The sequence below is a fragment of the Rutidosis leptorrhynchoides genome, chromosome 4 (assembly GCF_046630445.1).
Source record: "Rutidosis leptorrhynchoides isolate AG116_Rl617_1_P2 chromosome 4, CSIRO_AGI_Rlap_v1, whole genome shotgun sequence".
Lineage (NCBI taxonomy): Eukaryota > Viridiplantae > Streptophyta > Magnoliopsida > Asterales > Asteraceae > Rutidosis > Rutidosis leptorrhynchoides.
This window is the reverse complement of record NC_092336.1, coordinates 99,551,777-99,623,865: the sequence shown is the minus strand read 5'-3', so window position 1 is coordinate 99,623,865 and position 72,089 is coordinate 99,551,777. Positions and strand designations below refer to the sequence as shown.

Genomic DNA, 72,089 nt, shown 5'->3' with positions numbered 1-72,089 from the left:
TCAAAGTCAAACTTTCTCTCACTTTGTATTAATTCCATACCGATTTTGACTAATCTTACCGAGTCTGCCTAATCTACCGAGTCCCGTCTTCTGTATCTTCAAATTCTTGGTAATTATTTGTTTTAATTGAATCTAAGATGCACATATTGTAGATCTGAGATAATTGAGTACTTATAAACCAGAAAAGATTGCAAATAACAAGATTGTGACATTTAAATTTGAAAAATGTTGATTATACCGAATCTGAGTCGAATAACTTGATTCTTAGATTAAACTCATATGATTAGGATAATCAACATGAAATCTTGTCAAATCTATGTTGAATTAGTTGATCTATCAATTGACCGAGTCTGATTACATGTTTAATTGAGTATTTGATGGATTCTGTACATACCGAATGTGTTCTTGCTACAGTACCGAGTCTGTTTAAATGATTAACATGTTTTTCTGATTTGATTGAGTTGTTAATTGATTATGATTATGTTTTCGCATGATATAAGACTGAATATGCATGTTTGGGTGATTATGTGTGATTTTTGAAGATACCGAATCTGTTCTTGGCATGATACCGAGTCTATAATTTGGTACTTTAAAATAATGTGATTTTCAACTTGAAACATTTAACATGCTTTATCTACGTCTTTGAATTGAAAACTCAAGTTTATTTGGTTGCCGAATCTGAAGTTTTCAAGAATACCGAATCTGCTTGAATTGTGCTTAAAATTGACGAAGTGTTGTTCTGATTCTTTGTGTTATATAATTGACTTTACATGATGATTGTGTAATGTGATGAATGTCATGTTTGTCAATTGCTTGTTCATATTTGGAATAAATGATTTTTACAACTTAGAAAAATCATAAAAATTTATAAAATCTAAAAAATACAAAGGATTTTAAAGGAAATAAGAATAGAGATAAGTGTTTTATGATAACATCTTGTGGTCTTCTACTTCTTATTTATACAGCTAAATGGCGAACAATCACTTCATCAACTCTGAAACCAATATTCCCTGCAACTATTGGACTGCAATTCTAGAGAGGCATACGTTATGGCCTGCTCTAAGCTCTACTGCCAGTGTGACTGTGACAGATCTAGAGCTTCTGAAGAGAACAATTAGGTTTGTGGAAGCTACACAACCTACTGCTGCTAATCCAGAGGGAGAACAAGCTAGATTTGAGTTTGAGCTAAGAGAGGTACAAGGAATGAGGAGTATAACTAAAGCTGAATTTTGAAGGATCTTTCAGCTTCCTATTATTCAGAATGCTCCTGCTTTCCCTGCTACTCAGCAGATGATGTCCTCAATTTTTGATCTTGGTTATGTTGGAGCTACCAATGTTCCATCGGCTAAGTTTAAGAAGAAATGCCTGCACTCAAGGTGGTATGTGTTCTTCTCAATCATCAACAGATGCTAGCTAATGACAAGGAGTGGATCAGACAGCCTTACTGTACTAATGCTGAGATTGTTCTACTCTTTCATAAGAATGGAAACTCCAGACTATGCAGAACTTCTCTGGGATTTGGTTCAGGCCCAAGTTGATAAAACAAGGGGTTCCTACATCCCTTGTGAATGGTTTTTCTGTATCTTTATCCATGATGCTATAAATGCTTGCAGAAATGCAAATCTTTTTGTACCAGGTACACATGGATTACAGATGAAGAGATTTGGAGAGTTGAAGATGAATACTCCGGTGATCTCTGATAATCAATTCACTGCGCTGATTCCAAATTTGTCTAGTGGGGCTAGCTGCATCCTAAGACGCTCGAATGTGTTCATATTTTGAGGCTGTTGGAATACCTCTTCTGAACCCGGTACAACAAGTACTAGTTGAACCTGTCGCGGTTTTAGCCCCAGAGGTTGTAGAGGTACCTGTAGTACAACCACCCGGGCCAGCTAATCCTCCACTTAGGGTAAACCTCAAACGTTCGAGGGTAGTACACCAAGCTCAACCCATGAGGATCAGGGAACCTAGTTCACCAAGGATAGAACCAACCCTTTCCACAACACCTGAGGTGAGTAGTGACACCGATACATCAGCAAGTGAATCATCTCCAGAACATTCTCCTAAGAGAACACGATATATGCCTGATGAGATGATTCAGACTCCGCCAACCCAACGAGTAACTAGATCTAGGACTTCGACACCTATCGTCCGCAAAACAGTTACTCCAACCATTGGTGATACGCACCAAGACTTAGAGCCTATTAGGTCACCCTCACCCATTTCTATATCACATCCAACAATAACAGTAAGCCCTACACTAAATGAAGCGTAAGCTTCGGTAGGCAAGAGAGCTAAATGCACGGATGGTAAAAAGACCAATCAGCCCATCCAATCTAAACAGGACTTAATAATAAATCCTACCCAGCAAGATGCTTCAGTATCTAAGGAAGTAAAGTCTTCCTTTGCAGTAAAGTCTGCGTTGACTCAATCGATTGAGGAAACTCAATCATTGAAGTACAGAACGGCCGAAGGGGAGCCGAAAAGTCTTGAAAAGGCACCCTGCATATCTGCTGGAAATCCTCATATGCCTCAATGTACAACAGGGTCTCGAGGTCCAGCTTATCTTGATGAGGGAGATCTGCCGCGTCCCATGGAAATGAGTCAACCTGACAATCCTTCGGGATATTTATCAAACTTCCAGCAGACTAATCCCTAGGTTCAAGAAATTGATCCATTGGTTTAAACCACTTCTCTTCCGGATTTTGTATCTCAGGGTCTGGAGGAAGAGTCTTTAACTGAAAGGGATGTGCCACCTCATGGTATATCGATGATTTCAGGAGTCGGAGATAGCAATATCTCTGTGAGAGCTAAACCGACGGGTAGTTCTGCTACTTTGTCAGAGTCCTATGAGACTAAAGTCATGGAGGCAGATGCTTCGAAAGAAACTTCGCCGGTGACAACTCCGGTTGTTGCCCAACCTCCATCAGAAGGGGATATCACGAATATGACTAGTAGTACGTATCACCCTACATATAAGTATAATACCGCACATATATCCTTACCTGCCCTCACGGCAAATCAAACACTTCCACCGACATCACCTTCAACAGTTGCTGCTGATGCTGATGTTGTTCATGGTTACACCGTTGTTTTACCAACTGGGTCACCTTCTCGGATTTCAAATAGATATGGATTTAGATATCTCTCTAACAATTAGGTGGAGGAACTATATCTTGCTGAGTTTGCTAAACGAACTGATCTTGATGAAGTTCGCGAGACTATGATGATTTATCTTGAGCAAGCAAGGGTAGTATATCCTTTATCTCCATGTAAGTCACCTGGACCAATTCACATGCCTGACCATGACGATTTTGATCCCGACAATCTTCATGAGGGGGAGAATAGACAAGGTGGTTATCGGTCTAGTGGTTTTCAACGATCAACGCATGAAGCTAGTTCGTCTAGTCAACATAAGGATCATGATGTTGTTGAAATATCTGATTCTGCGAGTGATGAAATTGAGGAAATTCAAAGTGAGAGTTTTCTAGATGAATCGCAAGGTCAGAAAGAGGGTGACTCAGGGATGTTAATGATTATGGATTCAGCTGATCAAACTGAGAATATGTCAGATCAAGAGGACAATCGAAATTTTGATAATATTGAAAATATTTTGAAGGGGTCATCCAGTGTCGCCAATGAATTCAATGAACATCAATTTGTCAACTTGACATCTCTAACCGATGAATTTGGGATACACTTTAAAAAGGAGATTTTCTCTAATGGCAAGGAAGATACTACGACTCCTCCTGATCTTAATGTTCCATTTCAAATTGCAGAGATTGTTCTTGAGCGTGATGCTGATTTCTAACTTAGTGAGGATGAAGAGAAGATGATTCTTCGTTCACCATTCATAGAACAACAAGCTTACAGAATCTATGGTGATTCTGATCTCATCCTTTCTGCATTAATGAGTGTTCTGGGTGCATGGAAATATCATAAGAATCCGGAATATCTCAAAGCTTATCTGAGTGTTCGCGACAAATTCAAATTGAAGAATGAAGAGAAACTTCAAGAACAGCGAAATTCAGAGATCAAAAGCATTAATAAGGTTTTGATGATTAACAAGGATGGAGTGAAGATGTCAGTGTTTCAAGTAACAAGAATGGTTGATGAGGATTATCAGTTCTCAGAAGCGGATTTTGATAAACTGAAGATGGATGACATTATTTTCATCTATAATTACTTGATTGACTTGAATGAATCTGCAACAACTTATCATGCTACTGCGATGAAGGCAGTTTACAGATTTATTCTTGACTCGATGAGATGGATGTCTGTTCATGATTCTCAAGTGATTGAAGAGCTAAGATGTATGTCCTTACTTGAAGTAAGTGAATGTCCATAGGGATTTGCATTTGTCAATTCTCACTATACAAAGGTCTTCATCAGAGTCTAAGATTTCAGAAGATACTCAGACGGAACGTTGATGTATGCTTTTAAATACTTAAGATGGAGACTGATCAATAACTGCTATTCAACTGAAGATAATGAGATTGTCAAATACATTCTCACGAGATTGAAAAGTCATCTCAAGACAAGAGTGAACATACGAAGATATGAGAATCTCAAAGGATTCAAATCCAAAGTTCACTTCAGAGGAACAAAGTTCCTTTAGATGAATTTAAATAGGATTATATTGTAAAAAGTTCACATTTAACACTAAGGGGGAGATTGTTAGGACCTCGAAGTTGTATAGTGTTAATGTGAAACATGCTTAAATGAAGGTTCCTTAGAAGAGGGCTATATAAGGAACCTAAGTAGTCCTAATTAGATAGCCATTGTATTGTAACTGAGTTCTAGAAGCTGTGGAATGTAAATCTTATTGATTCTCTCTCATACTGAGTCTCCTTCCCTCTTACCGAATCTCATTCTAACTTGTCTTTTCTTCTAATCTCAACATTATCTGACCTATCAGCAACTTTAACAGATGGCACATGATCACTAGTAAGAATTTGACTTCTAATAGGTATGTACACATCATCTAATCCCATTAAAAACTGCATAAGTTTTAAAAATTGACAGTGCTCTTGAAATGATTTATTAGCAGACACTATATCATCAATTTTTACCATATCATCAAATTGTCTCCACATAGCATTTAGTTTATGATAATAATTAGATAAGGACTTACCAGATTGACTACATGAATTGATATTTTGATATAGATTAAAAGTTACAGAAGCATCAACTTTATCATAAGTTTCTTTTAACTCATTCCAAACAGATTCAGCAGTTTTAGAGAAAATTTGACCATTGTACACATCTTCAGATAATGACATCAAATTTCAAGTAAGAACCACAGAATTACATCTATCCCATTAACCTAATAACACTTCATCATCTTTATACTCATGTCTAACACATGTACCATTAATGAAACCTAGTTTATTTTCAGTCTGCAAAGAAAGTTTTATAGCACATGACCACACATTATAATTTTCTGTTCTTATTAGTTTTTGTGTGATTAATGAAGCACCAGATGTGTCACTAGGATGTAGATATAAAGGATCATTAAATTCAAGTTTACTAATCTTAGTGATACCAACAGAACTATCATCAGACGTGATTACAGTAACAAGAAGAGATCAAATAATCTATTAAAGAAAACAGTAATCACACAATATCAAACAAATTTAGACACACAGTAAAAATAATCATGCAATAACAAAATATTTCAAGAAAAACAAGATGTAAAGAAATAGAAAACCAATTAGCATGCAAGAACCCAGATCTTTAAACATACAGTTCTAAACATATAATAGCACACAAAACCGCAACAAATTCACGGTTCAGACACCTATAAGGAAAGAAAATAAACCCCAATCGACTGGCTACTAGCCAGGCAACATGTAGAGATGATTAACAGTAATATTGGTCAAGATCAATCTATGCTTGATCAAGTTTTCATAGATCTCAAAGGATCTAGATCAAGAGTTGGGCGTAGAGATCTGGTCAGGGTAAAACAAAAACACGAATAAACACAAGACTCCTCTTTGAAAACAAATCTGCAGTGGAAGAACAAGAAGATCAAAGATGAACAAACCCTAATTTATAAAATTAGGGTTTCTCACCAAAAAACTTCTGATCAGCAAAATTGACCCAAAAACAAAATCCACAAGTCGTTGTTGAACCCAAACACAGTAATAACAGTAAAACTTTCAACCAATCTTGAAAGAGACGATTGAAGAATAGAAACCCTAATTTTCAAATCTTAAAATTAGACAACAACGAATCACTATATCGAACAATATCAACTTTGCCGCTCTGATACCATGAACAAAACATAAGAAGAATCACAAGATATAATCCTTCAATCACAAAAGGCAAAACCTCTAACCACAAGAGGTTAAACAAATAAAAAAACAAAGAAGAACAGATGATCCAGTTTACACAGTATACAATGATTCACTCTAAACAAGATCAATACGGTTTGATCTTGTTATCACTCACAAAAACAATCGAATGAAAACCCTAGATTTGAGAGAGAGATATCGAATTATACAGATGAAAAATTACTGAAAGAATAAAATAAATTAAACATAAATAACTTAATATATAAATTTAAATTGCATCTAAGACCCTCATGTTCTCTTTTCTTCATTTCACCAGCAGCACCAAAGAATCAACTTTTACTCTTTAGCCACAACTTTAACTTCGGCAAAATGAGTCCAAGGTCTCTGAACATCTTAACCCAGAAATTAGAACATGTTAAATAAATCATAGTTAGATTGTTATTCAATTTAACAGTTGACATAACTAATGTAACATCCCGCATTTTTTCGTTAATTTATTTTAACACCGTCTTTTTTTTTTAAGATAATACCTTCGTTATCTAAATTCGTATCTTCCATTGACTAGCGTTTTAATATTTTTCTATTATTAAATTGTAACATCTCTCATTACCCTAGCGTATTTAAAATATTTCGTTCGGTTAATTCACGCACCCGCTTTTAAACTCGAGGAACTAAACTTGCCAAGTAGGCAAAATAGTTGACTAGGTCAACTAGTCGACCCACCACCACCACCATTCATTCCATTCACCCATCATTCTCTCTTTCGCTCTTTTATCTCTAGTTGCAAGAACACCCATTTCACCCAAATCTTTAATTCATCATCTAAATCCAAATCAAGAAGCTAACATCAAAACAAATTTTATATTTGTGATCCTTGCATCATCCTCTTCAATTTGGTACCAATTTTATAGCTTGGGGTAAGCTTTTTAAAATCTCTAATTTTCATAAATTAGACCTTTAGACTTGAAATGGTGTTAGTTAGTGTCTATGGCTCAAGTCTAACATTAATATGTGATTTATATGCTCGATCTTGTTATTTTAAGTAACTAGCATGAACTTGAAATTTGGTGTGTTTGATCTTGAGATTTAGTTTCTTAAATGTTGTTGGATGTTAGAAGTGCATGTATTAAATGTGTTACTAGCATCAATAGCTTCAATTTGATATGTTGGTTGGCCTGGTAAGACCTCATTAACATGATTATTGATTTCATGATTCTTGGTTAGGGTTTGATAGATTTTAAAACGGACTTTCGATACATCAAATGCTTTGCAATATTGTTGGTAAGTGTTTAGATGTATTGTATGCATAATTACCTACGAAACAGCATATTATATGTGTGTAGTAGGTTCCCGGATCATGAAATGCGTTTTACGAACTTGAAACTTTAATAATGAACTTTTAACGATCATTCGACGAGGATTTTGTTGTTTTAAACGATCAAATTTTTTGATGAAATGTGTTTAGTTGTATTCCTCGTTAAATTACCTTTCCAACGATATAAGATACGTGTTTTGAATGTTTACGATTCATTAGTTATGTTTGTTTGAAGTTTGATTCGTGCACTTGTTAAAATTCAGAAACAGCATTTTCCCAGGTACAGGAGCGCCACTTCTGCACTAAGAGCGCCGCTCCTGGTCAGCCTTTTGTGAAGTTTTTTTTCAGACGTCAGGAGCGCCATTCCTGGAAACAAGAGCGCCGCTTCTGGGTCCTCAAGAGCGCCGCTCCTGGTCATGGTGCGCCGCTCCTGTGCAGAAAAAGTAGACTAACTTATTATGTGTTTTCACAAATCCAACCCCGCTTACTCGCAACTCCGATTAACATGAAACTTGACCAACACATTTATATATGATTACTAATTGAAGAAAAATTGTTGGATACCCGACCCGACCCCGTCGATGTTGACTTTGACTTTGACCAATTTTGACTTTTAGTCAAACTTAACCAAATACTTATAAAATCGTTCTAATCTTCTTTTATACTTGATTCGCGCATTAAACTTGACAATTTGATTCACATGCTATAGAATCGAGTCGTAACGAGCCATAGGACTAATTGAACACATTTCGACCGACCTTGCGTCGTAACCAGTAATTGAAACGACTTATTTGTTTAGGTCAAGGCTAAGAAACTTTCATTTGCACAACGTTTAATTACAAGCGCTTTGGCATGCAACTACGGTGAGATCATAGTCCCATCTTTTAAACAACTTTTATACTTTAAATCATGGGATGAGAAACATATACGGTTTATACTTTTATACTTTGAACACAAGTACGAAAACAAACATTCCACGTACGAGTTAGAACAAAAATCCTCAATTCAATTATCATTAGTTACACTTGCAGGGTGTAAGTGAGTAATTATGTTGTGTGGCCATACGGGTTTGACGAACCCTCATTCGGACGATTCGCTACCGTTAGCGGATGAAATATAATTTTATCGTGTATAGTGTAGGTTCTAACACTATGGATTCAGAGGTACTTATTCAGTTAAGCTTTGATAATTGGGTGCTCGTGATACAAACAACAACTTTTGGAATGCAAACGATTTAGATAATCAACTTTATACTTGCTTGTGGTTCAAAAACAACGTTTACTAATACACTTAAGATTTCACCAATGTTTTTCGTTGACAGTTTTCTATATGTTTCTCAGGTTCATACTTGGCTACTTGATACATGCTTCCGCGTACACTTATACTTGCTTGGGGTCAAGCATACGTGCATACACTTTGATTTCTTGCTTGGGGTCAAGCATACATACATACATACATACATACATACATACGCTATTGATAGCATTCGATATTTACAACTTATATTATGTCGCAAATTATTTCATTTATACTTTATAACTTTTGTAAACTTAAACTCTTTGTCGAACCGCTTGGTAACTAAACTTTGTAAGTCTTACACGTTTCAAATGAATGCGACATAATTTTAGTCAAACGCGTCTCATTTAGGGACTATGACCACGTAACGGGACCTAAGTTAACGACGCCGTCAATGACGTTTTTGTCGGTTCGTTACAGATGGTATCAGAGCGTTGGTTGTAGGGATCTAGGATGTGCATTAGTGTGTCTAACAGAGTCGTTATGACGCATTAGTGAATGTAGACTACAACTGGATAGTTAATCGTTGCATTCTGACTTGCATTTGCTATAAATAGCACATACTTGACTACTTGTGCATTTATACTTGAATCATTCTTAGGCAAACTTCTTAATGGTACCAAATTATCTTCATACGAACTTGTACTCTGCCACTTTCTGATAACACACGTAAATTCAAGATTCATACGAGCAAGGATGACGACGACTTCATTAGTCACACTAGTCCGGGAACTCTGTCTCCCGAATTGTTATTCACCACCGTCACGGCTTACTATCCATAAGTGCTGTAAAATTTCCACCACTATGGTAATCATTAGCCACTACCGATGTTACACCGGTGTTCTTCTTTATCTACCACTTCTTGTTACTACCTCTAATACTCTAGGAGAGTATCGTCATCAATACTTATCACTGCGGTTGCGTACTACTCGTTATCATAATTCGTTACTTTTTTCGTGCCTAAAGACATTATTGTTAGACTTGAACCGCATTGACGTGAACAATCATTTATACACTTCTCTCGGGAAATGCTTCTTCAGAGTTGCACTAATTCTTTCGATTTAATAGGAGTCACGTTAGAGATACCGTTACGCTTTATTCATTTTAAATCTTCACGATTACACGAACTTGATTATATGGAGTGATGTGGGAATGGAGGTATGAGTTAGCATAATATAATGACACTCGATTAACGTAGTTATATTATGGTAAGTCATACCAAAGTTCTAATGACTCGTGATGGTGATTGGACTCGGTCAACCTAATCACCATCATGTGCCATGTACATGACTTTATTTTCCTTGTTGCCATCCGAAAACTTCGAGAATATTGATAACAACCATACCAGGAACACATCTTGATATTACCAAATCCTATTTATGCTTCTGAATGAATGACCAATTCTTTCAACTTCAAAACATATGTTACACGTGTATACTATCTCGTCTTCACACACTTTTATCGACGAACTACGAAACGCTTGATATGCTCACATTGAGGCGGAAACTTCTCTCGCATTACACTCGTACTTCCATGTAAGGAAAACCTTTATCTAAATTCTCAATGGAGAGAGAGACTCTTCACGTTATACTAGTATTCGCCACAAGGGTGAATAGTCCTAACAAACGTTTTTCGAAAACTAATAAGAAACTTATTCTAACAAAAGTTTTTCAGAAACCGGCAAGATGGGAAAACTTGCACAACTATTCATTAAAGGAATTCTATTCCAACACGATGTGCCATCGTCCATTATCTCGAATCGGGCTGCTCGTTTCACTTCTAGATTTACAAAAAGCCTTGGGAACACGTTTATACATGAGTACCGCGTATCATCCACAAACCGACCGACCAAGTAAACGTACGATTCAAATCATGGGAAAACATATCACGAACTTGTATTGTTGCCTTTAATTGATTCCTCTCACAACGATAGTTATCATTCGAGTATTAACGCCGCACCTTTTCGAAACTTTATATGGCCTCAATGTCGTTCTCTTATTCGTTGAACCAAAGTAGGTGACAAGTAAACCACCGGACCCGAACTCATTCATGAAATAACCTTTAAGATCATTCAAATCCAAGAAAGACAGTAATTGCCGCTATGCCGATGTTAGACGTAAGCCTCTCGAATTCCTAGTGGGTGACCACGTAATATTAAAAATCGCACCTCAGAAAGGTGTAATCAGGTTCGGAAAATGTAGAAAGCGAAATCCACGATATTTTGATCCTTTTGAAATCTTGAGCTTATTGAACCCGTTGTTTACCTTTTCGATCTCTCGACTCAATCGAATACCGTTCATCCTACATTCCATGTATAAAACTTGAAGAGGCGTATTGCCGAAAAAGAACTTGTTATTCCTTTCGATGAGCTTAAAATCGATGACAAACTCCATTTCCTAGGAGAACCGATTGAAATCATGAATCGTGAAACCAAACTCTAAAACAACGTAAAATCCCGACTGTCAAAGTTTGTTGAAATGCCCAAGGAAGTACCTTCACTCATTCGTAGAATTGGCAACGCAAGATTTCGAGGAAGAAACGACGACTACTACTTCCAACAAATTTCGGGACGAAATTTCTTTTAAGGTGTGGGTAATTTAACATCCCGCATTTTTCCGTTAATTTATTTTAACACCGTCTTTTTTTTTAAGATAATACCTTCGTTATCTAAATTCGTATCTTCTGTTGACTAGCGTTTTAATATTTTTTACGTTAATAAATTGTAACATCTCTCGTTACCCTAGCGTATTTAAAATATTTCGTTCGGTTAATTCACGCACCTGCTTTTAAACTCAAGGGACTAAACTTGCCAAGTGGGCAAACTAGTTGACTAGGTCAACTAGTCAACCCACCACCACCACCACTCATTCCATTCAATTATTTTTCTCTCTTTTATCTCTAGTTGCAAGAACACCCATTTATCCTACATCTTTAATTCATCATCTAAATCCAAATCAAGAAGATAACATCAAAACAAATTTCATATTTGTGATCCTTGCATCATCCTCTTCAATTTGGTACCAATTTCATAGCTTGGGGTAAGCTTTTCAAAATCTCTAATTTTCATAAATTAGACCTTTAGACTTGAAATGGTGTTAGTTAGTGTCTATGGCTCAAGTCTAACATGAATATGTGATTTATATGCTCGATCTTGTTATTATAAGTAACTAGCATGAACTTGAAATTTGGTGTGTTTGATCTTGAGATTTGGTTGCTTAAATGTTGTTAAATGTTAAAAGTGCATGTATTAAATGTGTTATTAGCATCATTAGCTTCAATTTGATATGTTGGTTGGCTTGGTAAAACTTCATTAACATGATTATTGATTTCATGATTCTTGGTTAGGGTTTGATAGATTTCAAAATGAACTTTCGGTGCATCAAATGCTTTGCAATGTTGTTGGTAAGTGTTTAGTTGTATTGTATGTGTAATTACCTACGAAACGGCATATTATATGTGTGTAGTAGGTTCCCGAATCATGAAATGCGTTTTACGAACTTGAAACTTTAATAATGAACTTTTAACAATCATTCGATGAGGATTTTGTTGTTGTAAACGATCAACTTCTTTGATGAAATGTGTTTAGTTGTATTCCTCGTTAAATTACCTTTTCAACGATATAAGATACATGTTTTGAAAGTTTACGATTCATTAGTTGTGTTTGTTTGAAGTTTAGTTCGTGCACTTGTTAAAATTCAGAAACGGCATTTTTCCAGGTACAGGAGCGCCGCTCCTGGTCAGCCTTTTGTGGAGTTTTTTTTAGACGTCAGGAGCGCCGCTCCTGGAAACAAGAGCGCCGCTTCTGGGTCCTCAAGAGCGTCGCTCCTGGTCTTGGTGCGCCGCTCCTGTGCAGAAAAAGTAGACTAACTTATTATGTGTTTTCACAAATCCAACCCCGCTTACTCGCAACTCCGATTAACATGAAACTTGGCCAATACGTTTATATATGACTACTAATTGAAGAAAAATTGTTGGATACCCGACCCGACCCCATCGATGTTGACTTCGACCAAGTTTTACTTTTAGTCAAACTTAACCAAATACTTATGAAATCGATCTAATCTTCTTTTATACTTGATTCGTGCATGAAACTTGACAATTTAATTCACATGCTATATAATCGAGTCGTAACGAGCCATAGGACTAATTGAACACATTTCGACCGACCTTGCATCGTAACCCGTAATTGATACGACTTATTTGTTTAGGTCAAGGCTAAACAACTTTCATTTGCACAACGTTTAATTACAAGCACTTTGGCATGCAACTACGGTGAGATCATAGTCCCATCTTTTCAACAACTTTTATACTTTAAATCATGAGATGAGAAACATATACGGTTTATACTTTTATACTTTGAACACAAGTACGAAAACAAACATTCCAGGTACGAGTTAGAACAAAAATCCTCAATTCAATTATCATTAGTTACACTTGCAGGGTGTAAGCGAGTAATTATGTTGTGTGGCCATACGGGTTTGACGAACCCTCATTCGGACGGTTTGCTACCATTAGCAGATGAAATATAATTTTATTGTGTATAGTGTAGGTTCTAACACTATGGATTCAGAGGTACTTATTCAGTTAAGCTTTGATAATTGGGTACTCGTGATACAAACAACAATTTTTGGAATGCAAACGATTTAGATAATCAACTTTATACTTGCTTGTGGTTCAAAAACAACGTTTAAAAATACACCTATGATTTCACCAATGTTTTTCGTTGACAGTTTTCTATATGTTTCTCAGGTTCATACTTGGCTACTTGATACATGCTTCCGCGTACACTTATACTTGCTTGGGGTCAAGCATACGTGCATACACTTTGATTTCTTGCTTGGGGTCAAGCATACATACATACATACGCTATTGATAGCATTCAAGATTTACAACTTATATTATGTCGCAAATTATTTCATTTATACTTTACAACTTTTGTAAACTTAAACTCTTTGTCGAACCGCTTGGTAACTAAACATTGTAAGTCTTACACGTTTCAAATGAATGCGACATAATTTTGGTCAAACGCGTCTCGTTTAGGGACTATGACCACGTAACAGGACCTAAGTTAACGACGCCATCAATGACGTTTTTGCCGGGTCGTTACAACTAATGGGATTAACGATCAATTTTTTAGAATTTTTTGCTAAGGACTGTTGTTAACATGCATTATTTTATTATACATATTCATAACCGTCAGTTAGAAAATGACTTTCCAAAGTCATTCATCTTTACCCAAGTATGAACTTCAGACGACTCTCAAGCGGTTCCTTTCCTTCTTACTGTACTTCTGGGTCAACCCAACTCGAATGGGAAGAAGGGGGACGTTATCTTTTTTGTTTTTTCATTGTTCCCAGGTATTTTTTTGGGTAATCTGCTCCCATGCAGCAAATAGTCAAATCTGAACTTAACCTTGTCAATCTTCTTTCTTTCCTCGCGAGCAGGAAGCACACCAGCGGTTGGCCTTCTAGAAGCTTCGTCAGAAGCGACTAGTCGCTTCCCGAATGCTCGGGCACCTTCGCTACTAGGAGAGTCGCTAGCTTGCAGTCTGGCTAGCTAGTGAGTGGTTCTTTCGGGCGGGAAGCAGGCCGGGCCCTACGGGCGGGCATCTCCCGCAACGCAATCAGCATTGTTCGCCACCACCCGAGAAGCAAAAGATTATAGAGTCTAGGCTGAAAATACATGCATAGATAGTGGTCTAATGACAAGGCCGGCGATGAAAGCTCGGGACGGAGCTGTATGATGCGGAAGTCTCATGTACGGAATCATATAATGCATGTTAATGGCAACAGACTTGTCATTAGAAAAATCCATCCCCTTATTAATTTTATCCAAATCCAAAATGCAAAAATTTGAAGACATAAAAGATCATTAAGTTTGCAACATTATTCATTTGTGTGTAGGTCTGATCTTCTTAACTGCTCTAACATAAACGAGACATTTATTGAAATTAATCCTAAAAGTAAAATGCATAAAGCGTAGGTTATGCAAATGCATAAATAATGAAATTGGGATAAGTAAACTGAATTAAGCAGAAAATTAATAAACCCTAAAATACTAAAAATAGTCTAAAATAATAATTTAGAAACATATTACGAGACTCCGAGTGAAATTTAAATTACAAGTTTGGATGATGATGATTATTATTATTATTATTATTATTATTATTATTATTATTATTATTATTATTATTATTATTATATTATTATTATTATTATTATTATATTATTATTATTATTATATTATTATTATTATTATTATTATTATTATTATTATTATTATTATTGAAATGACCCGTGAAATCATGGGTTTGTTTAAATGAAATAATTTAATGATATGTTTTACTCCGTAGATATTAAGTGAATGTAAATGCTAAAGTCGTTTAGCTTAATGGCCCATGGAACCTCTGATTCCGACTAAGAAACTTGTGGTTATTTTTACAAACATATTGATGTATTTAACTTGGTTAGAATAAATGAACTACATTTATACTCCCACCATAATCTTTGAATTTTCATCACAATTACTATTTCTTTGCCATAAAAGCCTACACTGCAACCTTTTATTGAGACATGTATTTCGCATACATATGTAACGTCCCGTAAAGAGAACCCATATTTGAATAATAATAATAATAATAATAATAATAATAATATAATTATAATAATAATAATAAATAATAATAATAAATTTGTTTAAAAATTGAGTATTTATATTTTTAAAAATAATTATTAGTGATAATAAATGCGTTTTAATTTTTCTTTAAAAATTAAAATACAATTATTATATGATGATTGTACAATACATTTCAAAGTTTTTACATGTGTTTATGGACTGTTTTGTAAGAGACTGTACAATTTGTTTTAAAGTTTGTACATATGGTAATGGAGGTGTTTTATCATAAAGTTGTACATAATGCTTCAAATATTGTATATATGATCATGGGGTGTTTTACTATAATGTTTTAAATATTGTACATATGATCATGATGGTGTTTTATCATAAGGTTGTATATAATGCTTCATATATTATACAAATAATACGTTTATATTTTTGTTAAATATATAATTAATTATTTTAATGACATCATCATGAAAGGTTTAAAATTTTTCTTTATATTTTTAAATTTTCTTTAAACTTAAATAATCTATTACATGCTTATAAAAGGCTAACATAATGATGTCATAAAAAACATTTCCCAAGTTATAAAATAATCAAAAAAGGAAAAGAAAAAAGGAGAGGTCATCTACATGATATTCTAAAACAATTTCTTTTACTTCTTTACAAGCTTTTTCTCTCTCAGCTCTTTCTTTTCCCAAATCTAATAAAAACCCTAAATCTTTCAATTTCAAGAAACAAGAATTCAAAAATACACAAAAATCCAGATTTTGTAATTGATTCAAAAACACGCGTTTTTGGTTTCTGGCTTTCAAATTTACAAGCATAGCAACCTAAACACTCAGCCATAGCAAAAGTTCCATCTACTACCACCATCACCGCCATCATCTGCAGCCGCCACCAGCACTGCCATCATCTACAGCTGCCACCACATGAAATGTCCCATTCATATTGATTATAAACGTTCCATATTAATTGATTTCGTTGCGAGGTTTTGACCTCTATTTGAGACGTTTTTCAAAGACTACATTCAATTTTAAAACAAACCATAACCTTTAAAATATTACGACGATTATTAAAAATGATAATCTGAAATATAGCGTTTTCACACGACCATTACATAATGGTTTACAATAATATTACACATCAATATATGTCTTCGAATGCAGTTTTTAAACAATATTATACAAGTATGCTGACTCCAACTCTTGTCCATAAATTAGTATGCAACGGCGAAAGCTCTTAATAATCACCTGAGAATAAACATGCTTTAAACATCAACAAAAATGTTGGTGAGTTATAGGTTTAGCCTATATATTTATCAAATCGTAATAATAGACCACAAGATTTTCATTTCCATTTCTCAATAACATGCAAACTGCATAAAAATCATTCATATGATGAACACCTGGTAACCGACCTTAACAGGATGCATATAGAATATCCCCATCATTCCGGGACTCTCATCGGACATGATAAATCGAAGTACTAAAGCATCCGTATCTCGGATGAGGCTTGTTGGGCCAAATAGATCTATCTTTAGGATTCGCGTCAATTGGTGGCAATTATAATAAACACCAATTCTTAGGCTACCAAGCTAAAAAGGGCATATTCGGTTCGATAATTCAACATAGAATGTAATTTTTGATCACTTGTGTCTACTTCGTAAAAGATTTATAAAACTGCATGTATTCTCATCCCAAAAATAATAGATTTTTAAAAGTGGGAATATAACTCACTCACAGATTTTTACTTCGTCGGAAATTAAGACTTGGCCACGGATCGATTCACGAACCTATAACAAATATATACATATATATCAAAGTATGATCGAAATGTATTCACAACATTTTTCATTACGTTTTAATGAATTAAGTTTGTTAAGTTAGTAGTCCAACGTTAGTAATCTACAACTAGTTGTCCACAGTTAGATGTACAGAAATAAATCAATATAAATTATCTCAAATCAATCCACGACCCAGTGTATACAAGTCTCAGGCTAGATCACAACTCAAATTATATATATTATTTTGGAATCAACCTCAACCCTGTATAGCTAACTCAAGCATTACTGCATATAGAGTATCTATGGTTGTTCCCAAATAATATATATAGATGGGTCGATATGATATGTCAAAACATTGTATACGTGTCTATGGTATCCCAATATTACATAATATATGTTAGAATAAATGTATAATACAATATAAGTTAGTTAAGTTATGATTTGTATAGATTTGTTACAAATTTCACGTAGCTACAACAAGTAAAATTATCCAATCTTGTTTTACCCATAACTTCTTCGTTTTAAATCCGTTTTGAGTGATTCAAGTTGCTATGGTTTCATAATGAACTGAAATTTATGAAACTAAACAGAAAAAGTATAAGTTTATAGTCAGAAATACAGGTTACAAGTCAATTTTGTAAGAGGTAGTTATTTCAGTCGAAAAACGACGTCTTGATGACCATTTTGAAAAACATATTTCCACTTTGAGTTTAATCATGATTTTTGGATATAGTTTCATGTTCATAATAAAAATCATTTTCCCAGAAGAACAACCTTTAAAACAAAGTTTATCATAGATTTTAATTATCAAACTCAAAACAGCCCTCGGTTTCACTATGACGGCGTATGTCTGGTTTTACGGTGTTCTTCGTGTTTCCAGGTTTTAAATCATTAAGTTAGCATATCATATAGATATATAACATGTCTTTAGTTGATTTGAAAAGTTAAGTTAGAAGGATTAACTTTGTTTGCGAACAAGTTTAGAATTAACTAAACTATGTTCTAGTGATTACAAGTTTAAATCTTCGAATAAGATAGTTATATATATATATGAATCGAATGATGTTATGAACATCATTACTATCTCAAGTTTAGTAGGAAAACCTACTGGAAGTGACAAGAAATGATCTAGCTTTAAAGGATCTTGGATGGCTTGAAAGTTCTTGAAATAGAATCATGACACGAAAACAAGTTCAAGTAATATTTTTACTCGAATTAAGATAATTTATAGTTATAGAAATTGAATCAAAGTTTGAATATGAGTATTACCTTGAATTAGAAAGATAACCTACTGTAAGTAACAAAGGTTTCTTGATCTTAGATGATTACTAGGAATGGATTAGAAAGCTTGGTAGTAGACTTGCAAACTTGAAAGTATTCTTGATTTTATGAAACTAGACCTTATAGAATTTATGAAGAACATTTAGAACTTGATGATAGAACTTGAGAGAGATTAATGAGATGAAGAAAATTGAAGAATGAAAGTGTTTTTATGTGTTTTTGTTCGTTGGTATACGGATTAGATATAAAGGATGTGTAAGTTTGTTTTCTTGATAATAATTCATGAATGATTTATAATACTTTTGTAATTTTGTGAGATATTTCATGCTAGTTGCCAAATGATGATTCCCACATCTGTTAGTGACTCACAAGGCCTGCTAAGAGCTGAATTATTATGTATATATACCAATAGTATATACGTCTAGGAGCTGGGTATTGTACGAGTACGAATGCAGGTGCATACGAGTAGAATTGTTGATGAAAATGAATGAGAATGTAATTGTAAGCATTTTTATTAAATAGAAGTACTTTGATATGTGTCTTGAAGTCTTTCAAAAGTGTACTAATACATCTTAATATACTACATGTATATATACATTTTAACTGAGTCGTTAAGTCATCGTTAGTCGTTACATGTAAGTGTTGTTTTGAAACCTTTAAGTTAACGATCTCATTTAATGTTGTTAACCCATTGTTTATTATATCTAATGAGATGTTAAATTATTACATTATCATGATATTATGATGTATGAATATATCTTAATATGATATATATACATTAAAGTGTCGTTACAACGATAATCGTTACATATATGTCTCGTTTTGAAATCCTTAAGTTAGTAGTCTTGTTTTATACATGTAGTTCATTGTTAACATACTTAATGATATAAATAATTATCATTTTATCATGTTAAATATATTGTAACAATATCTTAATATGATACATATGTACTTAGTAAGACGTTGTCATAACGATAATCGTTATATATATCGTTTCGAGTTTCTTAATTCAATAGTCTCATTTTATGTATATAACTCATTGTTAATATACCTAGTGAGATACTTTCTTATCATAATATCATGTTAACTATATATATATATCCATATATATATAACATCATATAATTTATACAAGTTTTAACGTTCTTGAATCGACGGTCAACTTGGGTGGTCAATTGTTTATATGAAACCTATTTCAATTAATCAAGTCTTAACAAGTTTGATTGCTTAACATGTTGGAAACATTTAATCATGTAAATTATCAATTTCATTTAATATATATATATATATAAACATGGAAAAGTTCTGGTCACTACAGTACCTACCCATTAAATAAATTTCGTCCCGAATTTTTTTTTAAGTAGTTGGTGGTGTTGACGCATCTTCTGGAAATAGGTGAGGGTATTTCAGCTTCATTTGATCTTCACGCTCCTAGGTGAACTCGGGTCCTCTACGAGCATTCCATCGAACCTTAACAATTGGTATTTTATTTTGCTTAAGTCTTTTAACCTCACGATCCATTATTTCAACGGGTTCTTCAACGAATTGAAGTTTTTCGTTGATTTGGATTTCGTCTAACAGAATAGTGAGATCTTCTTTAGCAAAAAATTTCTTCAGATTCGAGACATGAAAAGTATTATGTACCCCGGGAGTTGTTGAGGTAAGTCAAGTCGGTAAGCTACTGGTCCGACACGATCTATTATCTTGAATGGTCCAATGTACCTTGGATTTAGTTTTCTGCGTTTACCAAATCGAACAACACCTTTCCAAGGTGAAACCTTAAGCATGACTATCTCTCCAATTTCAAATTCTATATCTTTTCTTTTAATGTCCGCGTAGCTCTTTTGTAGACTTTGGGCGGTTTTCAACCGTTGTTGAATTTGGATGATTTTCTCTGTGGTTTCTTAGATGATTTCTGGACCCGTAATCTGTCTATCCCCCACTTCACTCCAATAAATCGGAGACCTACACTTTCTACCATAAAGTGCCTCAAACGGTGCCATCTCAATACTCGATTGGTAACTGTTGTTGTAGGAAAACTCTGTTAATGGTAGATGTCGATCCCAACTATTTCCAAAATCAATAACACATGCTCGTAGCATGTCTTCAAGCATCTGTATCGTCCTTTCACTCTGCCCATCAGTTTGTGGATGATAGGCAGTACTCATGTCTAGACGAGTTCCCAATGCTTGTTGTAATGTCTGCCAAAACCTTGAAACAAATCTGTCATCCCTATCAGAGATAATAGAGACTGGTATTCCATATCTGGAGACAACTTCCTTCAAGTATAATCGCGCCAACTTCTCCATTTTATCATCTTCTCTCATTGGCAGAAAGTGTGCTGACTTGGTGAGATGATCAACTACTACCCAAATAGTATCATAACCACTTGCAGTCCTTAGCAATTTAATAATGAAATCTATGGTAATGTTTTCCCATTTTCAATCTGGGATTTCGGGTTGTTGAAGTAGACCTGATGATTTCTTATGTTCAGCTTTGACCTTAGAACACGTCAAACATTCTCCTACATATCTAGCAATATCGGCTTTCATACCCGGCCACCAAAAGTGTTTCTTGAGATCTTTGTACATCTTTCCCGCTCCGGGATGTATTGAGTATCTAGTTTTATGTGCTTCCTTAAGTACCATTTCTCTCACATCTCCAAACTTTGGTACCCAAATTCTTTCAGCCCTATACCGGGTTCCGTCTTCCCTAATATTAAGATGTTTCTCCGAACCTTTGGGTATTTCATTCTTCAAATTTCCCTCTTTTAAAAATCCTTGTTGCGCCTCCTTTATTTGAGTAGTAAGGTTAGTACGAATAATTATATTCATAGCTTTTACCCGCATAGGTTCTCTGTCCTTTCTACTCAAAGCGTCTGCTACCACATTTTCCTTCCCCGGGTGGTAACGAATCACAAAATCGTAATCATTTAACAATTCAATCCACCTACGCTGCCTCATGTTCAGTTGTTTCTGATTAAATATATGTTGGAGACTTTTGTGGTCGGTATATATAATACTTTTGACCCCATATAAGTAGTGCATCCAAGTCTTTAATGCAAAAACAACAGCATCTAATTCCAAATCGTGAGTGGTATAATTTTGCTCGTGTATCTTCAATTGTCTGGACGCATAGGCAATTACCTTCGTTCGTTGCATTAATACACAACCGAGGCCTTGCTTTGAGGCGTCACAATATATCACAAAATCATCATTCCCTTCAGGCAATGATAATATAGGTGTTGTAGTTAACTTTTTCTTCAACAATTGAAACGCTTTCTCCTGCTCATCCTTCCATTCAAATTTCTTCCCTTTATGCGTTAATGCAGTCAAGTGTTTTGCTATTTTGGAAAAATCTTGGATGAACCTTCTGTAGTAACCAGCCAGTCCTAAAAATTGGCGTATATGCTTCGGAGTTTTCGGGGTTTCCCACTTTTCAACAGTTTCAATCTTTGCCGGATCTACTTGAATACCTTCTTTGTTCACTATGTGAATGAGGAATTGAACTTCTTCCAACCAAAATGCACACTTTGAAAATTTTGCGTACAGTTGTTCCTTCCTCAATAATTCTAGCACTTTTCTCAAATGTTCTTCGTGCTCTTGATCATTCTTTGAGTAAATGAGTATGTCATTGATGAAAACAATGACAAATTTGTCAAGATATGGCTCACACACTCGGTTCATGAGGTCTATGAACATAGCTGGTGCGTTAGTCAATCCAAAAGGCATAACCATAAACTCATAATTACCGTAACGCGTTCTGAAAGCAGTCTTTGGAATATCATCCTCCTTCACCCGCATCTGATGATACCCTGAACATAAATCGATCTTCGAATAAATTGACAAGCCTTGTAGTTGATTAAATAAGTCATCGATTCTCGGTAATGGATAACGGTTCTTGATGGTAAGTTTGTTCAACTCTCGGTAGTCGATACATAATCTGAATGTACCATCCTTCTTTTTGACAAACAAAACAGGAGCTCCCCACGGTGATGTGCTTGGTCGAATGAAACCACGTTCTAAAAGTTCTTGTAGTTGGCTTTGGAGTTCCTTCATTTCACTGGGTGCAAGTCTATATGGAGCACGTGCTATTGGTGCAGCTCCTGGTACAAGGTCTATTTGAAATTCAATGGATCGGTGTGGAGGTGGTTCCGGTAATTCTTTCGAAAATACATCAGGAAATTCTTTTGCGACGGGGACATCATTGATGTTCTTTTCTTCGGAATTGACTTTCTCGACGTGTGCTAGAACAGCATAGAAACCTTTTCTTATTAGCTTTTGCGCCTTCAAATTACTAATAAGATTTAGCTTCGCGTTGCTCTTTTCTCCGTACACCATTAAGGGTTTTCCTTCTTCTCGTACAATGCGAATTGCATTTTTGCAACATACGATCTCTGCTCTCTCCTTTTTCAACCAGTCCATGCCAATTATCACATCAAAACATCCTAATTCTACTGGTATCAAATCAATCTTAAACGTTTCGCTAACCAGTTTAATTTCTCGATTACGACATATTTTATCTGCTGAAATTAGTTTACCGTTTGCTAATTCGAGTAGAAATTTTTTATTCATAGACGTCAATGGACCACTTAATTTAGCACAAAAATCTCTACTCATATAGCTTCTATCCGCACCCGAATCAAATAAAACATAATCAGGTTTTTCATCGATAAGAAACGTACCCGTAACAAGCTCCGGGTCTTCCTGCGCTTCTTCTGCATTAATGTTAAAAACTCTCCCACGGCTTTGCCCATTATTATTTCCCTGGTTTGGGCACGTATTTTTGTAGTGGCCCTTCTTCCCGCATCCGAAACAAATAATGTGGGCAGTATTTGTTCTTTTAGTCACTGGTCCGAAAGCTTCACACTTCGTTGCAGCATGACCCTTCCTATTACATTTGGTACATACTACTTCACAAAATTTACCCGCATCCGAAACAAATAATGTGGGCAGTATTTGTTCTTTTAGTCACTGGTCCGAAAGCTTCACACTTCGTTGCAGCACGACCCTTCCTATTACATTTGGTACATACTACTTCACACCTATAGCATGGAATTTTTTGATTGTTGTTGTCATTGTTGTTATTGAGATTGTTATTGGGATTGATGTGGTTGTTATTGTTGTTGGGACGGTTGTTGTTGTTGGGACATTTTTTGTAATTATTGTTGGGATTTCGATTGTTGTTATTGCGATTGATGTTGTGGTTGTTGGGATAGTTGTTGTGATTGTAGTTGTGATTATTGTTGTTGTTGTATTGGTGACCTTTGTCACTGGTTTCTTCCCACTTTTTCTTGACTTGTTTCATGTTGGCTTCTTCGGCCGCTTGCTCTTTAATTCTTCCCTCAATTTGGTTTATGAGTTTATGAGCCATTCGACTTGCCTTTTGTATGGAGGCGGGCTCGTGCGAACTCATATCTTCTTGAATTCTTTCTGGCAACCCTTTCACAAATGCGTCGATCTTCTCTTCTTCATCTTCGAACGTTCTTGGACACAATAGGCACAACTCTGTGAATCTTCGTTCGTACGTAGTAATGTCGAAACCTTGCGTTCGTAATCCTCTAAGCTCTACCTTGAGCTTATTGACCTCGTTTCTGGGACGGTACTGCTCGTTCATCAAGTGCTTGAATGCTGACCACGGTAGTGTGTAAACAGCATCTTGTCCCACTTGTTCTAGATAGGTATTCCACCATGTTAACGTTGTACCTGTGAAGGTATGCGTAGCGTACTTCACCCTATCTTCTTCAGTACATTTACTTATGGCAACCACCGATTCGACCTTCTCGGTCCACCATTTTAATCCGATTGGTCCTTCAGTTCCATCAAATTCCAAAGGTTTGCAGGCAGTAAATTCTTTGTAGGAGCATCCTACACAGATTTCTTGTGGCGTTAGTTGCATTGCTAGATTCAGAGTTATTATTGTTGTTTTGCATTGCAACCTGTACTGCGGCTATCTTGGCAGCAAGAAAAACACGGAAGTCTTCCTCGCTCATGTTCAAGTTCTGACGAGTAGTCGGTGCCATTTCCTTCAAAAAATAGCTAAATGAATTAAGTTAATCATATAGAATATTAAGAGTAGTCAATAGTATTTCGTAGCATATTATGAACTTATTTATAAAAGCTTTTTCTTCATATTAGCATTTTATAAGTTTTAATTCGGGTAGTACCTACCCGTTAAGTTCATACTTAGTAGCTAACATACAATTCAACTACTACAATTATATATGAAAAACTGATAATAATATCTCGCGTTCAAACTTTTATACAATATTTTACAAACTTACAATACTGCTATTTAACATATAGCATGAAATATAGCACACAATAACTTTAATACAAGGCAGTTACGAAGACAATTCTAGTTAATACGCAAGTCGTTCAGCAAAGGCAATAAAGACACGTAATTCATAAGTCCAGAAATAAGTCATGCATTCGGGTTTTACTAGTATTATTTCCCATCCTTGGTCTTGTGGAAAATAACCGTTGTGACCGTTGGCTAGGCAGTATGTTGTAACGTTTTCAAAAGGACGGGGGTTACGCAATGCCCAACAGCCCCGTAATAATCTAAAAATCTCATTTCTCACCCCAACTACTGAATCCGTCACTTGTGGGAATGTTTTATTTAGTAGTTGCAATCCTATGTTCTTTTTCTCAATTTGGTGAGAAGCGAACATTACTAACCCGTATACATAACATGATTCTTTATGTTGCATGTTTGAAGCTCTTTCTAAAGAACGAAGTTCTATGTTGGGATAGGTAGAGTCAAAATAGGCTCTCAATCCGTAGCGTAAAATTGCATCTGGGTTCCTCGCATTTTCAATGCTTTAAAGAAAACACGGCGTAACTTATGGTCTCCCCAATGTGATATACCCCATCTATTAAAGGAAAGCCTTTTATAAACTAAGGCATGCCTGGAACATCTTTAAATGTTTGACAAACTAATTTCGCCATAAATAATTATGCTGATGAACTCTGACCGACTCTAGACAAGATTTCATCAATCATGTCCCCGGGTAGGTCTTCTAAAATATTCGGTTGTCTATCCTTAACGTCCATTGTGTGTTTTTATACTGTAAAATAGACGAGGATTAGTTCGTAAAAGATAATTAACAAACAATACAAGCAATTTTTACATATAACATAAAAATACTAGCAAACTACAATACATATATTACACAACATGATTACAACTCTTTATTCCGACTCACTCGTGTCTTCCTCTTCGGACTTGGTTCGTTTCGCTAATTTCCTAGGAATATATGGTTCTCCTTTAATACGAGCCGTCGTTTTTACAAATGGTTTGGAAAAACCTGGTGGCTTAGAGGTTCCCGGGTTATTGTTAAAATTTAAGAAGTATGGATGTTTACGATACATATAAAGTTCATCGGGGTTGGAATCAGGTTTCTCTATTTTGATGCCTTTTCCCTTATTATTTTCTTTTGCTTTTTCAAATTGGGTCGAGGTAATTTCTATAACATCATCGGAATCCTCATCGGGATCCGATTCATCAGAAAACTGGTAATTTTCCCAATATTTTGCTTCCTTGGCGGAAACACCATTGACCATTTTTAACTTTGGTCCATTGGTTGAGGATTTTCTTTTATTTAACCGTTTTTCTGTAGTTATTAATATTTCTTCCTCCTGAACCTCTTTTTCTTCCGGTTCCTCCTCTTCCGGTTCCTCCTCTTCCGGTTCTTCCTCGGGAATTTGTGAATCTTCCCAAAATATATTCGACTCTTCATTATTATTAGGTGAGTCGATGGGATTTGTACTAGAGGTAGACATCTATCACACAATATCAAACATGTTAAGAGATTAATATATCACATAATATTTACATGTTAACGCTCGGATACCAACTGAAATGTTCCGTTCATATTGATTATAAACGTTCCATATTAATTGATTTCGTTGCGAGGTTTTGACCTCTATATGAGACGTTTTTCAAAGACTGCATTCGATTTTAAAACAAACCATAACCTTTAAAATATTACGACGATTATCAAAAATAATAATCTGAAATATAGCGTTTTCACACGACCATTACATTATGGTTTACAATAATATTACACATCAATATATGTCTTTGAATGCAGTTTTTAAACAATAATATACAAGCATGCTGACTCCAACTCTTGTCCATAAATTAGCATGCAACAGCGGAAGCTCTTAATAATCACCTGAGAATAAACATGCTTTAAACGTCAACAAAAATGTTGGTGAGTTATAGGTTTAGCCTATATATTTATCAAATCATAATAATAGACCACAAGATTTTCATTTTCATTTCTCAATAACATGCAAACTGCATAAAAATCATTCATATGATGAACACCTGGTAACCGACCTTAACAGGATGCATATAGAATATCCCCATCATTCCGGGACTCTCATCGGACATGATAAATAGAAGTACTAAAGCATCCGTAACTCGGATGAGGCTTGTTGGGCCAAATAGATCTATCTTTAGGATTCGCGTTAATTGGTGGCAATTATAATAAACACCAATTCTTAGGCTACCAAGCTAAAAAGGGGCATATTCGGTTCGATAATTCAACATAGAATGTAATTTTTGATCACTTGTGTCTATTTCGTAAAACATTTATAAAACTGCATGTATTCTCATCCCAAAAATAATAGATTTTTAAAAGTGGGACTATAACTCACTTTCACAGATTTTTACTTCGTCAGAAATTAAGACTTGGCCACGGATCGATTCACGAACCTATAACAAATATATACATATATATATCAAAGTATGATCGAAATGTATTCACAACATTTTTCATTACGTTTTAATGAATTAAGTTTGTTAACTTAGCAGTCCAACGTTAGTAATCTACAACTAGTTGTCCACAGTTAGATGTATAGAAATAAATCAATATAAATTATCTCGAATCAATCCGCGATCCAGTGTATACAAGTCTCAGTCTAGATCACAACTCAAAGTATATATATTATTTTGGAATCAACCTCAACCCTGTATAGCTAACTCAAGCATTACTGCATATAGAGTGTCTATGGTTGTTCCCAAATAATATATATATATATATATATATATATATATATATATATATATATATATATATATATATATATATATATATATATATATATATATATATATATATATATATGGGTCGATATGATTTGTCAAAACATTGTATACGTGTCTATGGTATCCCAAGATTACATAATATATGTTAGAATAAATGTATAATACAATATAAGTTAGTTAAGTTATGATTTGTATAGATTTGTTACAAATTTCACGTAGCTACAACAAGTAAAATTATCCAATCTTGTTTTACCCATAATTTCTTCGTTTTAAATCCGTTTTGAGTGATTCAAGTTGCTATGGTTTCATAATGAACTGAAATTTATGAAACTAAACAGAAAAAGTATAAGTTTATAGTCAAAAATACAGGTTACAAGTCAATTTTTTAAGAGGTAGTCATTTCAGTCAAAAAACGACGTCTTGATGACCATTTTGAAAAACATACTTCCACTTTGAGTTTAATCATGATTTTTGGATATAGTTTCATGTTCATAATAAAAATCATTTTTCCAGAAGAACAACCTTTAAAACAAAGTTTATCATAGTTTTTAATTATCAAACTCAAAACAGCCCCCGGTTTCACTATGACGACGTATGTCCGGTTTTACGGTGTTCTTCGTATTTCCAGGTTTTAAATCATTAAGTTAGCATATCATATAGATATAGAACATGTGTTTAGTTGATTTTAAAAGTTAATTTAGAAGGATTAACTTTGTTTGCGAACAAGTTTAGAATTAACTAAACTATGTTCTAGTGATTACAAGTTTAAATCTTCGAATAAGATAGTTATATATATATATATATATATATATATATATATATATATATATATATATATATATATATATATATATATATATATATATATATATATATATGAATCGAATGATGTTATGAACATCATTACTACCTCAAGTTTAGGTAAACCTACTGGAAGTGACAAGAAATGATCTAGCTTCAAAGGATCTTGGATGGCTTGAAAGTTCTTGAAGTAGAATCATGACACGAAAACAAGTTCAAGTAAGATTTTTACTCGAATTAGGATAGTTTATAGTTATAGAAATTGAACCAAAGTTTGAATATGAGTATTACCTTGAATTAGAAAGATAACCTACTGTAAATAACAAAGGTTTCTTGATCTTAGATGATTACTTGGAATGGATTAGAAAGCTTGGTAGTAGACTTGCAAACTTGAAAGTATTCTTGATTTTATGAAATTAGAACTTATAGAATTTATGAAGAACACTTAGAACTTGAAGATAGAACTTGAGAGAGATTAATTAGATGAAGAAAATTGAAGAATGAAAGTGTTTGTATGTGTTTTTGGTCGTTGGTATATGGATTATATATAAAGGATGTGTAAGTTTGTTTTCTTGTAAATAATTCATGAATGATTTATAATACTTTTGTAATTTTGTGAGATATTTCATGCTAGTTGTCAAATGATGGTTCCCACATGTTTTGGTGACTCACAAGGGCTGCTAAGAGCTGAATTATTATGTGTATATACCAATAGTATATACGTCTAGGAGCTGGGTATTGTACGAGTACGAATACGGGTGCATACGAGTAGAATTGTTGATGAAAATGAATGAGAATGTAATTGTAAGCATTTTTGTTAAATAGAAGTACTTTGATATTTGTCTTGAAGTCTTTCAAAAGTGAACTAATACATCTTAATATACTACATGTATATATACATTTTAACTGAGTCGTTAAGTCATCGTTAGTCGTTACATGTAAGTGTTGTTTTGAAACCTTTAAGTTAACGATCTCATTTAATGTTGTTAACCCATTATTTATTATATCTAATGAGATGTTAAATTATTACATTATCATGATATTATGATGTATGAATATATCTTAATATGATATATATATATATATATATATATATATATATATATATATATATATATATATATATATATATATATATATTAAAGTGTCGTTACAACGATAATCGTTACATATATGTCTCGTTTTGAAATCCTTAAGTTAGTAGTCTTGTTTTATATATGTAGTTCATTGTTAACATACTTAATGATATAAATAATTATCATTTTATCATTTTAAATATATTGTAACAATATCTTAATATGATACATATGTACTTAGTAAGACGTTGTCATAACGATAATCGTTATATATATCGTTTCGAGTTTCTTAATTCAATTGTCTCATTTTATGTATATAACTCATTGTTAATATACCTAGTGAGATACTTTCTTATCATAATATCATGTTAACTATATATATATATATATCCATATATATATATATATATATATATATATGTATATATATATATGTATATATATATATATATATGTATATATATATATATATATATATATGTATATATATATGTATATATATATATATATATAATTTTTACAAGTTTTAACGTTCGTGAATCGCCGGTCAACTTGGGTGGTCAATTGTCTATATGAAACTTATTTCAATTAATCAAGTCTTAACAAGTTTGATTGTTTAACATGTTGGAAACATTTAATATTATCAATTTCATTTAATATAAATATATAAACATGGAAAAGTTTGGGTCACTACACCACAACCGCTGCTGCCATCTACAGCGACGAGATGGTGCTGCCGGCAATTGTTGGTTACCTGTAATTTTTTGGTGCACATGTAACCTACGTATGCTTCATATTTCAATTGATTTGTGTTGAAAGAAAGGGTAGGTGTAAAATTTTCTTATGTGTTGTATTCTCCTTTTAATCTCAGGCGATAAGAATTAGGGTTACGAATTTCATTTTTAAATTTTTTATAATTAGGGTTACGACTTTTAGGTGTGTTGCTTGCTGATTCTTGAAAATTTTATTTGGTGTTTCATTGTATTTAAGTATCAATCTGTGTTTAGAAGCTGGTCAATGCTCAATGGATGAAGGTTGCTGAAGCTATTGAATGGTTGAGCTGTGCGACAACATAAAATGTGTAAGTTCATGCCTTCTTTGTTGATTCCTTTTATCTTTCCAAGTTTTTTATTTTTACATTTGGTTAAAAGACTTACAATTATAGATTTTTTATGACCACTATGTGTTCGATTAAATGCTTGAATGATATAGATGATGAAAAAATAAATTTGCTATTTATGTTGATTTCAGGTGAATGGATTAAAAATGACTTCAAATTTTTGAGCCGAAATTGCATGATGAAGTTCGAGATGAAATTGCACAATACTTTGTTGACACGTCCTATTGTCGATGACGACAACATAAAGTTTTTTAAAACTTGATTAGAACACTACTACTGACCATGTTCGCATATCAAGTACAAGGCTCGCATATCAGCTATGCATTTTACTATGTTTAGAAGTTGTATTATGAAATAGGGTGTCAAATAACATTGTATTGTTGTTGTGTCGATGCTGATGAACAAGTGTGGATGATGAACTGGTAATGATTAATTTAAACTAATTACTTTGAATGCGTTTTTAGGTCGAGCTACAGGTTGATTTTGGAGTGAATGAGTGTTGTTTATGCGTACAATTGGATCCTATTAAAAATCATATTTTTTGAAATATGATACACAAGCAGGTATGGTGTTATGAGTAAATTGTATGCATAGTAGTACTTAATAAAGTTTTGATGTGTGCCTTTGTATCTTTGTTGTATCTATGTAAGTATCTTCTTGATAAATTTCGGTTATTACATATTCATCGTGAAAGATAAGTGGTGATGTAGAAGTGCATAAAAGGTGTTCAATAAAAATGTCTGAAAGAAATATGTGTGGCATGAATTTTGTTGATTTTGACTCAAAGACAACTGTGGATCAAAGGGATTTACATGCATATTGTATATTTTTGGTTTCTTCATTAATATGTTTTGATAAATATTTTTTTTTTTTTTTTTTTTTTTTGAGATCATTAGTTTAGAAGTGTGAATATGAGAAGGTTGAGATGGAGGATATCTTTAAGGAATCGATAGTTGATATTGGTGCTGACGATGCTCATTTTAGAAGTGTGGCTCCTTTTGAAGTTGACAATATTCTATTGACCTGTCAAATTGCTCAAGGATAAAAAAGGTATGTTTTGCTAATTTAATTTCAAGGTTGAAATATGTCAGTTAATGCGTATATAACTACCCTATATAATGTGAAAGATAAACACTTTGGCTCATGAACTATTAAGCAATTTTGTTAGTTTGTGGACTTTTTTTTATATATAAATCACTGTTAAATATGCTATAGTCTTAATCCTCAAGGGTACTTTTGTTACACGTGTACAGGAACTAAACCAGATTTTATGTGATTTTCTATAGTTACACTTCAGCTAAAGAATTTAAGCAGTTTTTGTTACACTTTGGCTGTTCTAATTTTTTTGGGGATTGAGGACCAATGCCAAACGTGCAGGTGATTTTCATAGATAAGGTATTGTTAAATTTCTGTGAAATTGTACATTTGTATCACTTTCATACAGTATTGTCTAAAATCACCTTTCATCTATAAATGGTAACCTGTAGGCACTTCAACTAAGGCTTTTTGTAGAGACGTTGACATGTAGAACAAATAAGTGATCTTAGAAAAGGTAATATTATTAGTAGGCTTATCATGAGCTTATGAGGTTTTGATGTGAATGGTATATTTAGTTTTGTTCTAGACAGGTGTATTGTATCTTGTCCATCAAGTGATTGATGACTGTTTTGTTTATTAGAGTTTGCTTAAAGCAAATTGTAATAGAACTAGAAACAACTAGCATGGAACTTGGGCGATGTCAAAATATATTTGCAGTTGGAGTGGTATTTTAATTACGTTGTACAATTTCATTGCAGTTGTTTACACAATGGAATATCAAAAACGAAGCTTCCCACATGCACACGTCTGTATATTTTTGAAAAGGTCGTATAAGTTTCAAATGGGTGAATTTGAGAAGTAATGATCTTGTTACTACAAAGAAGATGTGATGATTTTGAGAAATAATGAATTATTAAGATGGTTTCTTTTCGTTTGTTGTTTTGTATTTTAAGACTATGCTTTTGGATTGTGGTTTTGATTGTGGTTGTTTTGAGTATTCGGTTAAACACTGTTGTTTTCTATTTCGTTGAACTTGATGAATTATGCTATTTTATCGACATGTTGGTTATATAACATTTACATCATGGTTAAATAATATTCTTCAAATATAACATATTATTCAATAATTTTTCCTTTAAAATCCCGTGATTCCATGGGTCTCTGCATTAGTCCTTAGTTATGACATCATCATTTTAAATACTTATTAGATACTATAGATTATTATTATTATTATTTTATTATAATTTTTGATGAAAAACTAGAACTTTATATAAGATTTTTTTTCTTCTCAAAATGAGATTAAGGAAAACAAGAAACAAACGCCAAACTTTAACTTATTGCAAATCTCGTTTGGATGGTTATTATTGAATGTATTTATTTGGATGGCCCTGAAAAAATTGTTTGCAAACAGATGGCCCTGAAAAATTTGTTGACCGATGCTGGGCAGCTAGGTGTTTGCATAATGGGCCTTAAAAATATTTAATGAGGCCACTCACTAAAAAATTACACTATTTGGGCTAATTGGGTGTGAATTTTTGGACACTTGAGTGGTGTCACAGGCCCACCCTAATATATATATGTAGCTCTGCCTTTGGTAATACAGGGATGTTTCTGCTTTTTGGGACCAACTTACTGGGATTATGGACTCATAATGAGCCTAATGATCGATCATGGATTATTTTTTTGGGTAAGCAAGGAAACCCTCCTATAAACGAGCACATTTGCTCCCCCATAGAAGGTAAAACCTCGGGTAATCAAGCCCCTCGAGCGCGAGACCTGGTACCGGGTGAATTGCGAGGTGAGGTTAAATTTTATTCATAAGCACAATTTAAAAGAGAGTTGTGATCCAATATTCTTATAGTAGCAAAGCAAAAGTGGTTGATAATGGGAATTAATTGGTTGGTTTTTATTTTATGATGATTATTCGTTGTTTCGTTTTCGGTTTAAAAGGAAAGTTGAAATGAAATATAAGCATCATTTATTTTTTCAGTTTCATTCAGATGAAATATCTAATGAAACGAAAAAGACGCCCAAAAGAAACTAATTGGTATTGCTTGGCTACACTCGTTCATTTGATGAAGAACTTTTGTTTTGAGCTTTTGGTTGACGGGTAAATAAGTAGCCGATTCAGGCTTTGCTCTTCTTGTGTATTTTTCTTTTATCTGGAGTTTTTTTTGGTTGGTAACTAGTTGGGCTTAGTTTGGAAAATTAGCATGGGGCCGGGTTTTAGGTTCGGTTTATAGTGGTGTGGAGAGATGTGGATTTTGTTATAATGGTTGTTTGGCTTCGTTTCGTTGTATTTGATAGAAGCTTAAATTTTATAAATTTATTTGTCTATAAAAGTCAATTAAGAAAAATATGTCTCGTCGTTGTAACCATAGATTTATGTATTCATACCCCCTATATACACCGATACGATACAATTGCTTGATATAACGGTCCAAATTGATAATTGGGTCATTTTATTTCCGTTACAACCGGCCCAAAAGTCAAGCCTCATTAGACCAGTCTCCTAACGATCATTTTCATATTTTAAATGTTTTTCCTTAGGCTAGAGTTTAGGTACTATACTTGGTACAATATTTCATCAATTGGTTTAAGGAGACGGTAGCCACTCTTAATCAATTCTTACTAGAACTTGCAAATTTGCACCAAATCAATAATTTTATTACGACATGTCGCGTATTTTGTTCAATTTGTACATGAAGATTAAGATAGAAGAGAATCAAATGAAGGGTTTAGAATTGTACAACAAACATGTAGCAACTATTCCACAAATCATTTATAAATATTCACAAAAAGTGAATTAGTTTACATTTTTGATCCACACAAAGTAGTTAGAAAATGATGGGTGAAAAGTAAAAAGTGGGGAATATTTCTACCCTTAGCTAGGGACATCCACTTGAAAATCTTTCACAAAAAAGATGCATGGGGAATATGTTCACATGTATTTGGGCTAACATTGCATATGTACTCATACAACTTCAATTCATGAGTCTTACTTATTTACCACCTGCAAAACATATGTATGTATAAGAAATAAGTATATGTTTGCGGGCTTAATTGGTAAAAACAAATGAGAACGAGATAAATATAGAATAAAATGGAATACATGAATAAAAGAATATATCATGCAAATAATGTTTGAAGACATGCTATTTGTAAGATTTTGATCAACTAACATGAATTTCTTAAACATATCATTTGGATGACTTTGAAAATACTTTACACATAGTACATAAAGAATACAGAGAATGGTTCTCTCTCTCATACACGCGCTATGAATATGAGACATGTTATAACATAAGTGTTGCTAACTATGCCTAAAGCCCTAAAACACTTTTATTTAGAAATTATTTTTTCATTTCAATTAATAAAATTTTAGGCCTAGATTTAAGTCTCAAATTTTACATACTAAGAATCAAGGTTGCAAAATTCACTATTCGGGGATTAATCGGTTACGATTTTAGAAGGGGTAATCGACAATTAGGAAATTAATCGGTGATTAATCGGATTGTACTCTATACATTTAGATATTAAATTTCCACAAAATATATGTGTAAATATAGAAGAAAACCATAAATATAAACATAAACTTTAACATAATTATTTAAAATTGTTCATTTTTTTCAAAAACTTTAAAGTTCTAGTTTAGAATCATATTAAAATATTGACTAAATTTGACTTTGACCAACTTTGATTACTATATTTGAGTTTGACTCATCAATCGGCGTTGACCGATTAATTAAAGGGAATCTAAAAAAATCAGAACTAATTACTTTTAAAAATGAATAATCGGATTAATCAGGTTTTTTTTGCAAACACTGCTAGGAATTACTATATTCTAAGTCAACCCCCAAGGGACAAAAGCAGTAATCATTTAGCATAGTAAAGATTAAAAAGAAATGCATTGTGAAAAATCACAATTCTAACTGTTGTGTTTCATTATTTTTTTTTTTTACATTTATGTAGCATATTATAGTATACATATATCTAATAGACAAAATTTATTAATAGTAATTAGAGGCATTTTCGACTTTTCAACTTTTTTTTTTTTTAATTTTAACTAAATTCCATTTCACCAATAAAGCCCCCCACAATTTTTACAAAAATTCAATCGACCCTTCAAACTTCAAACAGAGGGGTAAAATATCAAATAAAAAAAAAATCTTAAATAAACTCCATCCAAATATTCAACGGGTCATATCTTCTCGCTCGCAACGAGTTAAATTTTTCCGACACCATCGTTAAACTCGAAATAATTTTAGAAACACAATGTCATTAACTATACGCAAAACAGACGATTTTTAAAAAACGATAAATATTTGGGGTACTTTTCATACAAGTTGATTTTGCGTTAAATTTTTGAAAGTCGACAATTCCATAGCGAAACGCGGAGATGCACATATATTGTTAATTTCAAATAACATTTAAATCTTTCACGGGTTATACCTTTTAGTTCGACTCGAGTTGCGCTTCAACGATATCATCGTTAGGCACGAAATAATTTTATAAACCAAACGCAATAAAATACATTGAAAACTGAACCCCGGCGTGAAGTGAGGGTTCGAAAACTAGTTATTAATTTTTTGTAACAAGAATATGTAAGAACGCATAACCAAATATTAAACAAAAAGTTTACAAAATTCGAAGCAACACGTGGGCTAGAAACCGATCTCGTTTTTGTGTAATAGGAGTATGTCTTATTTAGCTAAATGTCCTTATGTCTAAAACTACTAATTTATCGAGTCCAAGTTACCTACAGAGTTGAATAACGATATGTAAAGAAGTGTTCTAACCAAATACTGTAAAACCTCTATAATTTAATACTCGATAAATTAATAAACTCGATAAAATTAATAATATGTTCTGTCTCGAATTGGGACCAGTACAAAATTGGACCCCAATCGATAAAATAATAAGATAATAATTTTTTTAAAATTTCAATGTAAATATATTGGTCCAAACGAAACTATAAATTAATAATTACTAAAATTTTCCAAATTCTAGGATTCTCTAGTAAAAAATGAATCTATAGTCACTTGTTTTATTGTGAACTTTAAATCTATATTGAGTTCATCTTTAAATCTCCTCACTACACTTAAGAGTTGAGTCATTGTATTCTCGAATCCGTGAATGTATATACACATAGGAATTTTGAGAATCCTTGTTTATATTTTATTCAAATAGGTAAAGCGAACACACATGATAATTTTGAAGGTCCTCGATGCATTAATTTGAGAGTTGCTCATAAATATAAACCAAACTTTTAAATTAATAATTTATTAATTTATCGATATAATAATATCTCGTTAAATTAATAAAATATTCCAGTCCCAATATTATTAATTTATAGAGATTTCACTGTAAGTTAATTAATACTTACTCCTAATAAATAAATTAAAGTATGAACAGTACGATCAGAAAGAACTAGATTACAATTTGGAAGTAGTTGAATGTTGACTAATAGTCTCTTATTAATTTGCATTAAATATGACTATTTTATAGGTTTGGTTGCATAAACCACTCGAAGTAGTTAGATGATAATTATTCAAATGACGTGCTATAAACAAATTTTAATAGTTAAATTTTTGTATTTTATACTTAACTTTTTCTTACAATTAGATTAAAAAAGAAATATGCAACTTGTACGCATGTGGATATAAACAAACAACAGAACCGAGTTATTAGTTAAGTGTCAAAATCAAATTTACTTTCAATATAAACATATTAGTAACGATAACCTCTTGGAAGATATAATTGTATATCGGTTCAACAATCAATTTGTTTTTATCATAAAAAAATAAACACACATTCATGTTAGTATATAAATTTTTGTAAACGGTTAGAATTTATTATAAAAAAAGTAGAAAATTGGAAGATGTACCTTTCTTAAAAGCTTTGCCTAAGGACGATAAGCAAACAATGAGCAAAATAATCCCTGTTATGACTCCAATGGTGATTGCTAGTGTTTCATCTACATCTTCATTATCTGCATGCTTGCAAATTTAGCATAATCAAATTCCATGAAAACTTCAGTAAATACTTATCTATATATTCTTTTTTTTTTTTATAGTACTGTACTATACAACATTATAAAACATGATAAGTACAAAATCGCCACCACCGTCAGTTATGGTGGTAGAGGGGGCACAGCAACCACTTACTCTTTTGAGAGTGACGTTCGCGATCAAGGTATCGAATATAACATTTTCCTAAAAATATATCGGCCCATGTAGAGGTCTCACACTCTGCTCTCAACCGTCCACTCGCTTCTATAAGACAATCTTGACACTGGCTAACACTTAAATCTTGTACACACTGTGCCACACCTTGTACACTACCTGACCCACTTCCTCGAAAATATTGTCCGTTACTAGCAGTTAAAAATGCCAGCTCAGCGTCACGTCGATTCAAAGCATCTGAATTATAACCAATTGAAGGGCCACAAACCTTTGACACTTCTGTCTTGTCTTCAACACCAAAAAATGAAGTATTATCGTATTTAACAAAACATCCTTCTAATTGTATGACCCCACCGATCCCTTGGGGACAAATTGCCTTGAGTTGACTCACTGCGGTCGCTACACAATCTTTGCATATTGCGTTGTTAAGGTCGCCTTCGCATTGAAAAAGGCCGAAAACAGTTGATCCTGAGGCGGATATTTTGAAATTGATGAAGTTTGATACGTAACTTGAATTGACTAAAGAAGAGAACAGAGAATTGACATTTAAGTCGTATGGTGTACCGGGCGTGAATCGAACTTGCGAACATCCGCTGTAGACGAAGGGATTGGTGGCGGATGTTGATTGGTTGAAGAAGATGAGAGAAAAAAGGAAGAATGGAAGGAAGAAAGGTAGTTGAAGCATTTTCAGAGCATCTGTTTTCTAAAATTGTTAGCAAAAGAGTTAGTTATGACATGTGAAATATGACCATAATATATGTATATGTATATGTATATGTATATGTATATGTATATTGATGATTTAAGTATACATCAAGACTATTGGTGGAAACTTTTTGTTGGAAGTTTAGTAAATATATTGAGACTATTTTTTATTTTTTTTCGGTGTAATCCCTTTGTTAGTAATTTTTTTTTTTTTTTTTTCTAACATAAGCTCTAAATACTAAACAATTGGGAACGTAAATTTATACAAGGGGTTGTCAAATTACTCCGTAACACATTTCATCTTCATTTATGAGTAATTTTCAAGAATGAGGGGTCATGTTCAAAGCGTTTTGAAGGGGAGGGAGCATGAAATATTTGGAGTGGTGCATTTATTTTGTTCAGAAGCTTTTCTATCACACATTTCCATTTCCATTTCCATTATAATATGAAATGTCTCAATTCATGTACAGTGGTGGATCCAGGAAATTTTTTTACCGGGGGCGAAATTTTTTTTAAAACGTAAGGATTTTTTTTTTTGACAAAATATAGAGGTTTTTGGGCAAAGTATAGAGTTTTTTAGCAAAATTTAGAGGTTTTTGAGCAAAATACGAAGGTTTTGGGGGAAAATATGGAGGGCTTGGGGCAAAATATAAAGGGTTTGGGGCAAAAAAAAAATTCCACCGGGGGCAAAATCGAAAAACCGAAAAAATTTGCACTAAGATTTCGAAATCCACCGGGGGCGGCCGCCCCCCCCCCTCCCTCTAACACACTGAATCCGCCCCTGTTCATGTACATAATTAAAACTTGTATAATGAGTTAAAAAAAAAGTTATCTTATAATATACAAAATAAAACCTATCACTTTAAAACTCATAAAGTGCTAGTAGTTTTTATTTAAAAACAACTCAAACACCAATACAATTCCGTATTTAAACGCATCTCACACACCGATACAATTCCGTATTATATCGTTCACCTCTGGACTTAAACCTATAATTTAATGATTATGTGACACCTCGATAATAACAAAGAGTTGATGTAGTGATAGTGACTTGCTTTTTCATATAAGAGGTTAGTGGTTCGACTTTCACTCGCTGCAAAAATTTCCTTGTTGTTACCCATCAATTTCATGGGCCTGGCTTGGAAGTTGTGGACGCCTTGCATTCGGGCCTCACCCTAGGGGGTTTTACCACACGTTGCCCATATGGAGGCATATGATACGGTAGATTGGATTTTCCTAAAAGATATTCTCTACGGATTTGGGTTTCACGAGACTATGATCAAGTGGGTTATGAAATGTGTTACAACAACATCATTTTCAATTAGTATAAACGGGAACCTTCATGGCTTCTTTAAGGGTAAACGTGGCTTGCGTCGGGGGACCCGATGTCTCCTTAGTTATTCACGATGGTTATGGAAACCCTTACTCTGTTAATTCGTAGAAACATTCGGCATAGTGAAGGGTTTAAATTTCATCCGAAATGTGATAGCCAGGAGATCGTGAATATTTGCTTTGCTGATGATTTATTTATATTTTCTCACGCAAGTCAAGAATCGATAAAACCTATTGCCGATGCTCTAGAGGATTTTAAAAAATATTCAGGGTTGGTTCCTAGCATCCAAAAAAGTACAGCTTATTTTGCTAATGTTAGCCCAAATGTGAAGAATGATATCTTATCGGTGATGTCTTTTTCAGAGGGTACCTTACCAGCAAAATATCTAGGGGTGCCTCTAATTTCTACTCGTCTTTATCATAAGGATTGTAAGGGGCTTTTAGACCGTATGAAATTAAAACTTGATGATTGGAAGATTAAATCCTTGTCATTTGCGGGGCGTGTCCAACTCATAAACTCGGTTCTTTCTTCCATGCAAGTGTACTGGTCTTCGGTATTTATTCTTCCGGATAGTGTTATAAAAGATATGGAGAAACTTATGCGGGGTTTTCTATGGTGCCAGGGGGAGATGAAACAAGGTAAAGCGAAGGTTAAGTGGTCCGATGTTTGTCTCCCAAAGGAGGAAGGGGGTTTTGGGATCAAAAGCCTAAAGAAGTGGAATGTTGCGCTTATAGCCTACCACGTTTGGTGCATTCTAACTCATAAACAATCATTGGAGGTTAAGTGGATTCACACGTATAGGTTACACAAGCGTAACTTCTGGGTTGTTAATGTGGCATCTACGGCTAGTTATGCTTGGAGTAAAATTTTAAACATTAGAAGTATTATTCGTACCACTCTATTCATGTTATAGGTAATGGAAGGTCAACGCCTGCATGGCATGACTTATGGACTGATTTTGGCAATTTATCTAATGTTATTTCCTCCAGAGAAATGCATAGTGCTGGTTTTAATGATTGCTCACTTGTTGGGGACCTGCTGTCAGGAGGAGGGTGGAATTGGCCCCAAGATTGGGTGACTAAATATCTCATGTTATTATCTATCCCACTCCCTGATGTATAAAAAAAAAAAGACAAAGTCATGTGGAGAGCTTTTGATGGTAATTTGGTAGATTTTTCAACAAAAGCTGCATGGGAATCGTTTCGCTCTCGGGCTGACAAAGTTCCATGGTACCGAATGGTTTGGTTTCCCGGCTGCATTCCATGACAGGCATTTATCGTCTGGCTTCTGATGATGGAAAAGCTTAAAACTCAAGACAATATGTTTCCATGGGATGTGGGAGATGGTTCGCAAAGGCTGCTAATGTGTTCGCTTTGCAAAAAACAACAAGATACGCACAACCACCTATTTTTCCAATGTGATTTTTCTAAGAAGGTATGGCAAAAGTGTAAACGTTTCATTAATGTCCCCGGGATTGGAGAGAAATGGAAGGATATTGCTACTCTATTGATTCCATATGCTCACCGTAAGGTGGCTAGATTGATGGTTGTCAAGACTCTGTTTGCGGCGGCTGTGTACTTTATTTGGCTAGAGCGTAATGTCAGATTGTTTAAAGGGGAGTCTAGGAGCACGGAACAGATCTTTAACATCATCTATGGAACCGTCAGATTAAAGTTGATGTCGGTGAAATTCAAGGATTCTCATCAAGTGCGTAACCTGAAAATGGCTTGGAAAATTTAACATATTTGATGTTGTTTGTTCTTTTGGTTCGTTGGGTTTTGTATGTCCCTTGGTTGTTTTGCTGTTTAGAAGTATCTTGTGCTTTTAAACATTTGTGTAATTTTTGTTAATATATACTTTTACCGGGTGTCCCCCTTTACCCAAAACTGTGAGTTTCCTCTTGAGGAGCGGTATGATTGTAATGATGCATATCAAGGAAAGGATCGAAACCCCCCCCCCCCCCCCCCCCCCCCCCCCCAACCTCACCCCGTCAGTGACTCTTAATCGCCATTCAAAAATGTGACACCTCGATTCCGTTAAATTATGGGATTTTTGATTGAGCTAATAGATTTTAATCAATATATGGTACTAATTCTCATATATACTAACAGCCATGCTGTTTTTGGTCGTTTGGTGCCCAAAACCAAAAACAAACGACACATAACATAACATATGAAAAGAAACAAGTTTACCCCCCCAAGTTTAAACAATATGCAACTTAACCCCTCAAAACAGGGGTACAAAATGTCAAATCCTTATTTTAATTAATAAACTCCACCCGATTTTCCATAAAGGCATATCTTCCCGCTCGGTGCGAATTAAATTTTTTCGAGACCACCGTTCAGCTCTAAAAAATCTCAAGAACCCAACGGGACTAACTACACGCGAAACGGACATCGTTAAAAAAACACTAAATAACGGACCCTATATTCTCGCTCGGTGCGAGTTAAATTTTTCCGAGACCACCGTTCAACTCGAAATAATTTTACAAACACAACGCGACTAACTATACGCGAAACGAACATCGTTAAAAAAGCTTTACATACATATACATGCACGTCCAACAAACTAGGTACCAAACAACGTATATCCAAATTCGACCGCGCGTCGAATACAACCGCAGCAACGCGCGGTCGAATTTTCTCTAGTTAAGTACAACAACAATATTAGTTAATTACGCCTGAAACATGAATAAAGTAAAATGTAGACAATTTATTTATTTTTATTTTGAAAAGTATGCATTTTATTGATCTCCGAAAAATGTTTACAAAGAAGAAAAACATGATGGCTTAAAGTATCAACCATATATATATATATATATATATATATATATATATATATATATATATATATATATATATATGTATATATATATATATATGTATATATATATATGTATACAGTAATTTGTTGCTTGTAGAAGGCAGTAATCGAAACAAATTCGTACAGTTTCGAAAACCTGTATGCTGGTCACTCTGTATTATATGTGTGACTTTATAAACTTCAAACAATGTAGTATGTAAATTATGCGTGTAATGAACCACTGACATTTTTTAGCAGCGAAGCGCTACCCCCATCTTTCTTGTTGGATTCAACGGAGTTTTAAGCACTTATTTCGATCTTACTAGGTGTTTGTTTTTAAATTTTTTTCGTAAGAAATACTCCGTATAATTTATGGTATTTGTAGAATTTTTATAAAAATATAATTATATAGTAATTATACTACGGAGTACATTTTTTCTGACAAATAAAAGAGCAGATGGCAATAATTGGAATAATGTGAAAAGGGAATGTTTGCAGAGTTTTCTTTGCGGATAATATACTCTCTTTCAGACAAGTCCCATTCGCAAAATGATCGTGTCTTTTATTTAAATCATTATTATAAATATTTGATCTTTTATGGCGTATTGAATTATTTTGCAGATTAATTCAAGAGTTTTATATATGTTGGTAAGCGTCACCTTCAGAGTAAATTCACTTTTAAGATGATATATACCAGATAATTTAATCTGTTTAGCTTCGAAGGTTCCAATTTACGACCTACTCTAGATAACGGGAATCTTCTTTTTTGGGTCAAATCATATTCATTCCATTTCTTTAATATTACAATGATCAACTTTATCTAATGATATATAACAAAATTACTGATCCATGTGCTGATCTTTGCTTTGTTTATTTTACGATTTTAAAAGATTAATCAATCAAGTTATAAATCAAAATAAGACCAAAGTCTAGGGAACTAATTTCACTATTGCATATAATTAATATTTTCTTCTTATTATTTTCCTAGTGATACTCGCATATTTATAAATATATTGTTAAAAAATAAGCACACCAAAAGTTTCATGTTTAAATCGAACTGCCACCATATTCTAAGGTAACTAGGGATAATCTCCAAGGGTGTGTTTGTTTACTTTTTAATAGAATGGTTCAAACGCAGAATGCTAAATCATTTAACATTAAGGGCGTTTATTTCTAACATTTGAATGACAGATGGTGCTGAATGGTTTAATATTCAGTGTTGAACCGTTCAAAGCTGAAACAATCTCTTAACCTTTGAACACCTAAATTTTATGTAATATGTTCTTTAAATTATATCAAAAACACTTATTAAACGGTTATCAAACAGGTTATTTTCATTGAGAAGCAACTTCATTCAGTTTTATCAAACATACCTCTAAAATGATCATGGACGGCTAGTTATATATTCTAGTAAATTATTCAACCTTTCCAATTAAATAATGTAAACATGTGAATCTTTTATATTAAAAAAAAAAAAAAAAAAAAACTTGTTTTCTCCTTGAACAACGATCTCATCACTGTCTACAATTACGGATCTAGGAATGGTAGTCACTGGTGTAGCCGGTTAAATATCCAACAATATTCTACTTAATGACTAGTTCAAGGGTGTCACCCAAAATTTTTTTATTATACAATGATGTCACTAGTTTAAAAATTAAAAGAAAATAATTCACAAATATCATATTTTACTGTTGTCACGTATTAACATTGGGCATATACTAGGCCCACACATGACCGCAATAGCGGAAATAGATGGGTGGCTTGGGGTGTTTAGCCACCCTCAAGTGAACCACAAATACTAGATTCCTATGTTAATTTTCTATAAAATAATTTCAAACATCCTGATATTGCTCATTTACACTACGTTTCTCATGCAATATCTCCCTCGTTTTACTCGATTTTTATGTCCATTGTGCTTTAAATGTGAAGAAATTGGGATTAGTCGCGTTGTGAGTGCTACTGCAGTTTTGGTTATGAAATTGGTGCAAAATTGACCAAAGTGAGTGAAAAAGATCAAGAAAACTGCAAAGTGCTGAAACTGCTCCAAGAATGACGTTCCTGTTATGCAGAACGGCGTTTCAATTCTTGGAACGACGTTCCACCTGGAGAAAAAGGGCGTTCCAAGCTAAGAACGACGTCCCATTATAAATGAAATGGAAACAAAACATTTGAGCATTTAGAGGCCGAATTGGAAACGACGTTCCTATTTTAAGGAACGGGGTTCCACCTGCAAGTGAACCAGAACGACGTTCCACATTTCAAAACGGCATTTCTTCTTTACGGGCATCAAGAACGACGTTATATTTTGTGGAACGGCGTTCCACTGGGGAATTCTGGGCAATTTTAATGTAGGAGTATAAATAGAATAAGATGAGGTTTTTCTCATAACATCACATAATACATCATTAAGTAGCTGGTGGCTGAGGTAATTAGCGTTTGGTAGCTAGATAATTAAAGTTTTCATCAAGTTTCCATCAATTTTCAACACTATTGGAGATTTGCTCAAGATCTAGGGCTTGTTCTTCATCATCTTCATCTTCTTCATCTAGCTAAATTTGTAACTTTCATAGTTTGGTACAATCTTACCTTTATTATTGCATAATGATGTTTGATTCTACTTTTATTACTTGTATTGTGATTGTTCTAGCTATGCTTGGTTAGATTTTGTTATGTATACTTGATTATGAAGCTTGTAAGCTAATGATTATTCTTATTTATGTTTATGATTGTGTTTGGATAAATTTATGAGTTGATGATTGTGATTTGTTGTTAGAATTAGATAAGGATCCTTTGCTATATTTGTTTTGGACTTTACTTTGATTATATGAGTTGTGTAGCTTCTCTTAGGGATTTGATTAGTGAAGCAACTTGTACTTCAGCACTTAGGTGATCTAGACAATCAAATTGGGGATTTCAAGAGATTGGGTTCTTGATTTGGATTGGTTTTCAATTGGTCCTTAGTCAAAATAGTGGAGTTTGATTTTCTTAAGGAATTTTGATTACCAAAGGGTTTTGGGGGACTTTAACCTAAGTTAAGTACTAATGACATTCACATGATTCAACTAGATCAATTGATATAAGCTTATGGGAATTTGCAAGTATTGATTTGATCACTAGAATATCTAGTAGGGATAATAGAACACATAAGTTTGAACACTATTAGATCTTAAGTGGAACAAAAGAACAATCTGATTGCTTCAAGTGGAATAGTCAAGTGTGCATGCTTTTATTATTGATATTTACTTAATCATTTTTAGTTGTTACTTAAGTTTACAATAGTTCTCTTAAAACGTTTCAAAATACAAACACCCCCCCCCCCCTAACCAAACAAACTTAGGATGATTATGAGTTTTCATTGATTCAACTAGCAACTACCGCTCTCTTGGGACGAATCTTAAACGGAAAACTTACTAATTACAACTACCGGGTCATTGTTTCTCGAGAGTTTATTACATAGTCGAGTCCACGTTTAATTCAATTATAAATCTAAAAGAGAGCAAGTAAGCGTATTTACAACAAACTCATCACATCCCCTATAAATTGATAACAATTTTTTAATTTCTAGTCAAATTGTATATGGGCCAACATACCAATTTCGTATATGGAGATGAATTTTTAGTTTCATTAGCCAATTTTCTGGCCCGCTAATCTCAAATTCTTAATACCTCACAAAAAAACGTGGATACAGGAGGATACTGAATAGTCGATAATTGAAGCTTTTGTACTTTTCCCCTGCCGTAATTACAATAAAGATGATTCACTCAATTTTGTAAGTTTAATTCTCTTCTACCTTTTTTTTTCAAGTTTCTTTTATTTATTAAATCTTTATTTTATTCATTAGATTTCATGTATCATATATCATAACTTCAAACTAATTAGAAAGTGTATAACTCCGTATCTATTTTTTTTTGTGTATGACTTTTCTTAATTGTTATTTCTTATTAGTATTGAGAGTTATTACAACTTTTTTTTATATACCTTTTTAATTGAATATGAATCATTGATCATTGATTGTGCTTAAGTTAGAGTATTAATCATTTACGATTTTGTTCAATGATCTTAGGTTAAATATGGCTAAAAAAACAATGTTTAATTTTTTTTAAACCAACAAATGTTGATGATCACCAGTCGCAACAAGAAGTTGATAATGTTATGGAAGATGTTGCTAAAAGCTCAAAAGCACATGTTGGTGATGATTATATCATGGATGAACCCCCGAGAGTTGAAAGTGAAAAAAATGATGCTTCAAATTCAGGGGAGTTAAAATTAGATTCATTAGTTCGAGATCCTGGCTTGCGACCTTCATTCACGGATTATCCAATTAACCAACATGACGAGATCAGACGAGCATATATTATACATGGACCTTATAAGCTTCGTAAGTCTAAGTATCCTCAAAGTTCAAGTGGTTCAAGTAGTGGTAATCGAAGCTTTCAAGAAGCTTGGTTTCATAAATTTTGGTGGTTAGAATATTATGAGAAAACCGATGCTGCATATTGTTTTTCATGTTACCTTTTTAATAAGAAGCCTATTGGACGAGCCAGTTCTGAAAAATTCATCAAGCAAGGGTTCAAAAATTGGAGAAAAGTAAATTGTGGCCAAGATTGTCCTTTCATCAAACATGAAGGTAAAACTTCAACTTCAGCTCATAATTATTCTGTGAAATGTTATGAAGATTTAAAAATTCAATTAGGTCATATAGAGCATGTGATTGAGAAACAAACAACTCGAGATATCATAGATAATATGCTTTGAGTTAGAACTTCTATTGAGATGATTAAATCGCTCACAATGCAAGCTTGTGTTCTTAGAGGTCATGATGAGCGACCTGAATAAAAAAATTAAGGAAACTTCCTTGAATTATTAAAGTTAATTGCTTCTTATAATAAAGATGTTGAAAAAGTTGTGCTGCAAAATGCTCCTCAGAATGGCAGATATACTTCTCCAGATGTTCAAAAGGAAATTTTGCAAATATTTGTTAGAAATGTGCAAGAATCGATTCGTGATGAAATTGAGAAATCCGAATTTTGTTTGATAGTTGATGAGTGTCGATATGAATCTAAAAAGGAGCAAATGGCAATTGCTGTGAGATTTGTAGATCGAGAGGGGTATGTTAAAGAGAGATTTTTAGACATGGTTCATGTAAAATATACGAGTGCTTTAACTTTGAAAAATGAAATCTTGTCTTCTTTATCTTTTCATAAGCTTGATGTTCAAGATATTCGAGTTCAAGGATATGATGGAGCTAGTAACATGCGTGTAGAATGGAACGGGTTACAAGCTCTAATATTGAAGGAATGCCCTTATGCATATTATATTCATTGTTTTGCGCATTAGTTGCAACTAGCTTTAGTTGCAGATCTAAAGATGTGGTTTAGGTGCACAAATTTTTCAAGAATCTTAAAAATATTATTAATGTCATTGATTCTTCTTCTAAGCGTCACGATCAGTTAGAAGATGCTCAGATTAGTGAAATTGCACATCTGGCTGAAATTGGAGAGCTTGAGAGTGGCAAAGGAGCAAATAAAATGCAAAGTTTGCAAAGACCCGTGGATACAAGATGGAATTCACATTATCGATCCATACATAGCTTGTTGAAATTTTACGGTCCCGCCATTGTAGTGCTACATGAAATTGATATTAATGGGTCTACATGAAAGTGCTACATAAGTTTGGGAGTATGGCACTTACACAGTGTACATACTGCCACACCTACGCTCTGATACCAACTTGTAACACCGTACTTTTTACACACATTTTTTTAAAAGACACCCACAACGGAAGACTTATTAATTACACATCATATATTAAATACAGAAATATATGATTACACAAATCACAGGTGTTACGTCATAATTACAAACCATTTAAACATATTGTTTATTACAAAATATCAGAGTTATGCATTGTGTCAAACATCTTCAGCTGCCCGTAAAACCCACCAAAAGCTGCTAATACACACCTGCAGGGCAAAACACTATGGGGGAATTAGCATAACGCTAAGTGAATGACAATATCTAGGTGGACATCACCACAAGCATCAAGCACAGCTTAAAGGCACTGGTCACTAATCACTTAAAGCCATACACAAGAGGACCGGCAACCCACAGCTGATCAAGCTAGAATCTACCGATATCCCCCCATTATTAAACCACTCGTATAGTCTTCCAGACGTGATGCACTCGTCATTCACACTATACCACCAATCAGTAGTTCACGGGCCCAAAACTATTACCTGACACTAAGTTAAATAGGGTTGACCTATTACGCCTAAAAACTCTAGGGAATTAGCACTGGTGCGCACATAATCACATATAGTCACAACACTGGTCACAGACTCATTACACAGTCTAATCATAAGCGTGGCACAGATCACTACACTTGTCACTGTATAATCACATACATAAAGATATTCCCACTCACTGATACCAGCAAAACTCAGTGGTCTTATATTACTGAGTCTTTACTTCCACTTTATCACCTGAGAATGATACAATCCAAGCCAGTAATCATATCTCAATTATATATTTCGAAATCAAGCAAACACTGATAATATATAATCACATAAAGTGGGTCGAGATGACCACCAACCCTATAGTAACGCCACTTTTTCAGTCACATTCTTATTAGAACATATAGAATCTTACATTAAACAGATCAATGAAGCAGAAATACAACATCAAGAAAATCTGTCAGATCAACAGCACGAGTGACCATCACTAGCACGAGTGAGTCACTTCACCTACACGGGTGATATCTGACTCGTGCGTGTGAATCACACATAAACACACAACACCAACATGTAGTGACTCGTACTGTCTAACCACTGACTCATACGGTTGACCATCTCACTCGCACGAGTGAGATGTCAGTCATACGGTTCATTTCTCACAAACAAAGATTCAATAAAAACATCTCGTTCGTATGAGTGATGGATGATCGGTGTCAAAGATCCGGTCAAAAATAGCCTAATTACTCTACTTTAGATAGGTATGAAGGATTCGTTCAACGGAAAATAGTGGTTAATAGCAAGAAATTTCAGGATTTATTTATTTGTTTAACTAAGAGCTACTAAGATTAATCAACTAAATTAAAGCTTAAAGACTTAAACTAAAGCGCAATTGAGAAGATTGAAATGTAAACAATGAGATTAAAAGCCTTTATCCCTTCACAATCCCAATTTAGCATGCATTCATTCAAACAAGCATTATGTTTACCAAGTATTGATCAAATCTCATAGACAAGATTTATTAAGTTCATCAATTCGAACTATCTTGGGATTAAACTATGCAACCTAGATAATATGTCTTTATCCTTAATCTAATTAACACTAAGTTGGATCAAGAACACAATGTTAAATCACAATAATTCAACTTGCAATAAAAAAAATCATAGAACTTGCATTGATCAATAATTGATTGGTTTATAACATCAAAATTCAAAAGACATAAGTATTAAAACATCATAAACCACATAAACTTGAATGAGCTAATACATGTTTAATTATTCATGGAAGGAATAAAGATAAGAAAATTAGCCAAGCATGTTGGTGATGATGAACATGGTGATTTCTTGAAGTTGCATGATGAACACCACTCGAATCCTAGCTTGAATCCTTGAGCATTGATGATTATGGTGTGTTGTTGTGTGATTAGGGTTTATCTCTGCACTAAAAGCTGATGGAAAAAGTGTGTGTTTCGTAACCCTAATGCTCCCTTTATATAGGGGTGAGAAAACTTGCTCCCAAAGCTAAAACTCAAAATTCCAGGCATCAGCATTTTTGCATGGCGTAACTTATGCCGGGCTGACGTAAATTACGCCAGTGTTAGGACTAAAATGGGCGTATTTGTACGCCGAGACTTGAATATTTTTTATTTTCATCTGGGATGTGGCGTAATTTACGCCCACCTGGCGTAAATTACGCTAGTGTTATTTTCCCGATTCCATTTTTAACTTCTCCAATCTTGTCCGCAATTCATCATTAAATGTCGTTTTCTACCTCATTTCGTACCAATATCTTTTCTTACCTCTAAAACATAAAACCACGTCATTTTTCACTTAAATATGGTTACTTTTACCTTGTTAAGCATAAACGATCGTGTCAAATAATGACCGATCAAACCCCCGACACTTGGCTTTTGCTTGTCCTCAAGCAAATCTATTTTTAACTAGAAAACAATAACACCTAAGTGATCTTCCTTTTATCATTCAAACAACTTTTTAAAAATGAATTTAACTATAAATTGAGATGTAAAGACACTACGGGCAGTGTTGTAAAAACCTGATTACTCACCGATTAATCTCCGATTAATCATTTTCAGGAGCAATCCGTTCCGATTTCCAAAAACCCGTTTAATTAAACGGTCAACGTCAATTGATGGATCAAAATCGAATTTAGTAATCAAAATCAGTCAAAGTAAAAAATGGTTAACATTTTAACATGAATTTAAACGAGAATTCTATAGTTTTGAAGCAAAATGAACAATTTTAGACAATTATGTTAAAAATTATCTTTATATTATGGTTTTTTTCTATTGTTACACATATAATTTCTAAAATTTAAGATATAAATGTATACAATACAATAGAATTACCGATTAATCCTTCTAAAGTTCTGACCGATTAATCCCCGAATAGCGAACTTTGCAACCTTGACTACGGGTCAATCACTCAATACCTCAAACATTTCTTTACCTCAACTTACCCATCAAACTTTTTCAAACACATGCCTTAACTTACCAATTCCAACCCTATGTATAATCTTATAAACCTCAATCATTCCCCCAAATCATCAAATGGATCAATGCTTAGAACTAGATTAAAACAATATTCCTTATAAGCTTCCTCATGATTCATACTTAATCTCTTTAATAATAAATACAAATGCACCTAAGTCACATGTCAAAGGAAACACAAAATGGGTTAACTTACATCCGAAATGGGTTTATTGGGTTGGCCATGACTTAGATAAAAATTGGTGTAAAGCGGTTACGAATGTCGAATCAATCAAACTTTATAAGGTTTAGAAATTTTAACGTGACCCTCATTCGTACAAAGATAAACTAAACTCAAATCGGAATGTCAACTATAACTAGAATCATACATATGTTTGTGTTTTTATCCTCCTTAACTTCGTAACTAACCAAACTCATACCCTTGTCTACATTAGTATTAAGTGCATAAAGGTTCGTTAAAAACGATTAGTTTCAATTAGACCAATGAACCTTCTAAGTCTAGATAGAAATACCTCAAACCACAAGCTAGGTGAAGCGGCTATTGGTTACATTGCCCATTTTTACGCGGCATTACATGAAAGGTGTAGGTTCTTTTGTGAGGTTATGAGAAGTCTTACTTTGATTTTTACTCTATACTTCAAGGAGAATGAATTTTATGCCTCAGTGGTCCATGCTTTATAAGGCACTTGTTTCACGATTTTTGGCATACTCTTCTTCTACTCTTTTTTTTTTCCTATGCCTTAGTGGTCCATGCTTTGTAGGGCAATCGTTTTACAATTTTTGGCATATATTTTAAATTCGTCTCTTTCAAATTCCTCCTCTTCTTTTTACATGATACCACAATATATACATATTTGAAACATTTAGGGCGTAACAGTGAATGTATGGTGATGGTGACAATGATATATAGGTATATGTATGATGTAGGTAATGGGTGTGGGATATGGTGAATATCATTGTCATAGCTTGTGATATAAGGACTTCCATTCGACCTTTGCCTAGGAAAGAGTAAACTCTACAAGGGTTGCACCAGTGACGATTATTATGGTTATGCACTTATGTACCAATGAGTAAATCGTGGAATCCAATGTAGAACCTAGGAGACCACTCTGAGTCAAATTAGTTAAAAAGCCACAAACGCTATAACATGATAGCCAGTTATAATTGAAATTCTAATTTAAACCAATTATGTCTTGGTAAAAATAAGTTGCGTTGTCACTTAATGTTACTACGTCTAAACAAGATAAAGTAGGATTAATTCGACATTAATAACCAAAAATAAGGGTAGGAATGGAAAGTTGGTTTTCTTTTGTTTTCATTCTAAAGGCTCAGACTGCTAATGGTAACTACCTAGGACACAATTATGTACTAACGACCTGGTTGGACTGGCTTAAAAATGGTGTAAAATAAAAATAGTTTAAAAAGGAAATCATAAAGTGTCTCTTTATCATTCATGTTACCTAGAATACAACAATGTGATCGCATTTTCATCCTTTCTTTTCTCCATAGGAATACAATTTCTTAAAGTAACTAGCCGAGGTCAACAAGGTCAAATGCCTACAATAAATTGCCTAACACCATCATTCCTTATCGGCCAAGTCCAATACTTCCAAGTTAACTCTTAATCACTACGGGTACTCTCATGGGTCAACATCTCAATTATAGCTAAAAAAAATTTTTGACCACCTAGGCAATTAAAACCATTTATTCCATAAAACCTTTGAACAACAAACATTTTCAAGTTAAGCCAAATGTGCAAATTTTCTCCCCCCCCCCCCCCCACACACACACACACTTAAACCATGCGACATCCTCGTATGCATGCTAAATTAATTCGATTGAAAAAATGAGGAAATTAAACAAAAAGAAGAAGAAAAAGAACAATATTACCCGTGGCTAAAAGTAACTTCCATAACAACCGTAACAAGCACACCAACTCCCATTTCATCACACAACATGTTTCCTTCCATCCAATTTTATTCTTAGAAAAAAAAATTAAAAAAAAACATAAAATCTAACTAGCCCACTTTCGGAGGGATCCCGCTTTAAACCACCCGATTCCCTCGGGTGGACGAGTTTTGTCTCATGAGGGCTTGCAGTGAACATACCCACAAAGTTCATTTAACTACTAAGAAAATAAAAATAATAATAATATAAAAAAATAAAAGAAAAGAAAAGTGTACATGTTATTACAGACGGAGCACGGGACTTGATTAAAATCAGAGAGGCTCATCCCATCCTAGGATCGAGACCAGATATGCTATCAAACAAACTCCTCGATAACGGTGCCATGTTGAACACCGACTTCCTGCCTTCCTCTCTTGCTCTCTCCATATCCGGTGGTAGGGGTGCTGGTTGTTGACAGAATAACGGCGGTGCAACGGCTAGCGCAGGTGGGGCAACATACTCCACACCTGCTGCAAATTCGGAGGTATAAGTCATGTAATCAACTGGCTCATAGTATTGTGTAACCGGTCTATGCTGCAGTATATCCTCATACCGACGTCTTCGGTTATCCCTCTCAAAAATATCCTGCTGATATCGCTCGGTCATGTAAATCTGAGCCCTAGCTACATCAAGAAGGGTGGCATTCTGCTCCTCCATCCGAGTCCACCTCTGTTCGTCTACCTGAACAAACCTCCTACCTCTACTCGTTCCCTCATCCTTAGGGTTATAATCCGGATCATCATCACCATCAAGCATATCCTTAACAGCCCTACCAACCCGCTCATATGTATCTGCTGAATTATAATCTTCTTCCTCAATAGGAAGATCATCATCCTCTACTCCAAATTTATGTCGCTCCACATGAGCCGGGTCCTCGATCACATAACCTAACCCCTGCCTCATAAACTCAAGACCGGGCACCTTTTCTTTCACTTTTGCAATCTCCTTTTTTGTTATCACTGGGTTGTTCACAATCCCCCCATTCCTCCATTAAAAGAAAGACAAAACCGCATATAAGGGATCACCGCCCTTTGCTTCAACTTCTCTCTACATTCCCAAATCCAACTCATCATAATCAAACGTAATGAAGGTACCATCGAATTAGTTACCATAGCATAAAGTAGAGGTAAATAAAGGGTTAAGTGGTTACCAGGTGGCTCATTGATAATGGAATAATATTTAATGTTTTCTAACATTTTAAATCTTGTGGTCTAAAGTTTATTCAGTTATTTAAACCTATAATTCACTCAACCTTTGTGTTGACAGTTTACTCGCATGTTTTCACAGGTACTTGTGTTATTTGATGCTTTCGCTGTGTTAGAAGAGTCTGCATGCATTTGGGCAGATTTTATTAAACAATTATGAAACCTTAAACTTGCATTCTCTTTTGAATATTTAAACTTGTGAGTTTGTTGACAATATTTTATGTCAACTTTGGTTATTTAATATGTTGGGTTATTTAAACTACATATTTTGGTATGTTTTCTTTTTTGGGAAACTTTTGAAATAAAAAAATGCAATGTTGTTTATTAAATTCATTTAAGTTCTGTAACGACCCTGGAATTTCTAACGTTTATTTATTAATAATTATTATTATTAATACTTGTGTTAAAATGAATGTATGTTATTACATTTACTTGTTACTGTACTTGACTTTAAATGCCCGAAACGTCTTTGTGACACACGTACATTACACGAATAATATTTTTGAATATTATTTACATTCATGATTAAGTTTTATTAATCATTTTAATTAACTAAAGTTACTAGTTAATTACTTGGGCTTTTATTGGATTATTATTTATTTGGACTTCTTATTTATTTAACTTGTTACTTACATACATACTTGAGCTTTATAATTGTACATGGGCTTAGAAGCCCACCCCACACCCTTAAATGGATTAGTTGGCCCATATTTTATGTAAGTATGACATTAAGTTACAACTAGATAGATTAGCTTGTAAGGAATCTTGTTACTTGTTCTTTCTCATGCAAACACCCCATAATAACCAACTTTTAAGCCTATTACATGAGATTAACTTGTGGACACTCCTCTTCCTCCTTCCCTTCCCAAAGCCGTCGGCTTTTGTAGCATGGGGGAGTGGTTTTGCTTTCAAAATTTGTTAACATATCTACTAGTTTCATTCACATTTCACACACACACTTTTACTTGCAATTTTCTCTCATTTCTTTCTCTCTTTTTCTCTCTAATTCTTGTAAGTAACTTGAGCTTTTTCTCCTTCTTTTCTCTTGTAAAAACCGAAGCATACACACTCATCATCATCATCCTTGATTGTTGTTTTATTAGTTGTTCTTGTTTATTAGTTACTTACTTTGTTGTTTACTTACTTGTTACTAAGAACCAAACTCTTTAGTTTGTTCTTCATATTATCTTGTATTTACAAGAACACACAAGAGCTAAACTCTCTAGTTTATGTTCTACATCTAATATTTTAAAAGATTGTAAGTTCATGTGTTGTAAGTCATACTTGTAATTCATGTTGTAAACTTAAAAGTTTACATTCTTAAAGATCAAGACTTGGGCTTGAATCTTTAAAGTATGAACAACAATGAACTAGTTACTTGTTTATTTAGATTATTTCTTCATTTTATGTACTTTAAAGTTGTGATTTGGTCAAGTATTACTAGTTAATCTTGATCTCATTTTTCTTGAACAAAAGTTAACTTGAAAGTTCAAGAACATGGAAGTGTAACTCTTTAGTTATAACTTTGTATGCTTGTGATGGATCTAAGTTCTATAGCTTATGGTCTACTTATTTTATCATTAACAAGAGCTTGTAAGCTTACATACACTTTACAAGATGAAAATCTAAGTTTTGTAACTTATGATTTCATTAAAGTAAAGATTCAAGTATTATTACTTAGGATTTAACTTAATAACTTTAGATCTAGACCTTTGGGTCTTGGATCTTCAAGATCTAACTAAGAACTATGTTCTACATCTTAAGATCTTGATTAGTTAGTTTACTTTCAAGTTTGTAATTCAATATTACTTTTATAGTTCATGTATGTGTTAAATCTAAGACTTTGATGTAACTTTGGTTAATCAAAACTACATACAACACTTAATTGAGTTGTGCTACATGTCTTAGACTTACACAAGTGTTATGATGGTTAAACCTTGGTTAAGATGATGCAAACACATCAACGAGTTGTACACTTGAAGCTATATGCATCAAGGATGAGAACCGTGATAAGCATCGAGCACCAAAAACCCACTGGAACCTAATGTTTTACTGTTTCTGGGTTTTATAAGTACGACCTGGGCTACTTTAAAGATTATTTTCAGATAGATCTATTCGATTAGATAACTTTTCATTTAGGACTCGTCTTAATCCTAGTTACGGTTTAGGATTTATGGCCCTCCGATCGTCACTATGTCCTTTTAACGTTGCGCTGAAAAATTCTGACCTACTCGCACTTAGACCGTCGCCACGATCGAACGAAGATGAGTTTACTTCTGGAATTTTTACCACAACTAAAGGACTCATATACGGAGCCACGGCCACTGGTCTCACCTTATTTCAGTAGGTATGGAGGCCGTGGTGACTGACCAAAGTCAGCCTTTTTTTTAAAACTTCTTTCATAAACGAAACTTACTTTACACCTTTTGTTTGATGATGAATGATGATGACCTTTAAGACCTAATTTACATACATTTAAACCTATTGGGACGATTTACTGACTTAGTACTATTTTACTTAGGTTGAGGACTTTCCGAACCTACGTACTTGCTTACTTCCCGACTCGACTTTACCACTACTTTACCACTGTGAGTTATAGCATCCCTTTTTACTTTAACTATTTTGGGAACTGAGAATACATGTTCATTCTACGTTTTACATACTAGGCATGAGTACTTAAACTTATATATGTGTGGGTTATATAACGGCATAAACATTCCATTTAGCTCGGTAACGTTTAGTCATTGGTTTTTGAACCGGTGAACGCGAATCTTAGATATGGATCCATAGGGTTTGACATCCCCACTCGGGCTAGTCGCTCTAGCATTTAATGAGTGTTTAATACTTCGTATACATACGCACTTGCCAAGTGTACTTTCAGGGGGTATAAACGTTAAGTTAGTTACCAAGTGCCCTCGGTTAAACATATACTTTATCATACTGTTTTGAAACGCTCTTTGTAGCACTGAAATCTTGTGGCCTACCTTACATACTGTTATACTTAAACTATAGCTCACCAACCTTTGTGTTGATGTTTTTAAGCATGTTTTTCTCAGGTGCTTAAGATTGCTAGCTTCCGCTGTGTACTAGTCTTGCTGTAGACACCCGCTGCTTTAGAGATGTCACCGCATGAATGTTTATATTGCATTCATAAACTTTATTACTTTTGAAACTATGATTTGTAACGACCTAAGGGTCACGTACTATTATCTTTGCTTCTAGTCATAGAAGCATACTTTTGGTTGTAAAACAATTGACGTTGATTATGACGTCAGCTTTCATCACGAATGTAAACGTATTTTGAAAACGTATATAGTGTTTGACCTTGTAATGATCCTGTTGTTGATGATTCATACACGATGGTTTTGTACAGGGCATCACATTTGGTATCAGAGCATTAGTTGTAGGGAATTAGGTTGCATTAGTGAGTCTAAGACCGACCCGAGTAGGATTCACTAATAGGACTAATCTACAACTTGCTAGTTTACTTGTTTCCGCTAAACTTACTGCATGTTGCTGCTTACTTTTACTGCTATATGCCGTATGCTATTGCATGATTTCACTACTGCATGCTATTATCTGCTTTCGATTGCATGATACTTGTCGTTATTGCCATGCCACTTACTGTTGCACATGATCTAGACTGTTGTAGTTACTTGGCCTAATACGTGCTTGCTTTATGACTTACTGACATGGAAAATTTATTTTTCCTTGTTCAGATGTCGGATATTCCATCTGCTATAATTTTGGGCAGCGATTCAGACACTTCAGCCACTTCACCTGCTACTGTTGCCGATCCCCCGATCCCGTCAACGACACACTCTAGTGACCCAGGCGCTTCATCCTCCGGAGCTAGTAGTCATGAGCCTGCCCCAGTGGGTACTGCAGACGGAGCCCAGGACCTCCCGGAGATTCCAGCTCCACTTGCCCCGGTACCTCAGGAGCCACAGCACCATCCCGGTGGTGTTGTGATTCCCGCGGAATTTGGGGAAGGTCCATTCTGTAATCAGTATCATCATTGGTGCCGATGCGCTCCTGATGGACGACTCGTACCGATCCCGCCTTTTAGATACCGACAGATGATGGCCGCCCGAGGAGAGCCAGTACAGCCACCCGTGCAGCCACCTCCACATGATTCATATGACACGTCATCCTACGACTCATCCACATACGACTCTAGTGACGATGACTCCGACGAGGAGGACCCCGATGATGCACCTGTTCAGCCACCCTCCACCCCGCCAAAGAAGCGGTACCGTTTCGATGGTACCATCATTCCAGGGATTAATGGAGGTCGAGCATTCATTGACACATATGGTTGGCGTCGTAGGGTTACCGCCCAAAAGCGTCTTGTGCCGTATCCTACTGATCCCTTCATCCGTAAGCCTTACCGCTTCACAGCCTCTACTTCTGGAGCTGGACCGTCTGCACCGCCAGCTCCACCAGCACCACCTGTACCGACTGCACCGCCTGCCCCACCCACTCCCTCTGTCGAGGAACTGATGAGGGAGGTGGAGATCCTCCATGCTCGGGTAACTGAGCTCGAGGACCAGATGTCCCACGTATTGGACATCCTACACCCACCATCACCGTAGGGCTTTTGTAGTAGATTTCATTATGTAATCTTGTTGTAGTTTTATGTATTACTTATGTATTGTACGAACCTATGCTGATGTATACAACTTATTATTAATGAATGGAACTTTGCGTTATGTAATTCTTGCACGATGTTCTATTTACGTTACTGTACGTTGGTTTTGTGATATCGGTATCTAATTGCTCTACTTAATTAACATGTGTTGTGCTGTTTACATGTTGGTTGTTGTATACTGTATTATTATATATTGAATGCTGGATTTTGACTTGAGTCAAAATTTTTGTTTAGAACACCATGGCCAACGGACGATCAACACCTACCACCGCCCAAATCGAGGAGATGATTGCCGAAAAAGTAGCCGTAGCCATTGCGGAAATGCAACCCCAAGCTCCACCGCCACCGGTTATTCAGCCCATTCGTAATGGGTGCACGTACAAAGAGTTCCAAAGCTACAAACCCCACAACTTCAGTGGAACGGAGGGGCCGGTTGGTCTCACTAGATGGTTCGAGAAGTTAGAATCTGTGTTTCGAGTTAGTAACTGCTCAGAAGCGAATAAAACCAAGTTTGCTTCATGCACTCTGTCTGACAGCGCACTAACGTGGTGGAACTTGTTGGCTCAAGCAAAAGGTATTGACGAGGCATTTGCTACCCTATGGGAGGAATTCAAAGGGGCCCTGATTGAGGAATATTGCCCTAGGACCGAGATCCAGAAGATGAAGATTGAGTTTATGCAGTTGAAGGTCGTGGGAAACGATCTCGATAGGTACAATCGTAGATATTTGGAACTAGCGCTGATGTGTCCTACCATGGTCACCCTAGAATTCAAGCGTATGGAGAGATATTTGTGGGGACTTCCTAAGTCCATTAAGGGAAACGTCACCTCGTCCAAACCACCCAATGTCCCGGAGGCAATGCGCATGGCGCATACTTTAATGAACCAAATCATCATCGACGAACCAGAGAAGTCTAAGTCTGAAGCAGGTAGTAGTGAGAAGCGCAAATGGGATAACAACAGGGGAAGGACCTATGATCAAAACCCGGCGAAACGACATGAGGGTTTCAGAGGAAACAACAACGGTGGAAACCCCAATCCGAACACCAACTCAAACCCGAACTACAAGGGAACCTTACCACAATGCAAGAGGTGCTACAAGCACCATACTGGGTATTGTAATGTTATTTGTGAAAAGTGCCAACGTACTGGACATATCGGTAAGGACTGCAAGGTCACCACCCTGAATGTGAAGGCGAACCCCAATGGACCGAAAAAGTACTACGAATGCGGACAAACGGGCCATTTCAAAAATGCGTGCCCCAAGAAAAGAAAAGACGACGGACCACCCCGTGGTAGAGCTTTCAACGTTAATGCAAGGGATGCACGCGTGAATCCCGACTTGGTGACAGGTATATTCACTATCAACAATCTTTTAGCTTCTGTCCTATTTGATACTGATGCCGATAGAAGTTATGTATGTAGACACTTTTGCGATAAGATTAATTGGTCGTTAGTCCCTTTAAAAGAAAGTATGCTTGTCGAGGTCGCCAATGGAAAACTTGAGAAAGTTGACCATATTAGTCGAGGAGCTATTATCAACATAGCTGGTGTAGATTTCGAGATTGACTTGATACCCATTAAGTTGGGAAGTTTTGACGTTATTGTCGGTATGGATTGGTTGACCAAGATAAAGGCTGACATTATCTGTGGAGATAAAGCTCTTCGTATACCACAAGGATATGGTGAGCCATTGATCATTTACGGAGAGAGATGTACCTCGAAGCTGAACCTCATTAGTTGCGTGAAAGCGGAAAAGATCATGAAGAAGGGACGTCTTGCTATCCTAACACATGTGAAAATGGTAGAAATCGAGGTAAAGAGTGTGAACGACGTTCGAATTGTGAACGAATTTTCCGATGTCTTTCCTAAAGAATTGCCTGGATTACCGCCGCCGAGAGCAGTAGAGTTTCAGATCGACTTAGTGCCAGGAGATACACCTGTAGCTCGCACACCTTATCGACTCGCACCTTCCGAGTTTCAAGAATCACAGAGCCAATTACAAGAACTGCTAGACCGTGGATTCATTCAACCAAGTTTCTTGCCTTGAGGCGCACCTGTGTTGTTTGTGAAGAAGAAGGATGGATCCTTTCGTATGTGTATCGACTACCGTGAACTCAACAAATTGACGATCAAGAATCGGTATCCTCTTCCCCGCATTGACGATCTTTTTGATCAACTTCAAGGATCGAGTGTTTACTCTAAGTTCGATTTGCGATCCGGTTATCACCAGTTGAGGGTGAAGGAAAGTGATGTGATGAAAACTACATTCAGAACCCGTTATGGTCATTATGAGTTCCTCGTGATGTCATTCGGTTTAACCAACGCACCTGCCGTATTCATGGACCTCATGAATCGTGTCTGCAAGCCATACCTGGATAAGTTTGTTATCATCTTCATAGATGATATCCTCATCTACTCTAAGAGCGAAGGAGAGCATGAGCAACACCTCCGACTAGTACTTGAACTCTTGAGGCAAGAGCAACTTTATGCCAAATTCTTCAAGTGTGAATTTTGATTGAAGGAAGTCCAATTTCTGGATCATGTTGTAAGCGACCAAGGTATCAAAGTTGATCCTGCCAAGATTGAAGCTATCAGCAAGTGGGATACCCCCACTACTCTAACTCACATTAGCCAATTCCTAGGTCTCGCCGATTACTACCGAAGGTTTATTGAAGGTTTCTCTCTGATTGCGCGTCCTATGACCGCGCTGACTCACAAGGGGAAGAAGTTCATTTGGGAACCCGCACACGAATCAGCATTTCAAACCTTGAAGAAGAAGTTAACCACCACACCTATCTTATCACTTCCTGAAGGCAGTGATGATTTCGTCGTTTATTGCGATGCATCGAAAAGTGGTTTTGGTTGTGTACTAATGCAAAGATCAAAGGTTATTGCCTATGCTTCTCGTCAACTAAAGATTCACGAACGGAACTACACTACTCACGATCTTGAACTTGGAGCCGTTGTCTTTGCGCTCAAATTGTGGAGACACTATCTTTATGGAACTAAGAGCACTATTTTCACCGACCACAAAAGCCTCCAGCACATCTTCGATCAGAAACAACTGAACATGAGACAACGTCGATGGATCGAGACGTTGAACGACTACGATTGTGAACTCCGTTATCATCCTGGCAAGGCCAATGTTTTAGCTGACGCTTTGAGCCGCAAGGAGAGGATGGTACCTCTTCGTGTTAGGGCTCTGAACATCACCATCCATTCGAATCTCAACAGCCAAATCCGAGTAGCCCAAGATGAGGCTCTCAAGGAGGAGAATATATCTCATGAACATTTTAACATTCTTGTCTCTCGATTCGAGGTTAAGGATACTGGACTTCGATGTTATGCTGGAAGAATTTGGGTACCTCTTTATGGAGATCTACGGAACCTTATACTTGATGAAACCCACAAATCGAGATATTCGATTCATCCCGAAGCGGGCAAAATGTACCACGATCTTAAAGAACAGTATTAGTGGCCGAATCTTAAGAAGGACGTTGCAACTTATGTTGGTAAGTGTTTGACTTGCTCAAAAGTTAAGGCCGAGCATCAGAGGCCCTCTGGGTTGCTTCAACAACTGGAAATCCCACAATGGAAGTGGGAAAGGATAACAATAGATTTTATCACCAAGCTACCAAAGACGGTGGGCGGATACGATACCATCTGGGTTATTGTTGACCGCCTTACCATATCTGCACACTTTTTATCCATGAAGGAAATGGATATGATGGAGAGACTTACTCAATTATACATCAAAGAGGTTGTATCTCGTCATGGTGTACCTTTATCGATCATCTCTGATCGCGATCCCCATTTTGCTTCTAGATTTTGGCGTTCTTTGCAAGAAGCCATGGGAACTCGTCTCGACATGAGTACTGCATATCACCCACAGACCGACGGGCAATGTGAACAAACGATTCAGACCTTGGAGGACATGTGGCGTGCATGTGTCATTGATTTCGGAAAGGCCTGGGAAAGGCATTTTCCGTTAGCCGAATTCTTGTACAACAACAGTTATCACTCGAGCATTAATGTCGCACCTTTTGAGGTGTTGTATGGCCACAAGTGCTGATCCCCTATTTGTTGGGCTGAAGTAGGCGAAAAGAAAATCACCGGACCCGAGGTAGTCCATGAAACAACGGAGAAGATTGCTCAGATTCAAGCTAGACTTAAGACTGCCCGCGATCGTCAAAAGAGTTATGCCGATCTTAAACGTAAAGACTTTGAATTCAGCGTGGGCGACCGTGTAATGTTGAAGGTTGCACCTTGGAAAGGTGTGATCCGTTTTGGAAAACGTGGAAGGTTAAACCCACGATATATTGGTCCTTTTGAAATCTTGGAACGTGTTGGACCCGTTGCTTACTATTTGGATCTACCAGCACAATTGAGCTCAGTTCATCCTACCTTCCACGTGTCAAACTTGAAGAAGTGTCTTGCTGCACCCGAACTTATCATACCACTTGAAGAACTTACTATTGACGACAAACTCCACTTCGTGGAAGAGCCTGTTGAAATAATGGACCGTGAGGTCAAAACTTTGAAACGTAACAAGATTCCAATCGTCCGAGTATGATGGAATGCTAAACGAGGACCTGAGTTTACTTGGGAACGAGAGGATCAAATGATGCAGAAGTATCCTCACCTTTTCCCGACTCCTCCATCTACCTCAGCTTAAAATTTTGGGATGAAATTTTCTTTAACAGGTGGGTAATGTAACGACCCTGGAATTTCCAAAGTTTATTTATTGATAATTATTATTATTAATACTTGTGTTAAAATGAATGTATGTTATTACATTTACTTGTTACTATACTTGACTTTAAATGCCCGAAACGTCTTTGTGACACACGTACATTACACGAATAATATTTTTGAATATTATTTACATTCATGATTAAGTTTTATTAATCATTTTAATTAACTAAAGTTACTAGTTAATTACTTGGGCTTTTATTGGATTATTATTTATTTGGACTTGGGCTTATTTATTTAACTTGTTACTTACATACATACTTGAGCTTTATAATTGTACATGGGCTTAGAAGCCCACCCTACACCCTTAAATGGATTAGTTGGCCCATATTTTATGTAAGTATGACATTAAGTTACAACTAGATAGATTAGCTTGTAAGGAATCTTGTTACTTGTTCTTTCCCATGCAAACACCCCATAATAACCAACTTTTAAGCCTATTACATGAGATTAACTTGTGGACACTCCTCTTCCTCCTTCCCTTCCCAAAGCCGTCGGCTTTTGTAGCATGGGGGAGTGGTTTTGCTTTCAAAATTTGTTAACATATCTACTAGTTTCATTCACATTTCACACACACACTTTTACTTGCAATTTTCTCTCATTTCTTTCTCTCTTTTTCTCTCTAATTCTTGTAAGTAACTTGAGCTTTTTCTCCTTCTTTTCTCTTGTAAAAACCGAAGCATACACACTCATCATCATCATCCTTGATTGTTGTTTTATTACTTGTTCTTGTTTATTAGTTACTTACTTTGTTGTTGTAGTTACTTACTTGTTACTAAGAACCAAACTCTTTAGTTTGCTCTTCATATTATCTTGTATTTACAAGAACACACAAGAGCTAAACTCTCTAGTTTATGTTCTACATCTAATATTTTAAAAGATTGTAAGTTCATGTGTTGTAAGTCATACTTGTAATTCATGTTGTAAACTTAAAAGTTTACATTCTTAAGGATCAAGACTTGGGCTTAAATCTTTAAAGTATGAACAACAATGAACTAGTTACTTGTTTATTTAGATTATTTCTTCATTTTATGTACTTTAAAGTTGTGATTTGGTCAAGTATTACTAGTTAATCTTGATCTCATTTTTCTTGAACAAAAGTTAACTTGAAAGTTCAAGAACATGGAAGTGTAACTCTTTAGTTATAACTTTGTATACTTGTGATGGATCTAAGTTCTATAGCTTATGGTCTACTTATTTTGTCATTAACAAGAGCTTGTAAGCTTACATACACTTTACAAGATGAAAATCTAAGTTTTGTAACTTATGATTTCATTAAAGTAAAGATTCAAGTATTATTACTTAGGATTTAACTTAATAACTTTAGATCTAGACCTTTGAGTCTTGGATCTTCAAGATCTAACTAAGAACTATGTTCTACATCTTAAGATCTTAATTAGTTAGTTTACTTTCAAGTTTGTAATTCAATATTACTTTTATAGTTCATGTTTGTGTTAAATCTAAGACTTTGATGTAACTTTGGTTAATCAAAACTACATACAACACTTAATTGAGTTGTGCTACATGTCTTAGACATACACAAGTGTTATGATGGTGAAACCTTGGTTAAGATGATGCAAACACATCAACGAGTTGTGAAATGTCCCGTTCATATTGATTATAAACGTTCCATATTAATTGATTTCGTCGCGAGATTTTGGCGAGGTTTTGACCTCTATATGAGACGTTTTTCAAAGACTGCATTCATTTTTAAAACAACCATAACCTTTATTTTATCTATAAAGGTTTAAAAAGCATTACGTAGATTATCAAATAATGATAATCTAAAATATACCGTTTACACACGACCATTACATAATGGTTTACAATAAGAATATATTACATCAAAAATAAGTTTCTTGAATGCAGTTTTTACATAATATCATACAAGCATGGACTCCAAATCATGTTCTTATTTTAGTATGCAACAACGGAAGCTCTTAATAATCACCTGAGAATAAACATGCTTAAAACGTCAACAAAAATGTTGGTGAGTTATAAGTTTAACCTATATATTATCAAATCATAATAATAGACCACAAGATTTCATATTTCAATATACATCCCATACATAGAGATAAAAATCATTCATATGGTGAACACCTGGTAACCGACATTAACAAGATGCATATAAGAATATCCCCTATCATTCCGGGAAATCCTTCGGACATGATAAAAACGAATTCGAAGTACTAAAGCATCCGGTACTTTGGATGGGGTTCGTTAGGCCCAATAGATCTATCTTTAGGATTCGCGTCAATTAGTAGATCGGTTTACTAATTCTTAGGCTACCAAGCAAAAGGGGCATATTCGGCTTCGATCATTCACCCATATAATGTAGTTTTGATTTACTTGTGTTTATTTCGTAAAACATTTATAAAACTGCATGTATTCTCATCCCAAAATATTAGATTTTAAAAGTGAGACTATAACTCACTTTCACAGATTTTTACTTCATCGGGAAGTAAGACTTGGCCACTGGTCGATTCACGAACCTATAACAAAAATGTACATATATATCAAAGTATGTTCAAAATATGTTTACAACATTTTTAATACGTTTTAATGTTTTAAGTTTATTAAGTCAGCTGTCCTCGTTAGTAACCTACAACTAGTTGTCCACAATTAGATGTACAGAAATAAATCGATATATATTATCTTGAATCAATCCACGACCCAGTGCATACATGTCTCAGGCTAGATCACAAATCAAACTATATATATTTTTGGAATCAACCTCAACCCTGTATAGCTAACTCCGACATTACTGCATATAGAGTGTCTATGGTTGTTCCAAATAATATATATAGATGGGTCGATATGATATGTTAAAACATTTGCATACGTGTCTATGGTATCCCAAGATTACATAATATATTAGAATACATGTATAATACAATATAAGTTAGCTAGGATATGATTAATATAGATTTGTTACCAATTTTCACGTAGCTACAACAAGCAAAAATAACCAATCTTGTTTTACCCATAACTTCTTCGTTTTAAATCCGTTTTGAGTGAATCCAATTGCTATGGTTTCATATTGAACTTAAGTTTATGAATCTATACAGAAAAAGTATAAGTTTATAGTCAGAATTACAGGTTACAAGTCATTTTTGTAAAGGTAATCATTTCAGTCGAAAGAACGACGTCTAGATGACCATTTTGGAAAATATACTTCCACTTTGAGTTTAACCATGATTTTTGGATATAGTTTCATATTCATAAGAAAAATCATTTTCCTAGAAGAACAACTTTTAAATCAAAGTTTATCATAGTTTTTAATTAACTAACCCAAAACAGCCCGCGGTGTTACTACAACGGCGTATATCCGGTTTTACGGTGTTTTTCGTGTTTTCCGGTTTTAAATAATTAAGTTAGCATATCATATAGATATAGAACACGTGTTTAGTTTATTTTAAAAGTCAAGTTAGAAGGATTAACTTTTGTTTGCGAACAAGTTTAGAATTAACTAAACTATGTTCTAGTGATTTCAAGTTTAAACCTTCGAATAAGGTAGTTTTATATATATGAATCGAATGATGTTATGAACATCATTAATACCTCAGGTTTTGTGGATAAACCTACTAGAAATGAAAAAAATAGATCTAGCTTCAAAGGATTCTTGGATGGCTTGAAAGTTCTTGAAGCAGAATCATGACACGAAAACAAGTTCAAGTAAGATTTCCACTCGAAATAAGATTGTTATAGTTATAGAAATTGAATCGAAGTTTGAATATGAGTATTACCTTGTATTAGAAAGATATCTTACTGTAAATAAGAAAGATTTCTTGAAGTTGGATGATCACTTTACAAGATTGGAAGTAAGCTAGCAAACTTGGAAGTATTCTTGATTTTATGAAACTAGAACTTATAGAATTTATGAAGAACACTTAGAACTTGAAGATAGAACTTGAGAGAGATCACTTAGATGAAGAAAATTGAAGAATGAAAGTGTTTGTAGGTGTTTTTGGTCATTGGTATATGGATTAGATATAAAGGATGTGTAATTTTGTTTTCATGTAAATAAGTCATGAATGATTACTCATATTTTTGTAATTTTATGAGATATTTCATGCTAGTTGCCAAATGATGGTTCCCACATGTGTTAGGTGACTCACATGGGCTGCTAAGAGCTGATCATTGGAGTGTATATACCAATAGTACATACATCTAAAAGCTGTGTATTGTACGAGTACGAATACGGGTGCATACGAGTAGAATTGTTGATGAAACTGAACGAGGATGTAATTGTAAGCATTTTTGTTAACTAGAAGTATTTTTATAAGTGTCTTGAAGTATTTCAAAAGTGTATGAATACATATTAAAACACTACATGTATATACATTTTAACTGAGTCGTTAAGTCATCGTTAGTCGTTACATGTAAATGTTGATTTGAAACCTTTAAGTTAACGATCTTGTTAAATGTTGTTAACCCAATGTTTATTATATCTAATGAGATGTTAAATTATTATATTATCATGATATTATGATATATTACTATATCTTAATATGATATATATACATTTAAATGTCATTACGACGATAATCGTTACATATATGTCTCGTTTCGAAAACCTTAAGTTAGTAGTCTTGTTTTTACATATGTAGTTCATTGTTAATATAAATAATGACATGTTTACTTATCATTTATCATGATTAAACATAGTGTATTAATATCTTAATATGATTCATATGTATTTAGTAATACGTTGTTATAACGATAATCGTTATATATATCGTTTCGAGTTTCTTAATTCAATAAACTCAATTTTATGTATATAACACATTGTTAAAATACCTAATGAGATACATACTTATCATAATTGAAGGTATTTCGTATGCCCGAGAGACATATTAAATTAACGTGGCCACTATGTTATGATCCAAGTCGGGTCATACCCAATAACAAGCTTACCAACACTTTATATGTATTTATTTTAACGAATGGATTGTTAAGAAAATACGCGACACTTGGATTTTAGAAAAATCGGTTTTCTAAAGTATTATCACTTGAGGTAAATTATTTGGATAATTTATATATAATTGTTTATAGGTTTAAATGATTATATTATGTTATATTTTATAAAAAGTTTATAAAATATAAGTAACATAAATAATGCATGGTTTTATTTAACAAGTTTTGTAATTATATTAACTAGTTTTATATATATTACACTTGTTATTTAAATAAATAAAAGGATGCAGATTTTAGGACTCCTAGGTGTGATTCCCATGCTTGCTTGGTAACTTGGAAGAAGATATTCCTTGAGCATGCAAGTCTCCTTTTAACCAAGGCATTTCCTAGACTCAAGGGAGAGAGAAACAAGCAAAACACTTCAAAAAAAAACTGCATTTTTCCTTGCTGAAACAGGCCTGCTGGCCGTGGCATTTTTGGGACCAAAGAGGGGTTCTAAAATTGTATTGCAAGCTTGTATCAAGTGTCAAACAAAAGCCTAACCATAGAGAAAGGTGTTGGGGTTAATTGCTTGGGGTATTGCACACTTGAGGCTTCAAGTTAGAAGCTCATTTTGCATCATCTTCTTCTACATTGCTGCTGTCCAATTCAGTCCTTAAACTTGTTTTAAGGAGGTATAAAACTCTTCCTTTCTTGTTAATTAGTAAGCATTATTTCACAACTTGATCCAAGATGGGATTTAGCTTTAATTGGTTTAATGATAACAAGTAAAATTGGTAACTTCACGCTTCCGTTTTATAATGATTCTTAAATGGTTTTAAGTGTTTCAAACTTGTTAAATCCCAACAATGGTATCTAGAGCCGAGGTTGTTGAAATATGCTTCGTAATGTTGTTTTAAACCCACTATATTTGCAATCTATGAACATGCATGAATGTAGATTGTAAAAAATCAATGGGTTTGGGTGGGTTTATGTGTTAGGCCGAATTGTTTGGGTTCCAAAAGTGGGTTTTGGGCTCTTTCATTTGGTCATATTTGGTTGCATGTTCATGTTCACAATCATAGCCTTGACCTTGTGTTGAATGCATGTTATGGTTGTATGTTTGGTTAATTTGTAATATTCATTTGGTATGTAATATTAATTCATTCAATTGGATGTAATATTTATTTTGGCTATGTAATTTGTTTTACATTTGGTATGTAAAATAGAATAGGTTGTATTTTCATTTTCTAGATAAAAATGTATTAGGATACATATTTTGTAAAATGAAGATACAAGATGATCAAGACTTGAAGAACACAAGGAATATATGGATGCAAGGTTAAGTGGGAGATTTGAAATCTCCTACTTTGTATTATTACCCCTTAACCCGGTGACATTTGTTTTCGGCTAAACAAATGTCCACCAAAATGGCTAGATTGTGAACATACTTGTTTTGCATGTGTGGTTGTTTGTTTGTTTATTGTATTGTATGTTTGGTTGATACAATTAATCACAAGATAACAACAAGCAAAACAACAATTTAATTGGTTAAATTAGACGTATTAATAACATGCAAGACGACAATTTAATTGGTTAAATTAAAAGCAACTAAAGACCTTAATAAATGGTTATTAAGAACAAGAAAAGGATCACATATATATAAAATGGTTTATATCAAGTAATTGGCAAATTACAAGACTTGAAAATGGATTTCAAATGAACCATACACTAAATGCATGTTGGTGTATGGCATAAATGTTTTCTTAAACTAGAATTAACGAAAACTTAAAATCCCTTAATCGACAATGTAAACGAGTTTAACGCCATCCTTTTGTGGGACACTTAAACATAGTAGGGAACTCATAATGGGATAAAGGTCACCCAACCGTTATGAGCTAACTAATATGGTTAAGGTAAAATTCGCATGCTTGTGGGATAAAGGTCACCTAACCACTTGTATGTTAATTTTACATGTTTACACAAGTAGGACGACTTGATTTGGGAATCATGAACTTAGGGTCACCGAAACATGAGGAACAAATAGGCGTTGATGGGATAAATATGCCATGCAAAAGGATTGCATGATCCCATAATTTAGAAGTTGCAAAAGGATTGCAATTGTCATATAAATGACTACCTAGCTAAATCAAATAACGGGATAAAGGTCACCTAACCAAAATTTGATTTACCGTTGGATTCTAATATTTAATAAAACAATTATATATAAAAGGGTTTTATTTATTAAATTTAAAATCGATACTTAAATGAACTTTGTTAATTTTGTAGATGGCCGCAAATAACAACAACATGCAAAATGCACCACTTAACCTAAACAACCTATCATTAAGGTCTCTCCTCGAGAAAGACAAACTCAACCATACGAACTTTATGGATTGGTTCCGTAATCTTAGAATTGTCCTCAAACTTGAGGATAAAGCGTATGTGTTGGAGGACCCTATTCCCGACCAACCGGATGAGGAAGATCTAGAGGGCATGGCTTATTATGACAAGTATTGCGCCGATTCGGTGCAAGTCGCTTGCCTAATGCTTGGGACTATGATACCCGAACTCCAAAAGGATTTCGAACATCATAGTGCATATGACATGATTACGCAATTGAAGGAGATGTTCCTTCAATAAGCACGTGTCGAGCGCTTCGAAACGGTTCGAGCGTTACATGCATGTCGTATGGATGACACCCAATCTGTATCCTCTTATGTCCTCAAAATGAAAAGCCTTATTGATCGCGCAAACCGTCTTAATCTCAACATATCTAATGAGCTAGCCACTGATCTTATCCTAAACTCCCTGTCAAAGAGGTTTGACCAATTTGTAATTAATTACAATATGAATGGGATGGATAAGACCATTGGTGAACTTCATGGCATGTTAAGGACGGCCGAAACTAGCATGGGTAAGAGGGCTTCACCCGTGCTAATGATCAATGATGGTAGGTCCAAAGGTAACAACACCTCTAAGCCAAAGGCGGTTAAGAGGAAAGGACCCGCCCATCAAGGCAAGGGAAAGGGGAGGATGGTTACCCCAACCAAAAACAAGAACAAGAAGCAAAAGGTTGACGGACAAGCAAACCCCAAGGAAGACCCGTGCTTCGGTTGCGGTGAGATGGGTCACTGGAAACGCAATTGCCCGGTCTACCTTAAGGAGTTGAAGGAAAAGAGGGATGCG

General features: G+C 34.6%; 1 protein-coding gene and 1 long non-coding RNA gene across 5 annotated transcripts; one reads left to right on the top strand and one right to left on the bottom strand.

The window, feature by feature from the left end:
- Window positions 1-30,229: 30,229 nt before the first annotated feature.
- On the top strand, window positions 30,230-32,725 carry LOC139843282 (uncharacterized). 4 transcript variants are annotated; one of them, XR_011757500.1, is made up of 7 exons: window positions 30,230-30,350; window positions 30,517-30,607; window positions 30,778-31,209; window positions 31,543-31,696; window positions 31,933-32,041; window positions 32,134-32,198; window positions 32,443-32,725. It is a non-coding gene; the product is annotated as an uncharacterized lncRNA (long non-coding RNA). The 4 variants fall into 4 exon arrangements; XR_011757503.1 differs by having other exon boundaries at window positions 31,900-32,041; XR_011757502.1 differs by having other exon boundaries at window positions 31,535-31,696.
- Window positions 32,726-34,426: 1,701 nt separating this feature from the next.
- On the bottom strand, window positions 34,427-38,607 carry LOC139843894 (plasmodesmata-located protein 6-like). The gene is made up of 3 exons (XM_071834077.1): window positions 37,852-38,607; window positions 37,572-37,676; window positions 34,427-34,697 (listed from the first exon to the last, which is right to left on the bottom strand). Exons 1-3 carry the CDS (start codon window positions 38,552-38,554, stop codon window positions 34,687-34,689), a joined length of 819 nt encoding a protein of 272 aa, XP_071690178.1. The 5' UTR covers window positions 38,555-38,607; the 3' UTR covers window positions 34,427-34,686.
- Between the last annotated feature and the right edge of the window lie 33,482 nt (window positions 38,608-72,089).

Excerpts from the sequence above, each read along its gene's own strand:
- LOC139843894 (XM_071834077.1), bottom strand. The coding sequence starts at position 38,554 with ATGCTTCAACTACCTTTCTTCCTTCCATTCTTCCTTTTTTCTCTCATC. Across the intron at positions 37,677-37,851 it reads CGAACGTCACTCTCAAAAGA|ATAATGAAGATGTAGATGAA; the intron begins GTAAGTGGTTGC and ends GCAAGCATGCAG.